Raw genomic sequence first — 72,089 nt, forward strand, 5'->3', positions numbered from 1 at the left:
GTGCTCACAACGCTTCTTTATAACTAATGTCCTCCAGACCCTTTATTAGCTTTGTTGCCCTTCTTTGTACTCACTCCATTTCTAGTACATCCTTCCTGAGGACTGGTACCTAGAACTGGACAGCATACTCTAGGTGCGGCCGGACCAGAGACTTGTAGAGTGGGAGAATTATTGCTTTATCTCTGGAGTTAATCCCTTTTTTAATGCATGCCAATATTCTGCTTCTTGCTGAGCCTATCATCTACTAGGGCCCCCAGGTCCTTTTCCATCCTAGATTCCCACAGAGGTTCTTCCCGTAGTGTATAGATTCATTCATTCATATTTTTGCCACCCAAATGCATTATTTTACATTTTTCTATATTAAACCTCATTTGCCATATAGTTGCCCACCCCATTCATTTGTTCAGATCTTCTTGCAAGGTTTCCACATCCTGCCGAGAAGTTATTGTCCTGCTTAGCTTAGTATCGTCCACAAATACAGAGATTGAGCTGTTTACCCCATACTCCCGGTCATTTATGAACAGATTAAATAGGATTGGTTCCAGCACAGAAGCCTGTGAGACCCCAATACCCACCCCCTGACCATTCCGAGTATTCTCAATTTATCACAACCCTCTGAACTCGCCCTTGTAGCCAGTTTTCAATCCATGTACTCACCCTATGGTCCATGCCAACGGACCTTATTTTGTACAGTAAATGTTTATGGGGAACTGTGTCAAATGCTTTTGCAAAATCCAGATACACCACGTATACGGGCCTTCCTTTATCTAGATGGCAACTCACCTCCTCATAGAAGGTTAATAGATTGGTTTGGCAAGAACGATTCTTCATGAATCCATGCTGATTACTGCTAATGATACCGTTTTCATTACTAAAATATTGTATATAGTCCCTTATCATCCCCTCCAAGAGCTTGGATACTATTGATGTTAGGCTATCTGGTCTGTAATTCCCAGGGATGTATTTTGGGCCCTTTTTAAATATTGGTGATACATTGGCTTTTCTCCAATCCGCTGGTACCATTCCAGTCAGTAGACTGTCAGTAAAAATTAGGAACAATGGTCTGGCAATTACTTGACTGAGTTCCCTAAGTACCCTCGGGTGCAAGCCATCCTGTCCCAGTGATTTATTAATGTTACGTTTCCCAAGTCTAATTCTAATTATGTCCTCTGTTAGCCATGAGGGTGCTTCCTGTGATGTGTCATGAGGATAAACACTGCATTTTTGGTTACTGAAGCCCCCCCCGATTCCATCGTGAAGACTGGGGAGAAGAATAAATTCAATACCTTCGCCATCTCCCCATCCTTTGTAACCAGATGTCCTTCCTCATTCTTTATGGGGCCAATATGGTGTGTCCTCCCTTTATTACTGTTTACATACTTAAAGAATTTCTTGGGATTTTTTTTTGCTCTCCTCCGCTATGTGTCTTTCGTGTTCTATGTTAACCGCCGTAATTGCACCCTTACATTTCTTGTTGCATTCTTTATAAAGTTTGAATGCTGATGATGATCCCTCAACCTTGTATTTTTTGAAGGCCTTCTCTTTTGCTTTTATATGCATTTTTATATTGGCGTTAACCCATCCAGGACTTTTGTTCGCTCTTTTAAATTTATTACCCAATGGGATGCACTGGCTAATGCCCTTATTTAATATGCTCTTAAAGTGAACACATCTCTCCTCTGTGCTCTTTGTTCCTAAGATTGTATCCCAATTTATATCTTCTAGCAAGGTTTGTAGTTTAGGGATGTTGGCTCTTTTGAAATTCAGTGTCTTTGTATTTCTGTTATGTTTCCTATTTGTATGATTTATACTGAAGCCAATTGACCTGTAATCGCAGTTTCCTAAATTGCCCCATATTTCCACATCCGTGATCAGGTCTGTATTGTTGGTAATCAGTAGATCTAGTAATGCTTTATTTCTAGTTGGTGCGTCTACCATCTGACCCATGAAATTGTCCTGCAAGATACTTAGGAACTGACGAGCCTTAGACGAATGTGTGGTTTCCTCCGCCCAGTCAATGTCTGGATAATTAAAATCCTCCATTAGGATAACACTTCCCATCCTTGCTGCTAATCCAAATTGTGATAGGAGGTCCACCTCCCCATCCTCCCTCAGGTTAGGGGGCCTATAGCATACTCTCACTATTATTTTCCCCTTAGCTTCATCCCTTTGGAGCTCTACCCATAGGGGATTCCACCTCCTCCCTAGCTCCCTTAGAGATATCATCTCTCACATTCACTTGTACATTATTCTTGCTATACAGGCATACTTCCCCATTTTTTACCCTCTCTATCCCTGCGATAAAGGGTATACCCTTGAATGGTTGCCAGCCAATCATGAGAGCTGTTGAACCAAGTCTCTGAAATTCCCACAAAATCCAAATCCTCCTCGTACAACAGTATCTCTAGTTCACCCATCTTGTCTGCTAGGCTCCTGGCATTGGTGAACATGCCACGTAGTTTAGACCGTTTGCATACTATCCTCTTACTGGGGGTTCCGAGATTACAACCAGGACTTGTTACTATACTTACCTTGGGTTTATGTGCTTTAGTCAACCTACCACTAATGCCCCCAATACTATCCTCTGGACTATGTTCCACGCTGACTATCTCTACCTCTGAACCCTCCCCCCATCGCCTGGTTTAAAAACCCCTCTAACTTTTTGGCCATCTTTACTCCCAGCACATCCGTACCCTCCTCATTTAGGTGCAGTCCGTCCCTTCTATAGTACTGGTGACCGACTGAGAAGTTGGCCCAGTCCTCCAGGAACCCAAACCCCTCCTTACTACACCAGCTCCTCGGCCACTTGTTTACTTCCCTAATCTCCCTCTGCCTTTCTGGTGTGGCTCAATGTATCGGTAGTATTCCTGAGAATACTACCTTGGAGGTCCTTTTCCTCAATTTAGCTCCCTAAAATTGTTCTTTAGGACACTCCATCTGCCTCTCACTTTGTCATTGGTGCCAACATGCACCATGACAGCTGGGTCTTCCTCAGCCCCTCCCAGTAATCTGTCCACCAGATCCGTGATGTGCCGAACCCGAGCGCCCAGTAGACAGCATACAGTTCGGCGCTTCAGGTCTTTGTCACAGATTGCCCTCTCTGTCCTTCTAAGTATTGAGTCCCCTACCACCAGAAACTGTCTATCCTTTCCCTTCGCTCCCCCCCCCCCCACTCTTACTGGAGGAGTTATTCCCCTGGCAGCTAGGAGAGTCCCTTAGCTCCAGCAGTGCTGGTCCCTGACTGGTTTCAACAATGTCACTCAATGGAGTGTACTTATTGGGATGCTCCAGCCCTGGATCGGCCTACCTGGCAACTCCCCCTCTATCCTTCCTGACTGTCACCCATCTACTCTTTTATGGTGCCTGCATCTCTTTGTCTCCACCCGCCTCTGTGCTGGCCCCTGCTGGCACCTGCTGGGTACATTCCCGCCACTCCTTTAGTATGGAGGGTCTTCTCAGTGCTGACAGTTGATAGACAGAAGAGGGGATAGCTTGCAGAGAGGTAGGCCAATGAGGAGGAAGGTACAATAGTCAAGGCGATCGATAACAAGGGAGTTAATAAGTTGTTTAGTGGTGTCAACGATTAGAAAGGGGCTTATTTTGGAGATGCTTTGGAGGTGAAGTTGGGACAATTTGGATAGTGATTGGATTTGGGGCTGAAAGGACAGTTCAGAGTCTAGGATTACACCTAGTACCTTGGCATGAGGGGAGGGACTGATGGTTGTATTATTGATTTTGATGGAGAAGTCGGGGGGAGATACGGGCTGGAGGAAAAATTATGAGCTTGGTTTTAGAAAGATTGAGTTTAAGGAAGTGGTGTGACTTCCATGTTGATATGTCAGTTAGTAAGTTAGTAATGCGAGAGGAGACTGAAGGAGTGAGGTGAGGAGTAGAGAGATAGATTTGTGTGTCGCCACTGCCAGCATAAAATGTGTTAGTAAAAGCCATGGGAGTTTATTAACAGACCAAGCGAGGAGGTGTAAATGGAGAAGAGAAGGGGTCCGAGGACAGAACCTTGAGGTACCCCTGCAGAAATAGGAAGTGGAGAGGTGGAAACAGAGTTATAGATCACACTGAAGGAGCGCTGTGATAGGTAGGAGGAGAGCCAGGAGAGAGCAGAGTCTTGGAGGCCAAGAGAATGGAGTTTTGAGGAGGAGGGGATGGTCAACAGTATTAAAAGGCTGCAGAGAGGTCGAGTAGTATGAGCATGGATTAGTGGCCATTGGCTGTTGTCAGTGAAGGGTCTATAATTTTATCATAGATGTATTTTAAAAGATAAAGACAGAATATCAACCACAAATCCAGAAAAAACACATGATACAAATGTTATAAATTGAGTTGCAGTTCAGTGAGTAAAATAAGTATTTGATCCCCAAGCAAAACAAGAGTTAGTACTTAGAGAAACCCTTTTTGGTAAGACGTTTCATGTAGTTGGTTATCAGGCCTGCACACATCTCAGGATTGATTTTGGTCCACTTTGATTTACAGATGTCATAGTCAGGGTTTTTCTTCCTCCAAACACGGTAAGTTGAGTTAATGTCAAAGAGCTCAATTTTGGTCTCATCTGACCACAGCACTTTCTCCCAATCCTTCTCTGAATCAAAATTGAGCTCTTTGGCATTAAATCGACTCGCCGTGTTTGGAGGAAGAAACATGCTGATTATGACCCTAAGAACACCATCCTCACAATCAAGCACGGAAGTGGAAACATTATGCTTTGGGGCTATTTCCTTGGTAAAGGTACAGGCCGACTTAGCCTCATTGAGGGGCCAATGGACGGGGCCATGTATTGTAAAATCTTGAATGAGAACCTTCTTCCCTCAGCCAGAACACTGAAGATGGGTTGTGGATGGGTCTTCCAGCATTATAGTGACCCAAAATATACCATCAAGGCAAAAAAGGAGTGGCTCAGGAAGAAGAACATTAAGGTCATAGAGTGGCCTAGCCAGTCTCCAGACCTTAATCCTATAGAAAATTTATGAAGGGAGCTAAAACTTTCAGTTGCCAAGCGCCAGCCAAGAAATCTTAAAGATTTAGAGAAGATCTGTAAAGAAGAGTGGACCAAATACCCTCCTGAGATGTGTGCAAACCTGGTAACCAAATATAAGAAATGTCTTACCTCTGTGCTTGCCTGTAAGGGTTTCTCCAAAAAGTACTAGGTCGTGTTTTGCTTGGGGATCAAATACTTATTTTACTCACTGAACTGCAACTCAATTTATAACATTTGTATCATGTTTTTTCTGGCTTTTTGGTTGATATTCTGTCGCTATCATTTAAACTACACCTATGATAAAAAATTATAGCCCCTTCAATTTTTTGTAAGTGGGCAAACTTACGAAATCTGCGGGGATCAAGTAATTATTTTCCCCATTGTATATACTTTTTATCTGTTTTTTGCTTAAGAAATATTGGATGGGGTGATCCACATTGCAAAAATAATACACTACACAGAATTTAATGATAGGTTAACCTTTGTTCTCCTTTTTTTCTAAATTCCAGCCCCCCTATGTACCAATATTGCATTCATGTACTTTTTTGCAAAAATATAAAATCTTTCCATTAAGTTTACAGACACTTACCTTACTGTCCTCATCCATGTTTCCAAACATATCTATTGCTTCTGCCTTACTTCCTGAACAGACTAGAGGTCATGACACAGGAAGGAGTTGACCAGCTGACCTCTATAGCACACACCCTGCATCATCCACCCACCCACTCCCAGTTGCATGTTTTTTAAATGAAATGCAATCAATCAATGATCACCTTTCTCACTAAATACAGAATATATAATCAGATTGCATAGTGTATGGCCATCTTTATACAAGTACATAGGAGGGAGTGGACAGAAACACTCAGCTGTCAAGCCCCGTTCACAACTCTGCATAGTGTGAACTTGCATTCCCACATGCGCTTTTTTTTTTAGTGAGGGGGAAGGCGTTTTGGAGCATTTTCACTCATCACACATAGTGCAGCCCATCCACCTGTATGGGCTGCCCTGCACACAGCAATCACACCAAAGAAGCTTCAGAACTCTTTTTTAGAGTGAAGCTTGGTGCGTTTCTTACTGCAATTTTTGGTGCAGCGCAGTTCTAAAATACAAGGAAACACACAGATGTGAATGGGGCCTCGTTGTTCTTGTGTTAATGCACCAATTTCACTTTCAGAACCCATTCTCACGTAGCATAGTGGGAGCGAATGTTTTGTGGCTCATTTTTCCTGTGACACGCATAGGGCAGCCTGTTGATTTCAAAGGGCTGCACTACATGTGACTTATGGGACATTTTGGCATTTTGTGGGTTGCATGTTTCCATTTGCCACTCATTTTTTCATATGGCAAAATGTGTGTTTGCTTTTGTGTTTGGTGTGCCGTTACCAATTAATGGCACTGAAAGCACAACTAGGTGTATAAAAACACTATACAATCTGATTGTACAATCTCCTTTAGATTTACCAAATTTATATAATAGGAGGAAACGCCTATTTAGCCAATCACTCTGTATCCAATCAGGCAGGCCCTTGCACTACATAATTGATGGCAGATCTAAAGGAGATTGTACAATCAGATTGTATAGTGTATGGCCATCTTTAAACACCTAAAATTACTAGTTGCGCTTTCAGTGCCATTAAAAAGACATGGTGTATTACACCCAAAAACGAAATGGCATAGCAGAGCACCCCTCGGATGAGGAGCTGGACGCTACCCCTGACATTTTTCATGGCCTGCAGGCAGGAGCGTCATCCACACAGGGCCCTCAGGATAGACCAGACCAGGATTCCCGAGATAACAGAGGAGTAGGACGAGGATAACACTGAACAGCCGACTCTGGCTGAAATATTAAAGCAGTACATAAGTGCACTGGATCTGTGCAGACACTACAGGAACACTTTGGAGGCCTAAAGGAGGAGGTGGGGCTGATTCACCATGACATACAAAAAATCAGGGAACGCACTACAGCAGTGGAGGGCCGTTTCAGTGAGGTGGAGGATAAAATTACTCCTCTTCTCAGAGAGGTACAGATCACAGCCAGGATTGCAACGGCCAATATTGAGGACATTTCGAGAACCGCCTCAGGCGGAATAATGTCCGCATTGTGGGGCTCCCGGAAAAGAGGGCAGAGACCCCACTGAGTTTGTGGAAAACTGGCTGGTTGAGGTATTTGGCAGGGAGGCCTTCGCCCCTTTTTTAGTCAGTGGAAAGAGCACACAGAGTCCTGCCCAGACCCTTTCTACCGGGTCATCCTCCCCGCACTCTCCTGGCCAAACTTCTTAACTTTAAAGATAAAGAGAGTATACTCCACCTAGTCAGAGAGCAGCGCAATATACAGTTCAATGGAGTGAGGGTGTCCTTCTACCCTGACTTCTCTGTGGAAGTACAATAGCGCAGAGCCAAATTTGGGGAGGTGAAGAGCAGGCTCCAGAGCCTCCAGGCCAACTATACAATGCTCTACCCAACCAGGCAGGTGATAGCTGGGGGTAGAGCCCAATTCTTTGAATCAGCAGCAGATGCCTCTGCATGCTTAGGCGCGAATGGCCACCTGCTTCGCCAAGCCAGAAGGCCCGAGGCTGAGGAGGACTGAACGTCAGATATGTGAACAGCTATCACCCCATTGATGTGAATCTATATGTCCCACTTTTAGTTGCAACATGGTTGTCTGTTAACGCGACCGGGAGACGCATACCCCTTCTTTTCTGGAAAAGAGAGCAAGTATTCCTGCGATCAAGGTTATCGTTGGATTACAATCTAAGTCTCAAGATGTTGGTCACTGCATACCTGTTGCAGCAGAAACCGGACTGGGTTACTGTTTACACCCACCAGTTATTACTTTCACTGTATTCTTTCTTCTTTTTTTTTACTGATGATCCTGAGCCCTTCTGGGGAAGGGAGGCTCCAACGCTGTCCAATAAATTCTTAGGGGTGGCACTGTCTGTCTGTCTCCCACTGTGCCCACGGAGTGAAACTCACAAGGGTTCCCCCTTTGCAATTTAACTTTTTTGTTCTGTTTCTGAATTTTTTTGTTTCCAGCATATTACTTGTCCTTACATGCCTTTATGGAAAAGATGTGAGACTGTCCACGGCATTCAAGACCATACTAAGTACTTTGGAACCTGCAGGACCCTTTGAACCTTCTAGTTGTGGCAGGCCGCTGCATTCCACAAAGACATGGAGGGTGGCCTGATATGAACACTTACAGTACAATTATTATAGTGTGACCTCATGATGACCCATACCTCTATTGTCTCGTGGAACATTAAAGGCATGAATGACCTTCTTAAGCATACCATGGTGTCCACCGCTCTCAGGAAACACCTCCCTGGGGTGTGTGTTTTGCAGGAAACTCATTTGACACCAGAAACCTTTTCATGGGTGGGATGGGGGTATCACTCCATCCATACCTCCTATTCTAGAGGGGTGAGTGTTCTGATACATCACTCCCTAGATTTTCGATTAATTGATTCAGTGATTGATCAAGAGGGAAGATATGTGTTTTTGATGTGCAGAATCTCTCAGTTGACGTTTATCCTAGCAGCTGTGTACATACCTCCTCTATTTAATCCTATTGTCTTACGTGCCCTTCTGTCGTACCAATTAGGTAATCCTGATATTCCCTTAATATTGGTGGGGGGACCTTAATGGGATCTTAGATCCAATGCTGGATAGACACCCCGCTCTTGCAGTGGGACTCCAGGGGGCAAGACCTGCCTTGGCGAGAGGCAATTCTCGTGCTTCTCCAAAACTCACTTATCTCAGTCCAGAATAGATATATGTCTATGCACGCCATCTACCTTCCAACATATTGAAGAAGTACAGTACTTAAATTGGTGTTCCGGCCGAATTGATACTTTTTAAATAAAAATACCGCTATAATAAACAAGCTTAATGTATTCTAGTAAAGTTAGTCTGTAAACTAAGGTCTGTTTTGTTAGTTTATAGCAGTGGTTTGTTATTTTATAAACTTACAGCAGGCCATGGCCATCTTAAGTGTGGGCATCTGAAGCCAGACTGTATTTCTTCCTGGATCTCATCCTTGCAGATCTCGCACATGCTCAGTGCAGCACAAGCAGTGTAATAGGTTTCAGGTCAGGCTTCCATAGCAACGGCAGTTTCAGAGGAAGTTGCCACCCCTTCCCAGAAGGCATTGCAAACAGGAAATGATGCAATGGGCCGCGGCCAGGGAGGAGGAAGTGAAAGATGAATACAGCAGATATACAGTAGGTGCTGAGAAAAAAAATAAAAAAATATCCAATTTGTTTACAGTGCACAGTTTAGTGAGGGATGCTGAAGAGTTGTAAAAGTGGGTGGAACTCCACTTTAACTAGAAGTATTTCAGACCATTCCCCTCTAACGGTTCGCTTAACTGTCAAACCGGCAACTAATCTCCCCAGAGCACCATGGAAACGTAATGCCTTTTGGCTGAATCTCTTTCCCTCCCACACCACAATCGCAAATTGAAATATCAGCCTACTGGCAGAGACATGCTGATTACTCTGATCTGAATGCCGCTTGGGATGCTTTTAAAGCGTTCCTGAGGGGACTATTTATATCAGAGTTTAACGCTATCAAAAGAAACACTTCTGCCCAAAGGGAGCAGGCCGCCCGGCTGGTGAGACGCTTGGAAGCGGAGTACATTGCCAATTCAGGAGAGGGTGCCCGGGAAGCATGGATAGCAGCCCAGAATGCAGTTAATCGGTTAGATGCTTCTTAAGCAGACAGGAAATGGTTCTTTAAAAAAATTTGCCTTTTATGAGAAGTGGGAACAGACGGGGAGGTTGCTAGCGAAAATAGTACACTCTCAACAGTTCTCCCCCTCTATCGGGGCCCTACACGACAGGGTAGGAAAGGTGGTAAATACACCCGGATTTGATTATGCATGAATTGGTGGACTTCTACTCTGATCTCTACCAATCCAAACAGACACATTCACCAGGGGAAGAGAGGGAATTCTTACATGGGATTGAACTGCCTTGCTTAACGGAGGCTCAGCAATGTTTGTTAGAGGCCCTCATTACCATAGAGGAGATGCAATTAGCAATCAACTTCTTTCCCAACTCTAAGGCACCTGGGGATGATGGTATACCGATTGAGGTGTACAAACAATATGGGAATATTGTAGTACCACAACTGCTAAAGACTCTCAACTCTGCTAGGGAATCCCTGCACCTCCCGAACTCCATGACACAAGCTAGTATAGTTCTATTGCTCAAACCAGGAAAGGACCCACTTGACCCGGGCTCATGCAGGCCAAACTTACTCCTGCAGACTGACATAAAAATGCTGGCGAAGGTAATGGCTCTAATGCCGCGTACACACGGTCGGACTTTTCATCTACAAAAGTCCAACGGACGCTGACGGACTAAAGCTGGCTGGTAATCCGATCGTGTGTGGGCTTCTCCGGACTTTCAGCAGACTTTTTCAGCCTCAAATCCGACGGACTTTAGATTTGAAACATGCTTCAAATCTTTACGTCGTAACTACGACGGACCCCGAAATCCGCTCGTCTGTGTGCTAGTCCGACGGACAAAAACCCATGCTAGGGCAGCTATTGGCTACTGGCTATGAACTTCCTTATTTTAGTCCGGTGTACGTCATCACGTACGAATCCGTCGGACTTTTGTGTGGTCGTGTGTAGGCAAGTCCGTTCGTTAGAAAGTCTGCTGCAAGTCCGCCGAAAGTCCGCCGGAAGTCCGCCGGAAGTCTGTCGGACAGGCTGTCGGACTTTTGTAGACGAAAAGTCCGACCGTGTGTACGCGGCATAAGACTTAATAAGGTAATCTCCTCCATTATACACTCGGACCAACCCCGCTTAATACAGGAAAGATCCACAGCCATTAATCTACGCTGATTGTTTCTTAATATACAGTCCCAGTGCAGATAAATCGGGTGATAGGGCGTTGCTGTCGTTAGATGCCCACAAGGCATTTGACAGCATCGAGTGGCAATTCCTCTGGGCTACTCTGACCAAGTTTGGGTTTGGACCTGTATTCCTTTCCTGGGTACAACTGCTCTATAGCGCTCCCTCAGTGGTAATCAGAGAAGTAGATAGTGTTTCTGCTCCTTTTTCACTACATAGAGGGACTCAACAGGGCTGCCCCTGTCCCCCTTACTCTTTGCCATTGCCATAGAGCCCATGGCTGCCCTGATTTGCTCCAACCCTTTAATAACTGGCTTTAAATATGGCCAGATACATGAAAAAACATATGCTCTACGCTGATGATGCTATGTTACTACTTGGAGACACGTCGGGGTTCCTAGGGGAGGCCATGTCGGTTATTAAGCTATTTGGATCATTCTCGGGACTAGTGATCAATTGGAGTAAATTCGCGATTATGATTTTAGACTCTGCTCCTACACAAGATCACACACTCCATGACATCCCGGTGTCACCCAAATTTAAATACTTGGGAGTTTTTGTGACCCCACAGCCATGCGATTACATATCCCTTAATGTATATGTCTGCAGTCTCTGACCATCTCCTGTAATATGTCAGCATTCTCTGACCATCTCCTGTACTATGTCTGCAGTCTCTGACCATCTCTTGTAACACGTCTGCAGTCTCTGACCATCTCTTGTATCATGTCTGCAGTCTCTGACCATCTCTTGTAACATGTCTGCAGTCTCTGACCATCTCTTGTATTATGTCTGCAGTCTCTGACCATCTCTTGTATTATGTCTGCAGTCTCTGACCATCTCCTGTACTATGTCTGCCGTCTCTGACCATCTCTTGTAACATGTCTGCAGACTCTGACTGTCTCCTGTAGTATGTCTGCAGTCTCTGACCATCTCTTGTAACATGTCTGCCGTCTCTGACCGTCTCCTGTAGTATGTCTGCAGTCTCTGACCATCTCCTGTAATATGTCCGTATTCTCTGACCACCTCCTGTACTATGTCTGCAGGCTCTGACCATCTCTTGTAACATGTCTGCAGTCTCTGACTATCGCTTGTAACATGTCTGCAGTCTCTGACCATCTCTTGTATTATAAGTAAATGAAATGAGAATAGAAACTACGCTGCCCTCTAATTTAATGAGTACTATATACCAGTGTGGTAAGTGAATCCTAATGATTAAAATGTATGAGAGCTCAGTTAATAGCTGTCAATGGTGCAGTCTAAACCAAATATTCAGAGGTAACCGAAAAAGGCAATAACACCAGTATTTTAGACACTTCTAAGTAAGTCATATCCCCCCAGTGGGGTAAATGTATCAGCCAAAGTAGGAAATAAAGTAAAGAGTGAAAAAATAATATAGTGAACTGTTGGGTTAAATAGGAAAAAAAAAAAAAAAAATGATAAATTTCCACAGAATTCAAAAGTTTTGGGACAAGATGGCGCCAGGGATAATGTTGATTGTGTAATAAAAAAATTATATGTGCATATATTGTTAGTGTAATGTCCGTGTTGCCCCTTCCATGTGTATGTACAAAATATTAATTTGGGTCGTGAGTTACCCCAATGTTCAAAAATATTGGGACAAAGTGGCGCTTGTGAAACGTGAAATATCTTTCTGTGACACACTACTATAAAACTCCCTATGTGTTAAATACAAGACTAAAAAATATATATATATAAAAACATACATCAACCATAAATTCCAAATTCTTCAGTGTGTAACAGACAATCGTTAACTTCTAAAAGGTTGGATAAATAGTCCATGCAAAGAGTTGTGTATTTATAACCAGGTGGAAAAACAAAGTTCAAGTATAAATGCTGTTTATTTCATCCTTGGGGACACACCACAGTGACTTCTGTGCGTTTCAATCAAGATGGTGACTTGAAGTGCTCACCCCCCAATGCTACCCCACTCACCAGAAATGATCACCCCTGCAGGGGTACCGAGCGACAGAGTGGGTGCCTCAGGGCAGATGATGTTCACTCCTGGTGTGCTTCCATTCCTCTGCTGTGTACGATCCTTACAGCTGTTCCAGGGAAAATATGTGCTCTAATGTGACCATGCTACTCCAACGGTATACCACCTTATTCTGTTAAACTCTCCAGTAGACCGGAGAAAAAAGAAACACAGGGGGCTTCCTTCGTGAAGTATGTTTGGTAAATTTATTGCACATAAGCCAAAAAAGAGTCCAAGTAAAAGAATGTCCACAATTACAAGCCAAAGCTAAAGTAAAGTTAAAACAGGCACCGCTGTGTGCAGGGATGGGACCAGCAGCGATCTGCGAGCGTGCGTCCCACCATGCGTTCCAGCCTGCACTTCCGGGTATGACGTGTGAGCGTGACTCCGCCTTACGTGTTTCGTCATAGGACGTTTTCATAGGACGTTTTCACCGTAGAGGAATGGAAGCACACCAGCACACCAGGAGTGAACATCATCTGCCCTGAGGCACCCACTCTGTCGCTCGGTACCCCTGCAGGGGTGATCATTTCTGGTGAGTGGGGTAGCATTGGGGGGTGAGCACTTCAAGTCACCATCTTGATTGAAACGCACAGAAGTCACTGTGGTGTGTCCCCAAGGATGAAATAAACAGCATTTATACTTGAACTTTGTTTTTCCACCTGGTTATAAATACACAACTCTTTGCATGGACTATTTATCCAACCTTTTAGAAGTTAACGATTGTCTGTTACACACTGAAGAATTTGGAATTTATGGTTGATGTATGTTTTTATATATATATTTTTTTAGTCTTGTATTTAACACATAGGGCGTTTTATAGTAGTGTGTCACAGAAAGATATTTCACGTTTCACAAGCGCCACTTTGTCCCAATATTTTTGAACATTGGGGTAACTCACGACCCAAATTAATATTTTGTACATACACATGGAAGGGGCAACACGGACATTACACTAACAATATATGCACATATAATTTTTTTATTACACAATCAACATTATCCCTGGCGCCATCTTGTCCCAAAACTTTTGAATTCTGTGGAAAGTTATCATTTTTTTTTTTTTTTTTTTTTTCTATTTAACCACACAGTTCACTATATTATTTTTTCACTCTTTACTTTATTTCCTACTTTGGCTGATACATTTACCCCACGGGGGGGATATGACTTACTTAGCAGTGTCTAAAATACTGGTGTTATTGCCTTTTTCGGTTACCTCTGAATATTTGGTTTAGACTGCACCATTGACAGCTATTAACTGAGCTCTCATACATTTTAATCATTAGGATTCACTTACCACACTGGTATATAGCACTCATTAAATTAGAGGGCAGCGCCGTTTCTATTCTCATTTCATTTACTTATTCAATAATTGGACCCCCTGGGGTACTAATTAGGGATAGGCAGCAGCTCTCACACTGTCCTAAGCGCGGACCTATCTACCTCTATCTCTTGTATTATGTCTGCAGTCTCTGACCATCTCTTGTATTATTTCTGCAGTCTCTGGGCAAATCTTGTATTATGTCTGCCGTCTCTGACCATCTCCTGTAGTATGTCTGCAGTCTCTGACCATCTCTTGTAACATGTCTGCAGTCTCTGACCATCTCTTGTAACATGTCTGCAGTCTCTGACCATCTCTTGTATTATGTCTGCAGTCTCTGGCCAAATCCTGTGTTATGTCTGCAGTCTCTGACCATCTCTTGCAACAGGTCTGAAGTCTCTGACCATCTCTTGTAACATGTCTGCATTCTCTGACCATCTCTTGTATTATGTCTGCAGTCTCTGACCATCTCTTGTGTCATTTCTGCAGTCTCTGACCATTTCCTGTAATATATCTCCAGTCTCTGACTGTCTCCTGTAGTATGTCTGCAGTCTCTGACCATCTCTTGTAACATGTCTGCAGTCTCTGACCATCTCTTGTATCATGTCTGCAGTCTCTAACCGTCTCCTGTACTATGTCTGCAGTCTCTAACCGTCTCCTGTACTATGTCTGCAGTCTCTGACCATCTCTTGTAACACGTCTGCAGTCTCTGACTGTCTCCTGTAGTATGTCTGCAGTCTCTGACCATCTCTTGTAACATGTCTGCAGTCTCTGACCATCTCCTGTAGTATGTCTGCAGTCTCTGACCATCTCCTGTAATATGTCCGTATTCTCTGACCAACTCCTGTACTATTTCTGCAGTCTCTGACCATCTCTTGTAACATGTCTGCAGTCTCTGACTATCTCTTGTAACATGTCTGCAGTCTTTGACCATCTCTTGTATTATGTCTGCAGTCTCTGGTCAAATCTTGTATTATGTCTGCCGTCTCTGACCATCTCCTGTAGTATGTCTGCAGTCTCTGACCATCTCTTGTAACATGTCTGCAGTCTCTGGCCAAATCCTGTGTTATGTCTGCAGTCTCTGACCATCTCTTGAATAATGTCTGCAGTCTATGACCACCTCTTGTATCATGTCTGCAGTGTCTGACAATTTCCTGTATTATATCTCCAGTCTCTGACCGTCTCCTGTACTATGTCTGCAGTCTCTGACCATCTCCCATTAGTATGTCTGCAGTCTCTGACCATCTCTTGTAACATGCATGCAGTCTCTGACCATCTCTTGTATCATGTCTGCAGTCTCTGACCATCTCTTGTATCAAGTTTGCAGTCTCTGACCATTTCCTGTATTATATCTCCAGTCTCTGACCGTCTCCTGTACTATGTCTGCAGTCTCTGACCATCTACTGTAATATGTCTGCAGTCTCAGACCATCTCTAGTATCATGTCTGCAGTCTCTGACCATCTCTTGTATCATGTCTGCAGTCTCTGACCATTTCCTGTATTATATCTCCAGTCTCTGACCGTCTCCTGTACTATGTCTGCAGTCTTTAACCATCTCCTGTACTATGTCTGCAGTCTCTGACCATCTCTTGTATCATGTCTGCAGTCTCTGACCATCTCTTGTATCATGTCTGCAGTCTCTGACCATCTCCTGTACTATGTCTGGGGGCTTTTTCTAACAGACTCTCTAACAGAAGCCCTCTCTGTGTGCATCAGAGAGACTCCCCTCCAGGTCTCATTAGTGTACGTTCTTCCTGTATTTGCTTTATTGTTAAGAGATCATGGGAGGATCCCAGGGTAACAAAGACTTCTTAGGGGAACATCTCTGTATTTGAGTCATTTCCATAGAAACATTTGTAAAGGGGAGGAGTTGGTAAGATGACTACGCCCACGTGGGGGCGCCAGAAATATTTCTGCACCCAGGCGTCTGTGACCCTAGGATCGGCCCTGGTGATCCCACTGGAGCTAGTTACATGCTCACTCTTCATTGACGTTTGTGAGTGCATCTTTTTACTGGATTACTATTTTATTATACACTAAATGTGCTACACTATTGGCAGCTTGGTGCTTCTCTTTTCCCCCTTCCCTCTCTCTCTAAGCAAAACCTCTGGACCCAAGCTCAACAGCTGCTTTTAATTATACACTGTTGCCGTATATTGTGACATGCCAGGAAGATATACTATAGACTTGTAACGTTACTGAAAGGTTCATTTTAATGTGTCCAAGATTTTACACCAACACACTGCAGTCAATGTACTAATTTGTAGTATTTTATTACAGGCAATGTTGTACTCACATGATGACGCAATGGCTGCAACACAAGCTGCAACACAAGAGTTGTTGCTCCATATACCATGAAAGTCAGACACACAGGTTTAAAATGAAAGTCTTGCAACATGTTTTTTACATTTTTACCGTAATGGTGACTGAAAATGCCTGCAAATAGTACTTGCAATGCTACAGCAATTAGTGTTATTATCAAGTGCTGCTGATGGACTCCCTGATGGTATTCCCACAGATCTGGAGATGTCAGCAACCGAACCTCTCCGCATCTTCTTCAACACTGCAGTGAATCATCCAGTAGGTAGCCCTCTCCAACACAGTGATCCACTTATCCCCTGTTCACAGCAGTGCGACTTGTCATGTGATTTGACAGGTCCAAATTGCACGACAAGTCGCACCCTATTGACAGCAATGGAACTGTTCAAATCGGTGTGACGACGACTTTGTGATGCCGCACAATTTTTTATTGCGATTTGCATAGACACCTGTGATTGAAGTTGCACAGATGTCGGCCAAGTGGCACCTGAAGTCGCACTGACCTTCAGTGTGAACGGGGGCTTAGAGATGTACAGTACTTTACACCATCCAGAAACTCTCTCCCTTTTCTACATCTGCAGATCACTGGTCTTGCTGGGATTTGTCATTTCATGCCAGCTCTGCAGCAGAAAGCTCAGTCTCTCTGAGGACTACATTCCCACAAGTCCATGCTCCTCCCAGCATGCTCTGTTCTCTCCCCGGGTGTACGGTAACCCGTTTTTCCATGGTGGTGGGCGGAGTTTCCCTCTGACTCTCAGTCTGTACCAAAGGCCTACACCAATCAGTGTTCTCATTCTCTCCCTGCTCCCCTCTCCAGCTCCTACAGTTCTCTGGTGGCCTGAGAGGAGGAGAGGAAATGCGGGGTGACAGTGGCAGTGACAGTGTATGATCCATACCTCCCAACTGTCCCTGATTTCGAGGGACTGTCCCTGATTTGGAGCAATGTCCCCTGTCCCTCATTCCTCCTCATTTGTCCCTCAGTTTGGTCTGATCTATATAGATGTATATAAAATGCACTTTTTATCTATCAAAAAATGTGTTTCCCAGAGCTAAACCTTTCATCTAATTTCTAAATTGCTGCATTTGTAAATTCCAAAAGCCAATATAAAGGAATAGTAGTGGTAACAAAAGCACTTGTGGGTCTAACCAATCTTGTTTTTTTTTTTACAATCCTCCTTTAAGGGGGCGTGTCAAGGGGTGTGTCCTATGCCTGCATACTTTTGCTGATAGGTGTCCCCCATTCGAATCTCAAAAAGTTGGGAGGTATGGTGTATCTCATGTTGTGCAAGCTTCTGGATCCTGTATAAACTTTCACTGTAGGGATGCCCTGTCCTCTTCTTGTCTCTGAACTTCCGACACACATGGATTTAACAACTTTAAGTCTACAGGCCGAATTCAATAGAAAAAGTTCACCACCCCCACCCCCTCCTTCCCGATTGAGCAATGTTGTCATTGTTTCCACTTCCTGTAACACAATCTGAAAATAGGGGAGATAATCATACGACTCGTCAGACTCTCCCCCATTCACAGAGCACTGTAAGTTCAGAGACAGGAAGAGGATGGGCATCCCCACAGCGAAGATTTATACAGGACTAAGCTGCCTGCACAACATGGGATACATTGAGGAAAGTTAAAGCGTTAGTTACCCCAACACTTCTTATTCCTAATATGTGCCGCTGTACCATGTACTTATATGAGAAAGTATCCTGTTCTCTTTGTATTTCTTCCTTTGTGTGAAATCCCTGGTGGTCCTGCCGGTCCCTGTGAGCTGGGAACTCAGCCTGCTCTCCTCCAATGATCAGACTTGTCCTGACACCCCCCCCCCACCTCGCACAGACTGTCACTGGGAAGCTCAGTGTGCTGCTGCTTCTCCTCCCCCCAGCTCTTATGCAGCTGTGAACAGAGGGAATGTGATCACTTATAAAAAAAAAATTAAAAAAAGGTAAAAAAAGATATTTGTAATGTTTTTTAATATCTATACAAAAATGTTTTGCCTTTCATTTCTATTTTAAACTAAATGGGTTGTTTCACACGGTGATCGTTTACAATCACTTAAAGTCATTAAAGCTGTAGGGATAAAAAATAATTTTTAGCTAAATGTCAGCTTTAGGGTTTCTCAAGAAAAGACTAGCTGCAGTGCCTCATTCAGATTGATACCTTAAAGCGGAGTTCCGCCGAAAAAAAAAAAGATTCAAAGTCAGCAGCTACGAATATTGTAGCTGCTGACTTTTAAAATAAGGACACTTACCTGTTAAGGGACGATTTTTCCTCTTAGGTGGGATTTTAAAGGGTGGAAGTCTCAAAAAAAGTATAACAAAAAATATAAAAAATTATCAGAATTTTATTGTATCAAAATTTAAAGGAAAAACATGTGCTAGAATAGAAACAATGGATAAAAGCAACAATGGATGCCAGAATTAACAAATGATGAAAAATACAACCAGGATATACATGACAGGTCAACAGAGCTACACAAAACCCCACAAAGGCTATATCAGCAAGGAGCCAATTGACAGTGCAGGCCCAACGCGTTTCGAGGCTTTATATAAGGATTACGACCTCTTCCATTGTTGCTTTTATCCATTGTTTCTATTCTAGCACATGTTTTTCCTTTAAATTTTGATACAATAAAATTCTGATAATTTTTTATATTTTTTGTTATACTTTTTTTGAGACTTCCACCCTTTAAAATCCCACCTAAGAGGAAAAATCGTCCATTGTATATGTATAAAGGGATGCGGGTTGGTTGTCTCATTCCATTAAGCTCTTGTCACCACCAGTTTCTTACCTGTTAAGGGAGCCCACAATGTCCTCATCCGAAGCCGACTTGTCCCTGGGGCCGGCATCTTCAGTAAGGGAATCAGGAAGTAGCCGTGTTCCCTACTGCGCATGCGCGAGTCGCGCTGCGCGTTCTGACTTGCCCCTGCTGTCCTCTGAGATCTGTGTGTCTCCCAGAAGACAGCGGGGGGGGGGGCGGAGGAGGAGCCAGACATGCGGCGATCTATCGCTGGAAGTGGGAGCAAATACCTGTATTAGACAGGTATCTGCTCCCCCCTGAAAGGTGTCAAATGTGACACTGGAGGGGGGGGGGGAACCGGATAAGCGGAAGTTCCATTTTTGGGTGGAACTCCGCTTTAAGATTTCATCTGCCTGTTGGTATCTACAAGCTTAAAGGATAAGTCCACCCTAACACTGAAATCTCAACATCTATAGACATCCACGATCTAACAATAACCCAGGGCCATCTTAACAGCATCATGGGCCCCTGGACAAAGTATTGCTCTGGGGCCCCTACAAGTCCCAATTTTCGCATCTCCTCTCAAGAATTAAAGTAGAAATAGTTGATAGAATATTTTGACTTGTTATCAGATTATTTGTTTATTAGAATTGATAGAGTCGTGCTGCAAATTCCATGCAACCGAGTGTAATTCACATGGTTGTGGTGGAGTGATGCAGCATTTTGGCAGTTAAAACTAGTGGTAAGGAGCTGATATTGCTTCCTCACTGCCTGACAAATGTCCCTAAAAAGAAATCAATGTGTGAATTGTTTTTCAGAGTAGTGGCAGCCTTTTTCAGGCTATATTGACACATAATGCAAAGCTGCCGGAATGATTCACTCCACCAGCAGCTCTGTGGGGGCAGTGTGGTGTGCAATTCAGCGCATTGCATGGCTCCCTTTTTTTGTATAAACTTTATTTGAAGTGTAAAAAACGTACACTTCATTCACGGTAATGTACAGCAGTGAGACATGCTGCATTGCCGTGCGTTTTGGCATGTGTGCTGCAATGAAATGCAGCATGTCTGTATTTTATTGCAGAATGCTGAGGAGCAGCCATATGCAGCATTTCAGTGTGCATGGGACACATAGGATACTGTTGTTTCCTGAGTGTTCCTGGTGTGACAGTCACGTTTTACAAGGCAGTAACATTTCTGTCACTGCACATGGTGTACATTAGGCTACGTTCACACTGGTGATTGGGGCAGGTGCAAATTGAAGCAGCAGTTCCTCCTGCAGCTCTCAGCAGGTAGGTGCAGCAGTGGCGGCTGGTGCTCCAAATTTTTTTGGGGGGGCAAACAAACTGAAAAATTCTGAAAAAAAAACATCAATAGCAGCCTCACTGTGCCCATCAATTGCAGCCAATTTTGAAAACAAAACAATATTTTTTTACTTTTTGCTATAATAAATATAAAAAAAAAAACATTTTAAAAAACAAATTTCTTCATCAGTTTAGGCCATTACCGTATGTATTCTTCTACATATTTTTGGTTAAAACAATCCCAATAAGCGTATATTGATTGCTTTGCACAAAAGATAAAGCGTCGACAAAATAGGGGATAGATTTATGGCATTTGTATTATTTTTTTTTACCAGTAATGGCGGTGATCTGCGATTTTTAGCGGGACTGCGGGACTGCGGCATTGCGGCGGATAGATTGGACACTTTTGACACCATTGACATTTATTCAGCGATCGGTGCTATAAAAATGCACTGATTACTGTGTAAATGTCACTGGCAGGGAAGGGGTTAACACTAGGGGGAGATCAAGGGTTTAAGTGTGTTCCCTGGTTAGTGTATCTAACTGTGGGGGGATGGGACTGACTGGGGGAGGAGACATATCGCTGTTCGCAATTACTGCAAACAGCAGATCTGTCTCTACTCCCCTGGCAGAACTCCCCGGCGTGCAGCCGGCGCACGGGCGCGCGCCTCCAGCGGCTCTTAAAGGAGCCGCCGTACATATACAGCGATTTGCGCAGGAGAGCCAACCTGCCGCCGTATATGTACAGGAGCTGGTTGGCAAGTGGTTAAACAAGCTACTAGGAGACTTCAGCATTTCCTGAGGCTGGGTTCACACTAGTCCGGCTCCGTTCTCTGTGTGAAAATAAAAATTATTCATTCAGCGTTTCCTCTCCTTTGTAGCTGCGGATCAGCTGACCTGGGAGAAGGAGGAGGTGTAGGAGGAGGGGGAGAGCATCTGTGAATAAGATGCATTCCCATTGAAGATTATGTGCCTGCAATTCGTACCGCACTGCCTAGAAAACGCACACATTTTGTGAACCAGACCCATTAAAAATAACATGATTTCAAATGTTCTGCAAATTGGGTGCATCCAATTAACAGTATTGTGAACCCAGCCTGAAGCTTGTTGAAAGCCTGCTGAAGCCTTCTAGCTGCTTGCTAACAGTGGTAACCAGCACTCCCATTAGGATCCATGTTCAACATTAAGAGCCCTTTCACACTGGGGCAGGGGGCGGCGTCGGTATGCGGCCGCTAGCGGGGCGGTTTTACCCCCCGCTAGCGGCCGAGAAAGGGTTAAATACCACCGCAAAGCGCCTCTGCAGAGGCGCTTTGCCGGCGGTATAGCCGCGCCGTCCCATTGATTTCAATGGGCAGGAGCGGTAAAGGAGAGGTATACACACTGCTCCTTCACCGCTCCGAAGATGCTGCTGACAGGACTTTTTTTATCGTCCTGCCAGCGCATCGCTCCAGTGTGAAAGCCCTCTGGGCTTTCACACAGGAATACATGCAGCGGCACTTTCGGGTCGGTTTACAGGCGCTATTATTAGCGCAATAGCGCCTGCAAACCGCCCCAGTGTGAAAGGGCTCTTACAGATTGGAGTTGAATGGTACTTTAAGGCTCGATTCACATCTATGCATGTTGCTTTTGAGCGTTTTTGGAGTTTTTCTGTGATGCTTGCCACGTTTTTGAGCAGCGTTTTTGCGGTGTTTTTGCGGCGTTTTGCGTTTTTTTTTGTTTTTTTTACAGTTTTTTTTAGACTGTATACAATCTAAAAAAAAAAGCCAAAAACACCAAAAACGCATCAAAAACGCTGTAAAAACGCTGCAAAATCGCTGCACTTGCGTTTTTGATGCTGGTCCATTGAATTCTATTACATGCAAAACGCTGCATTTTGCATGAAAAAAAGTCCCTGACCTTTTCCAAAAATGCAGAGGTACAAAAAGGCATTGATGTGAACATGTTCCATAGGAACCCATGTTAAAAATTTACCATGCATTTCTGCAAAATGCAAAATGCATCAAAAAACGCGCTAGTGTGAATGGAGCCTAAAAGCTTCAACAAAGCTTGCTGAAAACTCTGCAAATGCTTTGTCAAAGCTTGCTGTTCACACTGCTCTTATACAAGCTGCAGCCCGTGTAAAACAAGTCTTTACTGCAACAATATGAATGTGTTACCATGCCTTAAGTTACCATTAATTAAAGCAGCCTTTTAATTTTGAATAGGCTGCCAATGCACCAGAACACATGTATTCAAGCTTAATTCCGTGTGAAACAGGCCTAAGCAATTATTAGCTTCTAAAAATACATGTAGATTTATGAAATGTTCTGCATGGGCAAAGCAATAGGTTCTCCCTAATTAAGACCTTTGCACAGATGCATACAATTAACTTCTATTAGCTCATCCGCCGCTCTGTTCAGCTTCAACAGCGAGGCCTGGTTCACACCTATGCATTTTTTAGTGCATTTTCAGTTTTGCAGAAACACACTACAGTCCATTTAACATGGTTTCCTATGGATCACGTTCACATCTGTGCATTTTATGGAAAGGGCAAGGGACTTATTTTCTGTTTTTTGGTTCCGTAGACTTCAATGGAATCAAAATGTGTATTGAAAAAGGCAAAATGCACCTGGAATATGCAAACTGCAACCTGCATAGGTGGGAACCAGGCCTAAAAGCAAAGCCTCGTGTAAACCTTAAGCTCCTGTTCAGACCGGTGGAAATTGTCAAATCGCATGACAAGTCGCCCCCTATTGTCCGCAATGGAACTGTTCAAATCTGTGCGATGCCAACTTTGTGGTGCCGCACCGATTTGAAAAAAGTAGTTCCCGCACTACTTTTGGCGATTTCAGGTGCGACTTGCATAGACATCTGTGTATCAAGTTACACCGATGTCAGCTAAGTCGCACCTGAAGTCACACGGACAAGTGGCTTTGAAATCGTGTGATTTCAAGTGAAGTTGCACGATTCCAAAGCCACATTCATTGTGAGCCTAGACTCAGTCACAGGAGTCAAAGTTTACACAGAATTATGGACTCCTGTGTTCAAAAACATATTGGCTCAGTGTTGTCATGTAGAGTGAGCCGCATGCATAGCTCTCAACTGTCCCTGATTTCGAGGGACTGTCCCTGATTTGGAACAAAGTCCCTCTTTCCTCCTCATTTAGACTGATCTATATAATTGTATATAAACATTTCTAAATGTGTAAATTTCAAAAGCCAATATAAATAAATAGTAGTGGTTAAAAAAAAGCACTTGTAGGTTTAACTAATCTTTTTTTTTTAAATAATTCTCCTTTTAGGGGGGAGTGTCAGGGGGTGTGTCCTATATCTACATACTTTTGTTAATAGGTGTCCCTCGTTTCCATCTCAAAAAAGTTGGGAGGTATGGTCACATGCTCTGTTATGATTTGGGGGCCTACTCATGAGATGTTTGCCCTGGGCCTACATAGTGGGGGTGGTTCATTAAAGCATTTGCAACACTTTTCTGGCCATAAAACCTCTGGCTAATTCATGAAAGTCTGAAAGTGACAGTTTTATTAGGAGATCTGATAAGTACGACAGATTTAGGTAGGTCTTATTTGCGCCACTTTCACAATGGGTCGCTATTGTTGAAACAAATTCAATAAGAATTACCTCTAGTTCGTAAATAACACGGCATACAAAGAGAGACCAGAGTGCTTAGAGTGGGGCCAGGGTGTGTATACATAGTTGCGTGCGCCACTACTTACAAGCCCCTCCCCCATCCCCACCTGTTACTGGTTGGTAGGTTGTTGTCAGCTATACAGTGTCAATGGTTGCTAGGACACTGTTGACTACACAGCCGACAGCATCCTAGCAACTAATGACACTGTGTAGCCAACAGTGTCCTGGTCAGTGGCGGCTGGTGCTCAACATTTTTGGGGGGGCACAAACAAACTGAAAAATACTGAAAAACAATGCAGCCATTGTGCTCATCAAATGCAGCCACTGTGCCATCAATTGCAGCCGTTGTGCCCATCAAATGCATCCACTGTGCCCATCATATGCAGCTACTTGTGCCTATCAAATGCAGCCACTGGTGCCCATCAAATGCAGCCACTTGTGCCCATCAAATGAAGCCACTGTGCCTATCAAATGCAGCCACTTGTGCCCATCAAATGCAGCCACTTGTGCCCATCATATGCAGCCGCTTGTGCCCATAAAATGCAGCCACTGTGCCCATCAAATGCAGCCACTGTGCCATCAATTGCAGCCGTTGTGCCCATCAAATGCAGCCACTGTGCCATCAATTGCAGCCGTTGTGCCCATCAAATGCAGCCACTGTGCCCATCATATGCAGCTACTTGTGCCCATCATATGCAGCCACTTGTGCCTATCAAATGCAGCCACTTGTGCCCATCAAATGCAGCCACTGTGCCATCAATTGCAGCCGTTGTGCCCATCAAATGCAGCCACTGTGCCCATCATATGCAGCTACTTGTGCCCATCATATGCAGCCACTTGTGCCCATCAAATGCAGCCACTTGTGCCCATCATATGCAGCCGCTTGTGCCCATAAAATGCAGCCACTGTGCCCATAAAATGCAGCCACTGTGCCCATCAATTGCAGCCACTGTGCCCATCAATTGCAGCCACTGTGCCCATCAATTGCAGCCAATGTGCCCATCATATGCAGCCACTTGTGCCCATCAAATGCCGCCACTTGTGCCCATCAAATGCCGCCACTTGTGCCCATCAAATGCCACCACTGTGACCCCCGCCCTCTGTCTGCCTGGCACTTACCCCATCCTAGTGGCGGGTCAGGCAGTGGGGGACGGCTCCTGTGTGCTCCATACTTCCCCCTCCTCTCTTCTTTGGTCTGCTAGGCATCCAATCGGGACACCTGTGCCTTCAGCCAATCAGGTGATGGGTATTAGACCTGCGCTACCTGATTGGCGGAGAGGCGGTTCAGTGTTAGAAAAGCAAATATTAATTTGCTTTTCTAACACATCTGGGTGGACTACGAGCACAATGCTCTGCTATGCTCTCCAGGTCCACCTTTTTTGAAGCCTATTAGAGCCTATGGTTCTAATCAGGTGCTTAAAAAAACACCCCCGCCGCTGGAACTCAGGTGCCCGGCGTCCCAACAGGGGCCAGATGCCTGAATAGGGGGTGGCAGCAGCGGCCATGGATAGATTCATGCTATGCATGAATCTATGCATTAGTCATAGACTAGGTAGCTGGAGAGAGGGGACAGCATCCATGCGCCCTTAATGGACAGGCCACCCCTGGTCCTGGCAGTGCCCTGGGGTGCTGGACATGCACTGAGGACTGAGTGTACACAATATGGCCTCAGTGCCGCCCTCCACCATGCATCCATATGATTAATTCATGTACAATAATCTGTCACAGGCACCAGTATTTGTTGTGTGGAGGTAAAACACAACTCTAAAGATTGTCTGCAACACTCTTTATGACTTTCTAGGTGTCTTTAAATGGCTTTGGTGTGAGTGTGTGCGTGGGTGCGTGTGTAATACATACAGTATATATAAAAACATAATCCCAAATCCAAAGCTCTCGGGGCCTTTGTAATAAGTAGAGTGCATACTGAATGCAACTGTTACTATTCATCGCATTGACCATATATATTTGTGAAATGTTTGAAATCCTCTACTAGTGTTATCAAGCATTGCTACTACTCAGGAGTGGAACCTTTTAATTATATGATTATACTAGAAACATAAGTCTTGCTTGTGTATGGTCAACCTGAATGTGTGCAGCGCAGTGCAGGAGAGCCCTGGAACACTTGGCTAAACAATAAGCAAATCGACAGCTCCACCAAGTGATCAAACTAAGAAGTGCTCCATCATTTGAAATTGCATAATATAACAGTGTCATTCTGTTCTTATCTACCTGAAACCACAAATACATTTTAATTAGCCCATTAATTAAAATGAAATAGAATTTACTGAATGAGGCCAGTTATCAATGCAGATAAATAGTAATTTATGGTGAAATTTTCCTAACTGCAAATGAAAAAATTGTCTGGTGTTACCTACTGACAACACTAGAAGGTATTAAAATATACTGTATAATACAGTTGTGGGATTATTTTTGATTTAAAATCAACAAACATAACTATTTTACTAAATCTAATACTATTTCTTTTTTTTTTTTTGCTGTATGTCATTGTCATTTAGAGTTCTGCGCACACTGATGCACATTATAGTGCTGTATGACAAAATGCATTTCTAAACATGTATAACATGTATCTGCACATGTACAAAAGACCTGCATTGAGACCCAACCAGCTCACACATGTTTAAAGACTGGTCAATTTTAATCACCTTTAAAATGCAAAAATTACCAAAAGGATGAATGTTACCCATAAACAATTTCTATCAACACCCTGAAAGGGTTGCCTTGATTTGTTTGTTTGTAAGCTGGTTAAAGGTGGTGAAATTGCTTAAAAATTGCCAGCATAAAACCAGTGTCTTCGTTCACTTAAAAAAATTACAAAAGATTCAGTTTTTTCCTATATGGTACATAGTGCCACCACCCCGTGGCGGCCGCTGGAATATGACTGACCCCAAAGGTTGCTCTGACCTTGCATGCCTCCCGACACCTCTGACACTCCGGGTTTGGACATATTTCAAAGTGATAATGCAATTACACAGACACCAGACTGTAGCAAAGTAAACAAGTATTTTATTTAAAGTGGTTGGAAACTTAGTAGGTACCTGTACCTGTAACTTACCTGTAGGTACCATGAATATCTCCTAAACTTGCACAGTTTTAGAGATATTCAGTATATGTTCCCCACGTCATCAGTGCATGCGCACTGAAGAAACGGCACCGGCCGGTGCCGTTTTTTCAGGACTCGTGCTGTGACAGGCGGCTCCCGCGCACAAGCGCAGGAGTGACGTCATCACGGCTCCGCCCATTCACAGCGCCGGAGCCGCGAACCCGGAAGTAACTCCAGTGGAAGATGTTGGCCGTGTACTCGGAGTGCCAACACGGATTCAGGGCATCGATCTAAGGTATTTCATAATGAGCTAGCAGGCGATGCATACTAGCTCATTATGCCTTTGTCTTGCAGGGTTTGTTTTTGTTTTGTTTCTTTTCTGAGGTTTACAACCTCTTTAAGATTCTTGAAGCAGATAAGGCAAGAATAACTTAGGTAGAAATCTTTTAGTGTTAAACTCTTATGCCCTGTACACACGGTCGGATTTTTCGACTGAAAATGTGTGATAGGACCTTGTTGTCAGAAATTCCGACCGTGTGTGGGCTCCATCACACATTTTCCATCGGAATTTCCGACACACAAAGTTTGAGAGCTTGCTATAAAATTTTCCGACAACAAAATCCGTTATCGGAAATTCCGATCGTGTGTACACAAATCCGACGCATAAAGTGCCACGCATGCTCAGAATAAATTAAGAGACGAAAGCTATTGGCTACTGCCCCGTTTATAGTCCCGACGTACGTGTTTTACGTCACTGCGTTCAGAACGATCGGATTTTCCAACAACTTTGTGTGACCGTGTGTATGCAAGACAAGTTTGAGCCAACATCCGTCGGAAAAAATCCATGGATTTTGTTGTCGGAATGTCCTATCAATGTCCGACCGTGTGTACGGGGCATTAAATATATATTGGTAAATATGCAAAGGGTATGCAATGTAAAGAAAATCACAATAAGTCAAAAAGTAGTAATCAGTAAGTCCTGAAAGAACTTACAAGCACCAGGTATAAAAGGGAATATAATGACCCTTAATGTCAGACTGCTCCCTTCAAAATCTGATGCCACAGGCCCAACAAACTTTGTGGCACGATTATAAAACAAGTTACAAGACATGCAATACTTAATCTCTGAGTAGAATTCCCCTTAAAGTGTGCATATATTGTGCACAGAGTCCTTTAAGTGGGGGGGGAGAAGGGAAAGTGGAGGAGTCCTTGTGATGTAGATGTTCAGTGTCTTCAGCTAGCTCAACAAGGGCCCAGAAGGATTGCTATGCAATGGTGACCAGCAACAGAAAATAGCTTGTGCAAAGTGTTTCCTTTTTGAGACTTTAATGTAAAGAGATGGGGTAAAGGTGTCTGCGTGCAGTGTCTTTGTAGGGTGTACACAGGATGGGCTTTTGTAAGCTCACCAATCCTGATGATACCAAGGCTCAAGGGAATGGGATGTCCTGGAACAGGCTCTTGAAGAATCTGCAACCAGTGAAGGGTGACTGGCTGTGCACCTAGCTTTGCTGGGATTCAGCTGGGTCTGTACCGGTGACGATGAGAGTGACCCTGACAGTCAGGGAGCTGGCAATGGTGGATCTGATTGCTCACTCGCTGGAGACTCTCCACACTGTCTAGGCCACGCTGCCTGCTGGTATCCCCCAGAGTGGCCTTGTCCCTACTCTCGTTGTAGGCCGTGGTCCCAAGAGAGAGTCTCCTCCCCAGATCAGGCTATTTATGTCCTCACACAGCATTCTTCTCTCTCTCCCAGCTGGCTGGAACTTGTAGTCGCAGCAGTCTGGCTCCAATGCAAGTGCGGGCTCCTCGGACCACAAATACCCTATGATCCCTTGCTCTCAGCTGTGGTCTGTGCTTGGTCTGCGTTCAGGAGATGATGACACAGTGTCCAGGCTGAGCACTAGAGGGAAACAGGCTCACTACAGCTGGTGTTACAGAATGTCCCACGATGACACAGGCAAAGTTAGGCTACCTGGCTACAGGTGTAAAAAATCAGCAGAATCCCTTTGGCTTCTTTGTACACACAGCTACCTTATTGCCAGGGGCGTAACTAGAAATATCAGGGCCCCATAGCAAAATGTTGTATGGGGCCCCCCTGCAAACAGCCCCCCCCCCACAGCTGCCCTAGTGTCAATGCAGCGTCACCTGTGCCACATACAGCATGACCTGTGCCCAATACAGCGTGACCTGTGCCCAATACAGCGTGACCTGTGCCCAATACAGCGTGACCTGTGCCCCATACAGCGTGACCTGTGCCCAATACAGCGTGACCTGCGCCCCATACAGCGTGACCTGCGCCCAATACAGCGTGACCTGTGCCCAATACAGCGTGACCTGTGCCCAATACAGCGTCACCTGTGCCACATACAGCATGACCTGTGCCCAATACAGCGTGACCTGTGCCCAATACAGCGTGACCTGTGCCCAATACAGCGTGACCTGTGCCCCATACAGCGTGACCTGTGCCCAATACAGCCCCACCTATGCAGAGGAAGAGGCAAGCCACCCGGATCAGCAGAGAGCGGGATTGCCCGCTGTAATAGCTTTCATTTGAATTTCCTGTCTTCCCAGGGCTCATCGTCACATAGCCCCACCTCTTGGCCCGACGCCTTTGATGACGTCACATGTCCCACATTGGATCAGCATTCTGTTTATCAAAGGCACCGGGCCAAAAGGTGGAGCTATGTGATGTGAGCCCCGGGAACACTGGAAGTTCTAATGAAAGCTCTTACATCGGGCAATTCAGCTCTCTGCTGATACGGACAGCTCGCCTCTTCCTTTCCTCTCTCTTCCCCTGGCTGGGAGACTGCGCCGGCGGTGCTCTTATCCTCACTGGGCCCCACTCAGCTGCAGGCCCCATAGCGCCCGCATGGGTCGCTATGGTGGTAGTTACGCCCCTGCTTATTGCCCTAACGGAGTGGTGCAGACAGACATATCAGTTTTTTTAAAGGGGAAAACCTTAATCACAGTGTTTGTTTAAAGCAGAACTTAACTGTATCTGAGCACGACAAACTGAAAACTCTAATTAATTTTTAATATTCAAAGCAAACTCCCCCATCCATCTATGTCTTCATGCTTTATTTTTTTGAGAAATCACTTTGAAAAACACCCTCTTAGCATTTCTTTCTAAAACCTACAATCTATTGATCACTCCTCCTGAAAAACTAAAATTATAATTAAAATTATGACAAGGTGGTATCATACTCCCTCTTTAGTATATAAATATTTTCCTAACACCACCAACCGCTGTTGGAGATGCTAGGAGGGACGAGGAACGCTACTCCATATCTTTTGGTCCTGCCCCAAATTTCAATACTTCTGGAAAGAAGTGCGGAGAATTGTCCAAAAATTCACTGATTATGAGGTTCCTGATCATCCAGACTTTTTTTTACTACATTGTCTCGGTCATGCCAGCAAAAATTTATAAAAAATCAATTGTACATCACCTTTTGAATACCGCCAAGTCCTGCATTCCTCTCAATTGGAAAAGCTCACAGCCACAGTCTTTGGCTTCATAAAGTGGAGAAAATAAAAAAGATGGAGGACTTGATCCACAGTACAACACAAATGTGAAAAGTACTCTAAGACTGAATCCGGCGGACAATCCGACCGTGTGTGGGCTTCATCGGACTTCCGACTGACCTTTTCGGTTGAAAATCCGCCGGACTTTAGATTTGAAACATGCTTCAAATCTTTCCGCCGGAACTCCGCTGGACCCAGTTCCTATCGGGAAGCCCGTTCGTCTGTATGTTTGTCCGACGGTCCAAATACGACGCAAGGGCAGCTTCAGCACCTTTCCACGAGAATGTTTCTCGGCGACAGGGTATAATCTCGCGCTCGCTGCAATAGGAAAAACACATTTTCCTATTGCAGCAAGCGTGAGAAAGAGGCGACAATGTCGTCTGGTATGGATTTTGGGGGGACCCCCACACCGTTTTTTTCGGCGTAGGGGGTTCCCCTTAAAATCCACACCAGACCTAAGGGCCTGGTATGCTCCGCGACAGGGCTCGCAAGGTGTCGATCTCAAGGTCCCGTCGTACCTCATCACGTCCAAAATGAACGGACTTTAGTCCATGTGTGGGCAAGTCCGTTCATTCGGAAGTCCACCGTAACTCCGTTGAAAGTCAGTCGGGAAGACCGGCGGACCTAGTCTGCCGGAAAGCCCGGTCGTGTGTAGGCAAGTCCGTTCGTTCGGAAAGTCCATCGTAAGTCCAGTCATGTGTACGCGGCATAAAGCTATCAAAGTATAATTTTTAATATAGCAGTTAATTTTTTTAATGATACTACACTATGAAGCTGCCTTTTTTTTATAATATCTCTTGGAAGTACTTGAGGTAGCCAAAAAGGGGGAGTCTGGAGACTAAGAGGAATTGCCATGATATGTTATAGTATACTGTATATGACTATGTCATCTATAGGTTTCCCTATTTAGTGAGAGTCTATTGCATGTGGGTGTGATAAACCAGTGGTAGAAGTGTCAAGAAACTTAGGTGCACATACGGTTTATTTAAGGACATTTGGGTGTTGCCCTTTTGCATTTATGTAAGCACAATTTCACTCTTTTTGCTGGATTGTTTTGAAATACTACCCTGTGATTTTGTATTTATGAGAGAAAATAAGAAGTAAAAGAATGTTGGATGCATATATTGAGAAGAGGAGGAGGGACACCTGGTGGCCATTATTGTATTTAATTACATGCCTGATATGACCCATTTGCTTATGAGGATCTGATCATCCTGTGAGTGTCCAGTTTTCTGAATATTGCACAGAGGTCATATTGAGGATGTCACATAATTGATGATTTTTAACTGTATTTTTATGGACACTTAAAGTGTTACTAAACTCGCAATCAGTCTGTATATGCAGTAAAGTATGCTTGTTATATTTACTGTGGAACCTAAGGGGTTATTTCTCTGCATTGTGTAAAAGGTCTGTCTCCTCTGATCCTCCCCTTCTTCCACAGTCCCCAAACCATTTCCTGATAGAACAGAGCCTTGGGGGCAAGCTGCACATGCTCAGTTTGGTGTGTATTGCTAGACAGTTATTTTTTTCCTTCGGAGGGTGCATGTGATCAGCACAGGGCCAATCAGTACTGTCCAGACAGAAGGTCAGGGGTCATGCAGCCTCAAAGGACAATCAGGGGAGAATGAAAACTCCTCCTATAAGTTTTAAACAGACACTGATAGAAGTCACAAGACTGCTCTAGCTGCTGATAAAAAAAGTATTTAGCAGTTTATATTTACCAAAACTATTGCATTTCCATGTTCTGTGTACTGTGGGAGACCAGATATAGTGAATGCAGGGTCCTGGGTTTAATAACACTTTAATATAATTGAAGGACACTCTGGAGAGCCATGGGTTATACCTCCAAGAACTGGGAATAAATAATCTGTAATTGTGGAACCTGTCAGGGGAGATAGGATGATTTGCTGCTGGAGTGATTTTGTATGTTTTGATACCTGACAGATTGTTCTAAGGACTGGTTTTATATTTATAAAAAAAATAAAAATAAGGATTTGAAGGCAATCTTTTTTTTCTGTTTTTAAATTGCCTATAGACAAACACTGTTCTAAATTTTTAACATTAAAAAAAATGTCTGGCAGAGCTAGGTGCTGACTTGACACGTTTCCACCACTAAGAAATCACTTTTATCATCTCACAATTTCTGTTCTGATGCTTTCATACTAGGCACAGTGTATTCTCAAACATAATTGTATATTCATATTTTTCAACAGCAGATCGTTTAATTGCCGTAGATCCTCCATCATCATCAAGGCTGGATTTCCATTACTGGCAACTGTAAGCACATAGCTTTTGTCACCCAACACAACTACATGCAATGATATCCCCTTTGATACAAAACATTTTCTTACTTAACTAGTCCTAACCTTGTTTGCAATAACATGACAATATGTAAATATTCTTACAGCCACCTAGATGTTGTACCCCCCCGCCCCCGCGTGCAACATTTTAGCTTATTGCCCTAAGCAGTTAAGAGATTTCTCTCTCTCTGCTGGATCCAGGCTTATATTCTGAAGTGAGAATTATGGGCATCTAGATGATTGTTTATCTTGACAATCTGAACATGAAGGCAGCATCATTGGAGAACTGCAGACCAGTGTGAAGATCACCTTTCAATGAAGCATTTCAGTTAACGCATAAAAAGACTCACCATTTAGCCTACCTTGGCCTGATCCTGAATTCCAGTTCAGCAAGTATTTTCTTGCCTGTGGAAAAATAGAAGACTCTATGTTTCCCAAGTATGTATATTTTCATGCAGGGCAGGTCACCCCTACGCAGCTTATACATATTCCTTTGAAGGTGTTCCTCTTTGCTCAGTTCAGACCAGGACAAGGTCAGCTCTGTCTTATTGGCAGAAATAGTGTTTAAAGAGGTTAATTTATATTAATATGCCACTAGGATGTACATATATGTTGTACTAGATCTACATCATAAACAGCTACATAATCACAAAATCCATATCTGCCCCAGCATCACACATACTACAGTCAATTCTTTCCCTATCCAAAAGCCCAGAAGACAGGAGTGTGGGAAACCCCCAAAACACATTGGCTGTATTTTACTTGACTGCTAATAAAATATTAGATCCAAACCACAGTTATATGACAGTATCAGAGAGCCTCACACCCCACATACCAGTGTCACTTTGCTGAAGAAACAGAATGCAGATTGGACTAGGAATCAAGAAGTTGGGGTCCAGATCCTAGGCCCAATACGTCATGACCATCTAAACTTCTTGGCTCATAGGTTTGAACCACAGATAACAACCCAGACCACTGTCCAGTCCACATCCACTGAAGACAACAGTCTTTGTTGTACATCAGAAGGTATGCTTGAAAACTTTACTGTAACAAATTGATACATTTCACAACCTGCTTTGCAACAATCTGTCTCTGTCCCAGACAGGCACTGTTGCAATGTCCTAAAGAGCAATAACCATTGAGGAGAGGAAATATTCAGTAGTACTCTGGTACATTGTCCTGCAATATCCAACAAGTTTGTTGCTAGAAAGGCCGGAGAAAATGCTCACCTGTTTGAGCAGTATCACTCCATCACCGGCCAAACAAAGGAGGTATCACTCCTTTACTGATGGCAAATCCTGCATTGTCTCACTCAACCAGCCAGTACAAACTTGGTGAGTGCTGTACAAACAGGTGAGTATTTTTCTTTTCCCTACTGTGATTCTGTTGCTGGCAATTTTCGTCACCAGTAACAGGATCACAAGTGCGAAATGGCCTTTAGAGAGAGAAACTTGTTGGATATTGCAGGAAAATGTAAATGAGAATGAAGGTTGTTGGTGGGTTGTTGCATCTACAGGATTGCAAGTATGACATTGACCTTAGTCCAAGGCTTTGAGACTCTTCCTTCCTCTTGAGCTTCACATACTTCTCCTTTAGTTGCCTCCATAGCAAAAGGAGTTTAGGAGATGTGACTTTACTTTACCAATCTAATCTGTATGCTTGTTCACAGCCAGTATCTCAAAAAGCATTATAACCAGAGTCAGCCAGGCAACTGGAAATGAGATAAACACTGGCAGCTGTTTGTTCCTTTCAGTTCATTTTTACTTTAAGGAAATCATTTTTAAAGGATAACTCCACTTTTGTAAAAATTTTATCTAAAAATATGTAAGTGGTACACAAGCCTTCTTTTGTGATTTAATGTTATTCAAAACACTTTTTCTAGTTCAGTATGCAGACAGCTAGGGCTTTCTGAAACTGGCAAAGAAAGTAAAAAATTGCATCCTTGCCATACGAAACTTTACCAGAAATGTATTTTCCTGATCATATGATTGGCTCACTGGTGCCCCCAGTTTTCTCCGCTGGTAGCACAGTATAATCATGTGACTATGGAATGAAGAGCCAATCGCTGAGTAAAGAGGGAGGGAGTATAGGAAGTAGTAAGATAGTGGAAGCTCCAATATAAATGGCAGCAGGACTGGAGTGTGAAATGAAATCGTAAAAAAGTAAGTACCTGACTGGGGAAGAATTTCTCTCACGAAAACTGTTATATTTTAAAGGACAAAGAGACAAGAGTTGTCAAATCAAGTAGGTAAGAATGCAATGACATAGGTTCCATTGATTATTTTTAATTTATTTATTAGAATTCAAAAACAAGACATATTTACTGTGGACATACCCTTGAATATACACATTTCATATTGCCTCTACACAATAAATGTGGCAATTTTGATGGCACTGTATTGATGTCAAATGTTGGTTTGGTCCTCATTATTATTTTCTCTGCTGTGTGTGTTTTATTCATTTAATATTAAATATAACCTATGTTATACAGCCTCTTTTCAGTTGATTCTATCAGGGCATAGTAGTATATGGGCAGAGCCTTCTGCCAGTAATTGGGCTCATAATGCCAATTTGGCCAAAAATACATCCATATAACTACATTAGAGCTCTATGGACAAAGTTGTAGCAATGTGGAAAAGCAAAGGTTATTTCTTTGGATGGTTCTACCCTCATATACAGTATAACAACCGTAGGCTACTTAAATAAAAATAGATATGGCTTCTAAGAGAGGTGCTACTTAAATCTGTAAATACAACCCCTTATTTCACATCTATGACACCTGCACAGGTCAAGAGGCTGATTACCATCAAAACAGCAGTCTAAGGAGGCATTTCACAGGTATACTGGGTTTGCACAAAAGCATTTTCAGGTAGCCTTACCCCGGTTGCTTATAAACCAGCAGGTAGGCCATCTTGTCAGGCAGGAGAGACCTTGACAATTAGCCTAAGTTCAGGACCAGTTTTAATAAATAGGCAGAGCAGCTCCCCAAGGGCCATATAAGGGGATGCTATCATTTTTTTATAAGCTTCTTATACCACTACACTATAAATAATTATTTTAATATAAGTGGACAATCCCTTTAAATTAAGTAAATTACTTTAAAAAATTATCCTTAAAAATACAGCATGTAGTGTTAATAGTAGAGACAAGAAAAGCAATCAACACATATCCAGATCAGGATTTTCCTGATTTAACCACTAAATAAGGTCAGTTTTAATGACTTGTTTATCTCTTGTTAGAACCCTCCCTTATTAAGGCTTAGCACCCTACAGGACAAGCACCCTTATTGATATCACAAAGTACCTCAAATTGAAACAAGCATGGGAAAAAAAACTTTATTTCTTGAAATGTGGTACAATAAATATTTAAAAAAATATCCTATAAAGAAACAGTAGCACATTAACATAATCTGAAAATTCTTTCAGCAAATATATGCTGGGTTGGCCCTGCCCACAATCTGTGGAGTTTATTTCCCGCTCTGTATATTGCAGGTACTGGGAGTTTTAAAGTTTACCAATAATACAGAGAGATAGAGGCAATTTTGTGGTTGATACTAATATTCACAAAAGTTTTACCTGGCAACTAACTAAATATTTAGGCCTCGTGTTCAAAGCATGGGGCCTAAATAAATTGGCCAATAAAAGCTGCACCTTTTAAATGCACACATCTGATGCTGCCTGCGTTTCCAAATGTCACCCTTTTGAAGACAAAATACATAACTAACAGAAATCCCTTCTAAAACCGAACATCTCCTGTTCATCCCACGTCCCCACTGTGCTCATTGTTTCCACCCACCAGCCATGGCATCACTACTGTGTCCTGTAATGACATGGCTGGGGGGAGTAACTACAACACACTGAGGGGGACACAGGAGATTGACACTCCTGGAAGTTCTGATTTCCAAAGAGGTTTCAGTAGAGGTTTTCTTCTAAATTGAAAAGTGTTCCTTTGTGCGAAGGAGGTATTCACTATTTTTATTACAGATGCAAATTTATGTATATAAAGGGCAGCATTTCCACAACAGCTAATCAGGTTGTTAGCCTGCTTTTTTCTATCCTGCATTAAAGTTCACATGAAGCCAATTTTTTTTCCATTTTAGAGTGAGGAAGGACTAAAACCCTTATCAGGTTGTTTTTGCTGTTTCATTGGGGAGAATAAAATCACTTCCTGTCCTAAATATTCAACAGGCAATAATTGGAAATCTTCCTAAAGTGATAGGATTTTCCATCTAATACTGTTTCCATCACAACATTTGGGCCCATTGGATAATTTATCCTCTCCTCTTGTTGTAGTGCCAACTTTAACATTTGAAATGTCCCCTCGTTTTCTGTCTCAATGAAAATGGTGACCAGGACTAATAGAGAGGGTGGATCTACTTAGTGAAGACACAAACAGCAAACAGAGCGAAAAAGAGGGTTCAATACTTCCCCAAACTATCCAAAATTAAAACAAAAAACTTTGTCCTTACATACACATTAAACTAATGAAATCTGTAGTCTGATTGCTTGCTAATGACAACACCTTCACTGTGGAATGTATCAATGATGCCTCCAGTTCTCAGGGAATAGTTAGGCAGTAGTCATATAAATATTATGTTCATAGGATGGTTGTCACCACAATTAGTGGATAACACAAACATTTAAAAAAATGTAACATTAACCACCACGAGTGAATGTTATGTTGTATTTTGATTTACTCTTGCAAACCAAAACCGTGAAACTTGTACGAAATATCACTGTACTGTTCAGCTATCCAGCGCCATTTAATATACAGTGTAAGATACACTAAACATAGTCTTATAAAGGACCGCTCAGCAGCCTGCTTTAAGGGGTATAATACATTCATAGGACTAACACTGCAGGATAGCGTTGGTCTTCATTACACGAGTGATTTTTTTGCTCCATATGCTGTATTCATACTGAAGGGGTCCAGTGAAAAAATAAATGTAACCTAGAAAAGGAAATTTTAAAATTATTAGAAACCATTCCAACAGAGACCACTTCCAAATCTGCTTAAGTACCCATAGTCATAAAATGGTGTCTGGTTTTCGGGATACAATAAATAATCTATTTCCGTCCAAAATGGATTGACCAAAAATATCTTACCACATAGAAACAATTCACCCACCAAAATCACAGCCATCAGATACCTGAACATCACACCTATATAAGCTTATTCTGTTTCAAAACCATGGACTTTATTATGAATGCCCCTCCCTATGCTGTTTAAACAAACTCCACTCTTCTGGGAAGGCTTTCCACAGGATTATGGTGTGTGCCGTGGTAATTTGTGTAAATTCATTCAAGAGATCGGGTACTGATGTTGAACAAGTAGACCTGGCTCACAATCAGCCTTCGAATTCATCCCAAAGTAATCGGTTTGGTTAAAGTCAGGGCTCTGTACCAGTATACCACTTGAGTTTCTCCACACCATACTCATCAATCTATGTCTTTATGGAGCTGACTTTGTGCACAGTAAAGCTGGAACAGAAAAAGGGCCTTCCCCAAACTATTATCAGAAGGTTGGAATAGCAGAGTTTCCTAACAATAACAGTCCCCTTCACTAGAAACTAGGGTTGTCCCGATACCACTTTTTTAGGACCGAGTACAAGTACCGATACTTTTTTTCAAGTACTCGCCGATACCGATTACCAATACTTTTTTTTAATGTCATGTGACAGTTTTTTTTTTTTTTTTTAACAGTGCTTGCTTTTTTTTTTGGGGGGGGGGGGGGGAGGGGGTGAACGTTGTATGTGTGTGTTATTTTTTTTTTTTTTTTACAATTTTTATTTTTTACAATAATATTTTTTTATTCTTTATTGTTTTTTTTTTTTTTTTTTTTTTTTTTTTTTTAATCAGCCCTTTTGAGGGGCTTTGGTGAGATATCAGGGGTCTTAAGAGACCTCTGATATCTCCCCCTTGAGACAGAGAAAGAGACAGAGGATAGAGATTCCCCAGTCCCTTTCTCTGCAGCGTCAGCTGCACTGAGAATGAATGGAGAGAAGACAGCGGCTCCTCTCCATTCATAAACTGACACATAGTAATCACAGAAGATTACAATGTTTCAGTTATGTGAATGGACAGAGTCAGCTGACTCTGTCCATTCACAAAGGAAGGAGGAGGGGGACGGAGGAACGGAGGGGGAGAACGGAGGGGACATATAAGGAGAGAGGAACTGAGGGGACAGCTGAGAGGGACAGATAAGGAGAGAGGAACGGAGGGGACAGCGGAGAGACACAGATAAGGAGAGAGGAACGGAGGGGACAGCGGAGAGGCACAGATAAGGAGAGAGGAACGGAGGGGACAGCGGAGAGACACAGATAAGGAGAGAGGAACGGAGGGGGACAGCGGAGAGACACAGATAAGGAGAGAGGAACGGAGGGGGACAGCGGAGAGACACAGATAAGGAGAGAGGAACGGAGGGGGACAGCGGAGAGGCACAGAGGAACGGAGGGGGCATGGAGGAGCATGCAGTGACAGGCTGGGGTTTACTAGCAGATAGATCTCAAAGGGGAAGGACTGGGGATGCTTTCTGCAGTTCACTTTGACATTGTTCAAAAACCACCCAACAGGGGTATTTCAAGATAACTCAAAATGGCCATATTATGTTATAGGATAGCATTGTATTAGGAAACATAAGGAGAAATAATGGGTCCTCATAAAGCATATTACCCTCAAAGTTTTAAAGTGTTTGTAAAAGGTACATAAGGTACAAAGTAAAAATAAATGAATGGATATGAATGGATGAATTAATAAATAAAGAGAAGGATAGATAACACAGACAGGCAGTCCAATATTTACCATTTCTCGTATATGCTGCATCAACTTTCCCTCTAATTCCAATGAAGTCATCTTCAATGGGTCTAGGGTAGCCTTTATCCCAAGTCATACTTTCTTCATCATAACTAAATAGCAACACAAAATCATAGAACATAAATTATAATTTCCAAAAGACACCATTAGTTTACTACTAGAAGAAGGATGCTTACTAATGAAATCTGTATCTCTACTTAAAGAGATTTTTTTAGCTAAATAAACACTGGGTCTCTGGCTTAAACGACTCTATATAGTATCATGTAATTGTTCCTCTCCCACTAAATCAAAAGGCGCATGTATTTTACTTACCAGATCCTGAGCTCCCACAGGATCCTCTGCACTGTTAGACCTGGTCCCTGCAATTTCTTCTCCCCTGAACCCTGGTGATCTAAGGTCCTTTGACGTCATTAAGACTGATGCAGGAACCATAGCCCTGAACTGGATGAAAGCGCACCAAAGGACAGTCCACTGCCATGGCGTAAGGGAACAACATTTGCCAGGGGAGCAGAAGATCAGGTAAGCAAAAGGGCTCTTACTGTCCCCTAGACTAAACAAGCTGTTAACTCATGCAGTTCGGGGCAGCCCCACTGCAAGGCAGGACCTGTAGTTTTGCAGGAGCTGGGTTGGCCATAAATGGGTCAAATTATAATTTCTCAAACAACAAACTTAAAGCGGCGTTCCACCCAAAAATTGAACTTTTTTTTTTTTTTTTTTTATTTATTTTATTTTTTTGGGGCGGGTGAATGTTAGAAGCAAGATTATGTATCTGGAATAAAATGTATGGAGAAATGTATAACTTGTACTGCTATGAAAAGAATAAAAAAAGTACTGAATTAAAAAAAAAAAAATTATCCAATTAAAAGACAGTATTAAATAAAAAAAAAAAAAAAATTGAACTTCCGCTTTTCCAGGTCCCCCCCCCCCCCCCCCGGTGTCACATTTGGCACCTTTCAAGGGGGAGCAGATATCTGTCTAATACAGGTATTTTGCTCCCACTTCCAGGCATAGATACCCGAACCACCCGCAGGTATCTACGCCACTTCCGGCGCCTTCTCCATCCCCCCCACCCGCTGTCTTCTGGGAGACACACAGGTCCAAGAAGACAGCAAGGACCAGTGGGATAGCGCATGCGCAGTAGGGAACCAGGAAGTGAAGCCGCGAGGCTTAACTTCCTGATTTCCTTACCGAAGATGGAGGCAGCACCCGACAGCCGAGGGATAGATCAGCTTCGGGTGCCCACATAGCGGGCGCCCTGGACAGGTAAGTGTCCTTATTTTAAAAGTCAGCAGCTGCAGTATTTGTAGCTGCTGACTTTAAAAGAAAAAAAAAAACGGCGGACCTCCACTTTAATATCATATTATATCACTGCAAGGACTCTAAACAAATAATCACACCGCATGTTGTGATTGATTAATATGCTCAGTTTCAGGTGAAATTATTTATTGTCTAAGATCTATATTTTCTATCAGATTTTAAAAAGCCAACGGCAATCAATTTGCTACCGCTGGTAAACAATACATTGATTTGACAAAAGCTATTGAAAATCATAGCCAATGAAGAAACATTTACAGAATCACTAGAAAAAAAAGCCAGCCAATATTTCCTGTTTCAGTAGATCACTAATGGCTGTGTAGCTTTCCTAAATTAATATTCACTGAACTTCTCAAAGATTTCTCCTTTGTCTGGTAAATTAATATTCACTGAACTTCTCAAAGATTTCTCCTTTGTCTGGTCACCCTTAGTCCACACAGCAAATAGACACAGCAATGTAAAGGGTGAAAAAGAAAGAAAAAGTAAACAATGGCTTTCCTACCTCCAATATTTGTCCCCTGTAAAGAATAGAGTTTTCCCACTGGCATCATTATAAACAGCAGCGTCTATAGACTTCAAAGTCTTTGGCAGTCCAAGTTCATGCAGTTTTTTGGGATATCCATTTACTATATCATAACCGTTTAAAGCCCACACTTTTTTCCCTGGAAAATAAAATACAGAATATAGTATCTATGAAAACTTTGCTTTTTCAATTAACTCTTAACCTGTTTTCCTATGATGAACCATATAATGGGAAACAACAAGTCATAGTGCAAAATTAATTCAGAGTAACTATTCTTTTCATATTTATATCCTGGTTTAAGCAAGCTAATCACTTCTAGACCTATTATCATTTGCATGCCAGCCTGTCCAACTTGTCTTGGGCACTCATCCAATTAGGATTACTCTGCACACAGGTTCCTTTATCACCATTAGGCCTACAGGCAGAACTATGATTGGTGTTTTGAGTCTTTTGCTCTGTGTACATGACTACAGGAGATTTGTCACTGATCTTGCTTTTCCACAGGTGTATTGGCACTTATGCCCCGTACACACGGTCAGATTTTCCGACGGAAAATGTGTGATAGGACCTTGTTGTCGGAAATTCCGACCGTGTGTGGGCTCCATCACACATTTTCCATCGGATTTTCCGACACACAAAGTTTGAGAGCAGGATATAAAATTTTCCGACAACAAAATCCGTTGTCGGAAATTCCGATCGTGTGTACACAAATCCGACGGACAAAGTGCCACGCATGCTCAGAATAAATAAAGAGGTGAAAGCTATTGGCCACTGCCCCGTTTATAGTCCCGACGTACGTGTTTTACGTCACCGCGTTTAGAACAATCGGATTTTCCAACAACTTTGTCTGACCGTGTGTATGCAAGACAAGTTTGAGCCAACATCCGTCCCAAAAAATCCTAGGATTTTGTTGTCGGAATGTCCGAACAAAGTCCGACCGTGTGTACGGGGCATAAGAGTGTAGGAAATCCTCCTTCAATATTACATATACTTGTTCAGTAAAGTAGTATATACAGCAAACGTGTCTCCAGGGCTTTTTTTCTCAGAGAATAGGTGCAGGAACTCCCCCTTCTGAATCACCCTTCCTTTCTGCCCCCTCCCCACCCCTGAGCACTGTCTTTTGGCTCCATCCCCTACCCACCTCCCAGTATTGCCCATTTTAGAGAATACAGAACCAAGTATCATTTTGTGCTACTAAGTAATTTGTATGGAATTTGATAGATCCCATCTCTGCAACAATAGACTCCCCCCAGCAACAGCAGACCCCACCACAGTAACAATAGATCCCCCACACAACAACAGACCTTCCCAATGGACCTACAGCAACAAAATACCACCCCAGCAACAATAGACCCCCAGCAGCAACAACAGATCACCCATCAGCCAGCATTAATAGACCCTCCAGCAGCCAGCAACAATAGATGTCTCCCTCAACAGTAGATCCCTCCGAGCAACAATTGACCCCCCAGAAACATAAGACCACCAGCCAACAACAATAGACTTACCCAGCAACAATAGACCCCCACAAAAAAAAGATCCCCACCAGCGACAATAGATCCCCTAGCATCAATAGACCCTCCAGCACACCTTGCCATAAAATAAATTCAGTGTTGGAGGTGCCGGAACTGCGTTCCTTTGCGTTCCCTTTGACAAAAAGCCCTGTGTCTCATAAGCTGCCCTGGTTCAGAATTTAAACAGGAACCATCACCATATTTTATGTCTATCCCTTTAATGGTTAAACTACCCAAAAAAAGCACTTTAGTTTAGTTTGGTATTTTGAATCATATGTTAGCATTTTTTAAAGAGTCTGGTAGTAAGATATTCACACCGGAATGCCCAAATCTGCACAACTGCTTTAATAACTACTAGGTTTCACCAAGATGTCATGTTCCATTCATTAATTTTTCATAATGTATAGTAGATACTTAACCGGACAACACAGCTGCAATAGACGCTTTTGCCACTTTGTGGAAGTGGATGAAGCCAAAATCAATGCATGAAAATCTTACCACCAAGCAAAAATTCCGGATGGCTGCACACTCGACTAAAAGATCCAAAATTTAGCCTTTATTGATTGCCACATGTAAAAGCAATACAGATGTACAAGCAGGGGAGGGGTTTTGATGAAGCACTGCTACAGTGTGAAACGCGTTAACCTCTTCCCTCCCCTGCTTGTTCATCTGTATTGCTTTTACATGTGGTCATCAATAAACGCTACATTTTGGATCTTTCTGTCGAGTGTGCAGCCGGATTTTTTGCTTGCTGTTACTACAGTTACGACTGGGCTTGCACCTCGGACTTTACAGACCATACAGCCGAGTGCCGGCACACCTGGAGCAGCAGAAGCATGCATCATGAAAATGTCACCACCTGAGTCTCTGAATGAAATATGATTGGAGCTCACAGCAGGTACATAACAGGACATAGCAGTTGCGATTGGGCCCCATGAACTTTCTATGGTGACACTTTAATCTTTGACCCACGTTTGACTTCATTCTGCAGGTTTTAGTGCATATTTTAGGATATAAATTTAATAAAACTAGGGTAAGAGAAACCCACCTCTGAAAATATACACAAGATCATTCTGTCGGTTTTCGTATGCTGCATCAATTTTACTGGGAAGTTCAGGCCAGAAAGATTTAATCACGGTCAGGTCTGCATCTGTCATCTGTGGGTGAACCCTCCAAAAGAATCTGCATAGAAAAGATATACAATGGTCATTTCAAAAAATGTTATTCTGTATATTTACACAACATAAATGTAATGATTACAGGATATTTTTTCATGTGGCAATTAAAGTGAAGTTTTCCATTCTCCTAGCATAAACATATATAAACATGGTATACTCATAACCCCCTCCATCAGCTGCTTCTTATGCATTCCTCCTTTCTCCAAAATGTGCAACCCAAGGAGACTAAACAATGTTTTCTAAAATAGAGATTATAACTTTATTTTGTCAAAAGTCAACAGCTAAAACCCCATTTGCATCTCTTTCCACCCCGTTAATGACGTATTCAGAGAACAGTGACATGTAAAAGTCACAGGAAAGGGTCAGAGATGTCTTTGACATGTGGACTATGACTGACAGCCTGGCTTTTCCTTGTGTGAGAGGCAAGATGGCGGCACCCAATGGGGAAATACCTGGGTACCTAGGATCAGACTACAACACAACAGCAAAACAACAAACTAGAAGTCAATATTCAATAATACAGGCTTATTTACTAAAGGGTTTGAGAATGTCCACTCAACTTCTTCAGGAGCTCATGCACACTACAGCTCAAAAAAAAAAAAAAAATCTGCTTTTACATTTGAGATTTTATTTCAGCTTGAAGAAGCTTGTATTTTTTTGGGCTCTTTTGCACGTTTTTATTGAGCTTCTTTGAGCTCATTTGAGCTTCTTTGAGCTTTTTTGAGCATAAGCTTTTTTTTCACAAACCCTTCCCACCTTTCACTCTTTTTGGGCACTTAGGCATCTTTTGTGCTCGAAAGCGCCTCTCAAAAATGAGAGTTTGGTGGAGGGTTTTTCCTGCCTGTAAGAGAGCATATGCCTGTAAACTCCTGAAAAAGCCAAAGTGTGTATGGACACATTGGCTAACGTGGAGGGGAGTTTCCAGGCAGAAAAAATGAGAGCTCAAAAAAGCTCAAAAGCCTGTAGGAGTCACTTCTTTGAGCTTCTTTGAGCTGTGGTGTGCATGAGCCCTGGTAAATAAGACGTATTATGTACAGGTCAGTTGCTTATAAGCTGAGAAGTTTGTATTTGGCAGAGGTTTCTGTAAATATAAGAAATCCAAGAAAGTAACTCTCCTGGGCTCAGGTGTAAAGCTCAAGGGAAGGAAGTGTGTCTAATCCTTATTGTCAAAGCACAGTCTTGCTGCCCTCTCAGGACCATGGGTATCCAAATATACTGAAAAACAACGAAAACAAGAAAAGGGCGCACCAACCTAGTGCAATTACATTATAAACATTCATTAAAAGATAAAATAAGATGCACATAATACTCCGTAGCTCTGAGGAAGAGGGTTGTCCCTCAAAACGTGTAAGCCAAGCCATTACGGATACCACCTGGTCCCCTTGCACCATTGGAATATTCCAGCGGTCCTAGTGGTGACTTGTCTTCATTTTGCTTTGACATGTGTGTATACATCATATGTTTGTGAGTATTATTTGCATCTTTTTTTCTTTTAATACATTTTTTATAATGGAATTGCACTAGATCGGTGCGGGCTTCTCTTGTTTTCGTTGTTTTTCTGTAAATATAGGCCAGGCAAGGTTTTTTTTATTATTGTAATTATGTATTTGTACTTTCAAAAGGCTCTTTCTTTATTAACGGTCTCCACTTATATATCCTGGATAATGTGTATTTGTTTACCTATACATGCTGTATATTGGCTTGATTGCAGGTGCATTGTTTAGCCTGGTCAAGTGTTATGCCGCGTACACACGGTCGGATTTTCTGACAGGAAATGTTGGATGTGAGCTTGTTGTCGGAATGTCCGACCGTGTGTATGCTCCATCGAACATTTGCTGCGGACTTTCCGCCAACAAATGTTTGCTAGCAGGTTCTCAAATTCTCCGTCAACAAAACTTTGTTGTCGGAAAGTCCAATCGTGTGTACACAAGTCCGTCGCACAAAAGTTCACGCATGCTCGGAATCAAGCAGAAGGAGCCGCACTGGCTATTAAACTTCCTTTTTCTCGGCTCATCGTACGTCTTCTACGTCACCGCGTTCCCACATTCGTAATTGTTGGTCAACATTTGTGTGACCGTGTGTATGCAAGACAAGTTTGAGCCAACAACCTTCAAACAAAAATCCATGGTTTTGTTGGCGGAAAGTCCGATCGTGTGTACGGGGCATAAGACTTTTACATGTAAACTGACTTGTCCTACAAATTGCCTGAGGAATGACTCAAATAAATATCCTACCATCTTCTGCACCTGGATATCCAGCTTAATCCCTATGGCTGCCAGTATTCTCATCCTAAAAAAGACTTTTGCCTGTGTGGTTGCCTGTTTAAGCATCCCCTATTCTGACCCCATTGAAGTCTCACCCATACAGATTACAGCAGAAGATGAAAGAAGGTTGCACAAGACACCTTTTAGGCCATGAGGTTGCACCACGAAGCCTTGTGAATAGCATAGCTGTGGTCTATTTAATTACAAAATTCTCAGATTAGAGTTAAGTTGAATCGACTTTCTGATTTTAGAAGGGAAGTAAATATTTAAAGCTGAAACCAACCTGTCTTTAAAGATAAACTTTTCTCCTCTGAGTTCAGTCACAGCATCGATCTCCAGCTCAGGATCACACTTCTCAGGAGTTTTTGGATGTTTGTGGTTGGGGTCTTTGTTTCCAGGTCCTATAAAAAAATATCAGAACTCTTTTGATTTGTTTTAATAATAGTGAGTCATTGCAACTCATCAGAAATCCCCTTCCACTGGTATGACTAAAGCAGGCTTCTAAACAACAAAATCTTCAAGTTTTTTATGACTTGATATTAAACAAGCAGAGCCAACAAATCTATTCTTACTGCACTTTATAATAAAACAATGTACAATTTTAAGGCTCATTTAAAAAATCTTTAAATCCCAAAATGACCATTCAAATTATAACAACTGAACCTGAAAAAGTCCTTCAGACTTTGGGGTAAACAATGCCTCATACTTAGTGGTCAAATGGAGTAAAAAAGAATGACATAATGCTTGTGGTCAATGGAAGTTACACATTGTTGGAGTTAATGAAAGGAATAGTACCCCGTCGTTGGTATCAATGGGAGGAATAGTTCTCCATCAGCAGTATAAGTTATAAGAAATAGTACCCTATTATTGGTGTCAGTGGGAATATAATGCCACATTGCTGGTGTAAGTGAGGGGATTGTGTTGCATCATTGGTATCAGTGAGAGGAATAATGTCTCATTATTGGTGTCAGTGGGGGGGGGGTTAATGCTAGTTGTTGGTGTTAGTGAGGGGAATTGTGCCCTATCGTTGGTCTCAGTAGAAGGAACTGTGATCGGTGTCAGTGGGAGGGATAATTGCCCCATTGTTGGTGTTAGTGGGGAATATTGTGCCCAATCATTAGTATAAATGGGAGGAATAGTGCTCCATTATTGGTGCAATGGGAGGATTTCTGCCCCATGGTTGGTGTCAGTGGAAGGAATTACACCTCAATGTTGGTGTCAGTAGAAGGAATAATGCCTCATTGTGGGTGTCAGTGGGGAATATTGTGCCCAATCATTCGTATAAATGGGAGGAATAGTGCCCCATTATTGGTGCAATGGGAGGAATAGTGCTCCATTATTGGTGAATGAGAGGAATAGTGCTCCATTACTGGTGCAATGGGAGAAACAGTGCTCCACTATTGGTGCAATGGGAGGATTTCTGCCTTAATGTTGGTGTCAGTAGGAGGAATAATCCCTCATTGTGGGTGTCAGTCGGAGAAATATAGCCCCACTGTTGGTGTCAATGGGTGTAATTATCCCCCATCATTTGTGGAAGGATTAATGCTTTATTGTGTCAGTGGGGGAAATATTGCCCCAAGGGCCAGATAGAAGTAAACAAAAGTGTGCAGATTGGGGGCCACTAGTTTAGCCAATCAGGGCTCTAAAAATGCCACCTTACTCAGCAATATAAAGACATTTGAAAGGTGTGTTAATAAAAACTTTATCTGAACCTGCTATACAAAATGTATTGTCTGACTTTTACAGGCCTTAACTCATCTGAGCTATGACACAATCCCCACCCTACAATATTTCAATACAATGCAGGTTTAGGGAGCAAAAGAAAGGCACCCATAGGGCACAAAATTGGATTTACAGTCAAGTGCAGAGTTATAGTTCAAGTTTCCCAGGCTGCGACAAAGAGAGTAAGAATACATTTAAAGTGGAGCTCCACCCAAAAGGGGAAGCTCCACTTGTCTGGCCCCCCCCCCTTTGCTGCCACATTTTGCACCTTTTGGGGTGGGAGCGGTACCTGGTTTTGACAGGTACCCGCTCCCTCTTCGGTGAATTGAGCCAGAAGTGTGGCCCCCCTCCTTCCCCCACAGCCCGCACATACACATAGTGCAGCACACTTTGCGCATGCGTAGTAGGAAACTGGCTGGGATTGAAAAATAGGCTCGGGTGAGGACACCACTGGATTCCTGGACAGGTAAGTGCCCTAATATTAAAAGTCAGCAGCTACAGTATTTGTAGAGCTAAACTGGAATTCATAATATATTCTTATACTTTTTTGTGTCCCCCTCCTCCACTAAATCAGTATTAGCTGAACCTTATGAGGTGAGCTTTAGATGATAAGCTGTTGAGGAATGAGGAGAAGTGATCAAACAGGAAGTAAGTCAAATTTCTTCTAAAGGATCATGGCAAATAAAGTCATGGTACAGTTCCTTTACAGCAAGGACTGCAATTTCATGCCTATCGTGTGGTTATGTTGCCATTCATTTCAATACTATACAGTACAAGGCTCTACTCACCATACAGCTCCTGGATCCCTTGTACATCATCGTCAGGAAGGATGAAGCTACTACTCTCAGCATACGAATAAACTGGATACATAAGCGATCCTGGATCTCTGGAGTGGTCCAGACCGAGGGCATGGCCAAATTCGTGAGCTGCCACAATAAACAGATTGTATCCTGCAAGATAATAGAAAACATGTGTTTATTTTAATAAAGTAAGCAATTTAAGCAATTTTGTTCACTATATTTTGTATTTATATTTTATAGGTACATTTTGGTAATGCTCTAATTCAGATATTTTTTTAGGTACATTTTTTTAATTTACAGTGTCTAATTGCAACATCGGTTTTTGAAGGCCACATTTAATTTCTAGTTGTTTGGACTATAGACTAGCTCCATGCACATTTAAAATTGGTCTTTTTTTTTAAACTAAATGTCCTATACTTAGCAGTTTTTCCAAATGATTTTCAGGCTGGGTTCACAGCGGGTTTCCCTGCATCCAATTCGCATAGCAGGAGAATGTGACTGGCTCTCTATGGAGCCGGTTCACATATCTCCGGGACGGCTGCAGAGCGCACTGCACAGAAACGCTGTACATCTTTGGGGCTGAATTTCAGGGCCAAATTCAGGCAAAGATTCGGCCCTTATTTGTCCCTGAAACTGAGAACAGGGACGCACAGCGTTCCTGTGCGATCCGCGGCCGGTTTAGGTGTGAACCGAGCCTCAGAATCTTGTGTCATGTATCATTGAAAGCTGATTAACTTTGTAGCTAAATCTCATTTAAAACCCTGTATACTACTTTACACCCTTATGTGCTTCTGACTAGCTCGTGCTTAAAAACAGAGATTATTGGTTTCCATAGAGTATATTGCAAAGCGTTTTGGTTTTATAGCTCTCCTCCAGCTCTCCTCCAGTGTCAGTTTACCCTACATTAGCACTATATTTCCACTAAAGTATGCTATATGCCAATAAGTATTGGGAATTTTGCCAAATGTAGTAGGTATTGGCCAGAGAGGGATCATTTGGACACCGTTGGTCAGCTTGAACATTTTTTGCAATAGATGTCAACCAAGAATCCCTGTTTTTCTGTAAACGTTTGCTAGAAATATGTAAGGGTGTATAGCAATGTGCAGATTGTTAATCGTTTCATTTCTACTAATGAAAGAAACTTTGTAGACCAAGGCTCTTTTTTTGCACCAAGGAGAAGCAGATTGTATCCAGCTGCTGGGGAAATAATACTTTATTGTTTTTGGTTCTAGTGAGCTGATATCTTATTAATAATATTTTTTGAACCCCCTGAAGCCACCAAACAGACCGACTAATTGACACATGATGAGACTCATAATGGCTAATGCTAGGAGCCCTCCCACAATATTTACCTTTATAGTCATTGGTGAAATGTTCATCATCATCAAAATGGGTGTCTCCTCCAAGTTTTTCACCAGGGGGGAAAGCATGAGCCAACAAGCCATTGGGTCCATCAAAAGGATAGAAATCGCCATGTTCTAGAGAAAAGAAAGATAAAAGCAGGTAATTTCGGGCAATATATTTAAATTCTATACAATGCATCCAAAAAGAGTGTGTAGCTCAGATGATTTGGAACAGTGTCATGTATTAGTATACATGATTATTAGAGTTATACTCTATTAGAAGGTACAATGCCTTTATCCAAGACAAAAATGAGATACTGAGGTTTAAAAATGATTGAATGATAATGTTGACTCTATAACCATCCAATCAACTTCAACTTTCCCATGAACAATATATGGACCATGCCACCCAATTTCAGAAGATCTAAAGTAACATCTTTATAAAGCTGCAGTATAGCCTTACCATTGCCATACAGTTGTTCTAAAAAACAAAACTGCACATTTAAAAACACAGCAGTGTTTATACATTGAGAGACATCCACTGTCTGTTATAAACGGAGCCCTATGGCCGGGTTCACACTAGCTGTGGCTTGTGGGCAGGGGATCCAGTGCGTCCTTGTTCTCTGTTTCTGGTGCGAATCAGGTCCAAATTTTAGCCTGAATTCAGGCCTGAAAAGAAGCCAATGACGCACAGGACCCTTTTCCAGTGTGGACCTTGGCCGCCCTTGAGCTGTGTGAACCGGCTCCATTGAGAGCTGGTCACAGTCTCCTGTCATGCGAATTGGATGCAGAGAAACCCACATCCAATTCGCCTAACTGTAAACCCAGCCTAAGAGTCTTCTTTTCATTAGCTGGATGACTCTGTAAAAATAGGAGCCAAACCTCTGAGCTTCATGAACTTATTTTGTATATTTTTTCTTCAGTTATACATATTAAAAGTATATTATTATATTTTCCTTAGAATTGACCTACCTTTCCTTCCAAAAGATATCATGATATCGGCAGTGCCAGAGCGCAGTCTGGTGAAATTTAAAGGGGTGACATCACTCCATACTTTAAAAGCCTTTTTGATAGCTCTATCCACATCTGCATGGGGTAAATCGGGGGTGTAGTTGTTGATTCTGTCAAAACAAAGGAAAAGTAATTTAGGACTAGGCAATAATTATTAATATTCATTTTTGTTCCTCGAAAACGTTATTGTTACATGACATGACATCACAACATAAAGTCCATGCATGTCTATGTTTAGGCTCCTGTTGAGAAAGAGCAGGGACTGGTGAAGGGCAAAGTACTTAGACATAATTTAGTGAACCCCTCCATGCTACAATAAAGCTTTTTGAGAAAAAGAAAATAAAGACGTGGTGGATGTGTTCCTATGTCTATTTGCATTTAAAAGAGCACCTGTGTTGTCTACTTTTCTCTTAACTGTTGGGCTGTGTTATTTGCCCATGTTAATCACATGTAAAGTTGAACTTTAAGGGGTTGTCCATCTGCAAACTTGTGTACCATGTAATCTGCTATGGGAAATTATGCTCTAGCTATAAATACTAAAAATACCTGTATGTGATATTCAGTCTGGGCCATTTGAGCTTCCGTGGGAAGAAGTTGTATTCGCCAATATCAGGAACCCCGCATCTTGGCTGTTTCATGATGTCTAAGGTCTCCTCATCCAGTTTTCCTGTCACTTCCAGGCCGAAGAAAGACTGCATGTCTTTCAGCTGAGCTTGGACAGTTTTACCACCGCTACGCCTCAGAATTCCAGCTGGGTTAGCAGGAGAACTATACAAAGTGCTGAGATATTTCTATAGGAGATGGAAAATGGTTTGTAATTATTTGTAATGTACACAAATACATAACATTGGGCATTATATCTGCTGAAGATGTCACGTTTTGCCTATCAGGCAGGGTAACTATTTTTGAATGCTGTGCCTAAGTGAATATTACATTGTCATGTATAAGTAACCATAGTTGGCTTTGGACACCTCAACAACAACAATCAAATTCGACATTCCTCACTGAAAACTAAGAAAACTTCAAAATTCTTTAAAGAGAATACCAGGTTTCAGTGCACTTTAAATAGTTCAGTTGGGCCAAGCTGGCCAAAATACTATTTCCGTTACTAAACAATGCAATTATATACTGTAGTAGCATTAGCTAGTTGTGTTTCGGCAGCAGTATGAGCAACGTCCCATCTGCTGGTGGGACCAAAGAGAGTCATGCTGAGTGCTTCTCTGCCATTCAGGAGCATCCTTGTGTTTTTATCAATGAATTGGCCAAAGTGAAGAAACAGGGGATGACATCATGACTTCCACCATCTGATGCAACCACTATTCAGACAACAATCCCATCGACTCCTCCCACCTTCATGTTTTCAAATAGAGACTGTCAGGCAGGAGGGGGGCAACTGGGCCACTCACTGATAGAATTTTGTCTGGTTCTTCAGGATCCGGACAAAATTTGCTCAGTGCATGGCCAGCTTAGGTACTCATTTTAGTTATTGTAAGATTGTCTAAATGTGATTTTATATGCTCTATAATTGTATTTGTTGTTTTATAATATATAAAATTATGAAAATAATACCTTTATAGATTTTGAGATGGTCACTCTAGTACATGGGTCTCCAAACTTTCTAAAAAAAGGGCCAATTTACTGTCCTTCAGAATTTAGTGGAAGTAGAGAATGCCTCAGGTTTAGTGGTCAGTGGAAGTAGAAAATATTACATAGGTTGTGTGGTCACTAGGACAAAGAATAGTGCACCATCATTGGTATTAAAGTGAGGAATAGTGCCCTATCGTTGGTGTCAGTGGGAGGAATGGTGCCCAATTATTTATATCAGTGAGAGGAATTCTTCCCTTTCATTGGTGTCAGCGGAAGGAATCATGCCCTTTCGTTTTTGTCAGTATAAAGAATAGTGTCTAATAACTGGTGTCAGTGGGAGGAATTATGCCTCGTTATTGGTGTCAGTAGGAGGAATAGTGTTTCATGTCAATGGGAGGAACAGTGCCCCAAGGGAGGATAAAGGCAAGCCAATGGCCAAATCTGGTGCAGGGGCCGTTGTTTGGAGATGACTGGTCTAGTGGTTATCTGTATATTAGCATATTTATTACACTGATGATCTACTGAACTATAAAATAATTTATAGAATAAGGTCATCTACAACATTATTCTATAAACAGGTCTAAATCTTAGGTGCACTAAAGCTGGCCATACATGAATCAAAATTTGGAGCTGGGACCGGCCAAACTTTGATCCATGTATGGGCAGGTTGGTTGTACACAAGTCGATCAATTGATTGACTTGTGTACAACCAGCCTGTCAGGCCCGCTGGCTACAACTGGAAACACTGATCATTGTATTCTCAAAGCGGGGAAGGCTCCCTGCTGTCAGAATATCATACCACAGTGGGAAGGATTCCCCTATCCACATCAAATGTGTGGATGGGGCAATTGGATATTTTTTTTTTCATTCAAACTGCTGGTTTAATAAAAAAAAAAATGGCCAATGTATGGGCTGCCTAACTCATATCTAGCCAATTACAATCCACATTGTGCTTGGCTGACTTCAGTAGAGTGCATTCTGATTGGTTGTTATGGGTTGCTCTAACTAAGAAATAGAACTTTTAAACAGGAACTTTTTACTTAAAGGGGTTGTAAAGGCTCGTGTTTTTTCACCTTAATGCATCCTATGCATTAAGGTGAAAAAACACCTGGCAGTCCCCTAGCCCCCTGTTTTACTTACCTGAGCCCCTTCATCTTCTTCGGCGGGGACACGCCGTCCTTCTCTCCACGGTGTCCCGGCTTTGATTGGATAGACTGATAGTAGCACAGCCATTGGCTCCCGCTGCTGTCAATCAAATACAATGACACGAGCGCCGGGGGGGCGGACGCCAAATGAATTACTCGGGAGCGCGCCAGCAATGTAACCTCCTCGGGAGAGCACTTCCAGGGGGTTATCTAATGCGGGGAGGAGCCGCGAGAGCCGCCGGGGGAACCCCAGAAGAGGATGTTCGGGGCCACTCTGTGCAAAACGAGCTGCACAGTGGAGGTAAGTATGATATGTTTGTTATTTAAAAAAAAAAAAAAAAACTAAGCTTTAGTATCACTTTAATGTGGCAGTTACAGATTATAGCAATTTACAGTCTAAACTGGAATGATTTTGATCAGTGACAAATTAAAAGTCTGTTGAAAGAGTTTTTACCTATAGACCTAAGCTTGCCTTGGACAGCTATTTTTTTATTTATTTTTTGTTCAGCCAATGAATGGAGGAATCCTCCCTGCCAGGACATTGTATTCTGACATCTTCACCCGCTGCCAACAGAATTCACTGATCAGCAGCTTCAGCTGATTGGCTGCAGCCACTGATTGAGAAATGTTTTCCAACTTTCTCCTTTAACAGAAGTCGATCAAACGATCAACTTCTGTGGAGCAGGGATGGCCACACATTGCTCGAAATTTGGCTGGTCCCTGCTGTGCCGGCCCAATTTCTATCCATCTATGGCCAGCTTTACCCTAAGATTAATGAAACATAATAAAGGTGTCGCACTACTGAGTAAAGCATACACTTGTTTATTCCTGTATCCAATTTTAATTGAACACCAGTAGCATCGTTACATTTACGCCAGAGTTATCATTTCTACTGAGGTTCAAGAGGGAGTAAGATTAGGGTACAGGTTAAAGAATATGTCAACCCAATACTTTTTTTTCCTGATATGTGCCTGCTGTACCATGTACTTGTATGAGAAAGTATCCTGTTCTTTCTGTATTGTTTCTTTTGTGTGAAATCCCTGGTGCTCCTGCCAGTCCCTCTGCTTTCCTATTAATAACTGTCCACACTAGGCATGAGAGCACAGTGTGGTCTGTGTTGAGAACTGAACCTGCTCTCCTCCAATGATGAGACTTGTGCTGACATGCCCCCTCTGCGCAGCCATTCACTGGGAAGACCAGTGTACTACTGTTTCACCTCCCCCAGCTCTCTGAGGTCCTTATGCAACTGAGAACAGAGGGAATGTGATCACTTATAAAAAGAGGGGATAAAAGCAATTTATGATGTTTTTATATCTATGCACAAATGTTTTGCTTTTCCTTTCTATTTTAAACTGAATGAGTTGTCTTAAAAGGTGAGGGTTTACATACTGCATACTTTAAAGTTACACTAAACTGTTTTAAAAAAAAAAAGATATTCAAGTATTTATTATTATTATACAGGATTTATATAGTGTCAACAGTTTGCGCATCGCTTTACAAAGTGAGGGCAAACAGTACACTTAAAATACAATTCAATAGAGAAGGAATCAGAGAGCCATACTCGTTAGAGCTTACAATCTAAAAGGGGAGGGTCAAGTGATACAAAAGGTAATAACTGTGGGGTAGGAGCTGATGGAGAAAATAAAAGTAGAGTTAGGTGGAGACAGGATAGGCTTCTTTGAAGAAAAAAGTTTTCAGGGATCACCTAAAAGTGGACAGAGTAGGAGATAGTTGGACAGATTGGGGTAGGGAATTCCATAGGATGGGAGAGGCTCGGGAGAAGTCCTGAAGGCGTGCATGAGAGTAGGTGACAAGAGAGCAGGAAGTCTTGGGAGAAACAAAAAGAACAATTTGTATTTTTAACTAAAAAAAAGTCCCTTCTATTGCTCTCATCCTACTCAAAATCGACAAATTCCTTTTTTTTGCTGCCAATCTGACTTCCTGTCAGAGGGTGGCTATTTTCATTGTCCATGGTCCTGCTGTATGCAGGGTTGTAGCCACCCTTTCATGGTCGCTACTGAGATAGACTACGGGTTGTGTAATGTGCACAGAGCAGTGCATGTGACTGCAACTAATGGGTACTGCTCACTTCCAAACAAAGTGAAGGGGGAAAAGAGAAGTTTGGGAGCGCACGGAAGGAGGCAGAAAAACACAGTAAGGCCTCGTGTACACTGCTGAAACGTGAGTTTAGGAGTTTTTTTAGCGTTTTCTTGCCAAAGCCCCTGAACTCAACTCAATAATAGCCTATGTGTCTATGTTTTAGGAGCAGAAGAGTTTAGGGGCAGTTAAATGTCCCTCTCCTGAATGCAGAAGAATCACGTTCAAGAGAGGAACGTTGTGGCAAAGAACGCAAACGTGGCAAAATCGGTACTGTGTTTAGTGTTTTTCTGATGCCAGGAGAGTTATGTTTAGGGGTGGTCAGTGTACATGTACATACAGCCTAAGAAACAATGTCCCCCCCCCCCCCCCCAGTCCCCAGCCCCACTAGTACTTACCTTAGCCCCCTCTAGATCCAGCGATGTCCACAAGAGCCTTGCCTCTCCGGAGACTCGCACCTCTGATTGGCTTTTGGTAGCAGTGGGAGCCATTGGCTCTTGCTGCTGTCAATCGCAGCCAGTGAACCAATCAGGAAATGGAGGGGGCGGAGATGGACACACAGAGCCGTGGATCAGGAGCGCGCCTGCTTGGATGCCCCCTGAGCAAGCTGCTTTCTGTGGGGGCACCCGGCAGGATGGAGATGCCAGGAGCACCGATGTGGGACCTAAGAAGAGGAGGATCCAGGCTGCTCTGTGCAAAACCTCTACACAGAGCAGGTAAGTATAACATGTTTGTTAATTAAAAAAAAAAAATGCTCTGCTCGCTAGAGACTAAAAATAGGGTTACCCAAGCTATGATGCATAGTAAGATTGAAGCGACCATCCTAGATAAGATCCCAAGACACCTGAAAATATGACAACCGTGGGTGGATCATTTCCTCCCTCCACAATTCGACCCCAAGCTCCTGGAACCCTAAGATGACGAGCCTAAGCTCTCACTTTAGTTAGTCCCTTCCCTTGTCCCGTAGCAGAACAGACGCCTCTCTCCACCTCCCCCTTTGCTATTTCCCTTACACTTTTCTTTCCCTCTTTCTATTTCCTCTTTTTTTTTTTTTTTTTATCTTTTCCTCCTAGATGTCTCTCATCTCTTTCCTTTGATGTTATCTAAGGATATGTGGTCGAGGCCTCCTAGGGTACTCCTCTGAGGCTTCTTCCACAATCATTACTCTTCATTGTAAATACTTGTACCATAACTGCCCGTGCCATGCGCGTCAGATGGGAGTTTATTCTCCCCTACGTTTCCTTTATCAATGTTGTAACGTTATCATCTGGTTAACATGTACGAAGACACCGGCTCATTGTTCTACATTGTCATTGTCTCTCATGCCATGTTTGTTATTACCTATCTACCTAAAATAAATAAAATATTGAACAAAAAAAAAAAAAAAACAAGTCTTTAATATCGCTTTAAGTAATGAATGTGTATTGATTGTTTTTTTAATAATAAAATTATTGTATAGTGTCACTTTAAGTAAAAAAGGTTTTCAAAAGATTCATTGACATCTAAGTTCTAAGTAGGAAGCCATGACATACCTGTGCCAAGCGAAGGTCATTGTCGGTGAACTCCGCACTGTCTTCCTGAGGAATAGGGACTGAGAGACAACAGCCCAATCCGGCCAGCAGAACCACGACTCTGAGCATTGCTTTGGTCATGTTTGGTTTCTTCATCTGAGAGTCTTCTGTGGCTGTTCTGCTACAAACAAGGCTCCTTAAATAGTATGAGGGCCATGAGTCACTCCACTCACACATGCAGCAGCCCCTGACCAGAACGTGAAAATATGATTACTCCTGAATCCTCCCAACAGTCGTTCTGGTTTGTGGTGTGAGACAGAAAAACCTATACATCCGTCCCTTTTTTTTTTTTTTTTTTGAAAGGATATCTTCAAGTAAATATGCCCTCAGCAGATTCATGTGTGGGAAGTACGGAGTTGCATAAAGTACCACGCAGGGCTTGGTCTTTATTCATTAGTGTGCATAAAAATAAACTTCCTACTCAAAGGCTGAAAGGGGAGAAAGAAAGTGCTGAGAATGAGTGTGACAGGCAGAATGCAGCCTACACAGTGTAGACATGGAGATCCACCTAGAGATATAGGGAGATAGACAAACATGTCTCACACCTGGCCAATTCAAACCAAGCATGTGATGAGAACATACAAAAGGTGAGCTCATGTTCAATGAAATCTGAAGGTCACAAAGATCAAATGATCTAGAGCAGTGGTCATCAACCCTGTCCTCAGGGCCCACTAACAGGCCAGGTTTTATGTATTACCTTGGGGAGATGCAGACTAGAATACTGCAATCACTGAGCAGCAAATGATATCACCTGTGATCTATTTCAGTTATCTTGCAAACCTGGCCTGTTAGTGGGCCCTGAGGACAGGTTTGATGACCACTGATCTAGAGCCCCGTAAGCTGTTGTCACCCCTCTGCAAAAGTGCGGTGGATTCCTTTTCGGAGAGCAGTTGGTAGGCGGCACTGTGGCAGGGAGGCAGAATGTCACCTTCTCAGTGCTTGTTTTAACCATGAAAAGGCCAAACCACTGCGTCACAACAGGGCAACAAGCTGTGGAGCGGCCCCATTTACTTGAATGGGTTGCGTTCAGCAGTGGTACTGCCCACCCCATCAAGGGGTTTAAAGTGATACTAAAGTCTCGTTTTTTCTTTGTTAAAAATAACAAACGTGTTATACTCAGTGGCGGCTGGTGCTCAAAATTTTTTGGGGGGCGCAAACAAACTGAATAAATTCTGAAAAAAACCCCATCAATTGCCGCCACTGTGCCCATCAATTGCCGCCACTGTGACCATCTATTGCTCCCACTGTGCTCCATCAAACGCAGCCACTGTGCCATATCAAATGCTGCCAGTGTGCCCCCCGATGGCCCGCCGTCTGCACTGAACTGTCTTACCTGTGGGACAGCTCCTCGATGTCTTCTCCCGTTCTCTCTTCCCATCCTCTGCTATGATTGGATGCCTGGTGTCCAATCACAGCACCTGTCGTTTCAGCCAGGTGACAGGTAACAGATCCGAGCACCTGATTAGCGGAGAGACAGTTTAGTGTTGGGAAAGCCAATATTCATTCTCTTTTCTAACACAGCTCAGTGACCTGCGAGTGTCCAGCATGGCACTCACAGGTCACCTTTTTTGATGCCTATTAGAACCTATGGTTCTAATCGGGTGCTTCAAAACCACCCCCCGCCGCTGTAATTCCTGCGCCCGAAAAGGGGCTGGGTGCCTGAATAGGGGGTGGCAGCGGTGGCCATACATAGATTCATGCAATGCATGAATCTATCTATTGGTGCTAGAGGGGGTGGCTGGAGAGAGGGGGCGGCACCCGTGCGCCCTTAATAAACGGGCCGCCACTGGTTATACTTACCTGCTCTGTGCAATTATTTTGCACAGAGCAGCCCGGATCCTCCTCTTCTCGGGTCCTTCTTTGGTGCTTCTGGCCCCTCCCTCCTGTTGAGTGCCCCCCCACAGCAATCAGCTTGCCGTGGGGGCACCCAAGCCAAGCTACAGCTCCCTGTGTCCATTCAGACACGGAGCCAAAGCCTGTCCCCACCCCCTCTCTCTCCTCATTGGCTCACTGAATTTGATTGACAGCGGTTGGAGCCAATGGCGCCATGCTCCCGTCTTAGCCAATGAGGATCCTGCAACATCGCTGGATCGAGATTGGGCTCAGGTAAGTATTAGACCCCTTTCACACTGAGGCAGTTTTTAGGCATTTTAGCGTTAGAAATAGCGCCTGTAAAGCACCTGAAAAATGCCCCCCATTCATTACAATGGGCGCTTTCACACTGGGTGCGGTTGTGGGATGTTCGGAAAGGTCCTGCAAGCAGCATCTTTGGGGCAGTTTGGGAGCGCTGTATACAGCGCTCCCAAACCGCCTCTACCCATTGTAGAATGTGCCTGAAAAGCGCCTGAAAAGCGATTTGGAAGCACCGCAACATGGGAGTTTTTAATCTCTTTTTTTGGGGTTAAAAGTGCCCCGGTAGCAGCCGAAAAGCAGTGTTAAAATGGCGCTTAAACAGCAGTAAAGCACCACTAAAACGAGTGGCGCTTTACTGATAACAGCCGGCGCTTTCAGTGTGAAAGCAGCCTTAGGAGGGCTGAGGGGGGAGCTGCACACAGAAGGCTTTTTACAACCACTTTAAGTTTTGTGGGACAGGCTGGAGTAGCGACTTGTCCACCAGGGATTATTCAGAGCTGAAAAATTTGTTCGTTTTCGTTTTCATGCCATTCGTTTTTCGTTTTTTTTTTGTTTTTCAGGTCATTCGTTATGATCGAAATTCGTAAATTCGAAAATCCGAAATCCGTAAATTCGTAAATAAGACATTTGTTATTTCGGAAAATTTGTAACTTCGAATAAATTCGTATTCGTTACATTCACTAACAGCCAAATTTGAAAGGAAATTTCAATACCTATAATTTAATAGTTAAATTATTATTAGTTAGTTATTATTTCAGGTTATCAAATTTTCTGATGTTCGTATTTCCGAATGTTCAAATTTCCAGATTTTCTCATTTTCAGATTTTCGAACTTCCGTATTTTCGAATTTAGAATTGCAAATTTTCGAATTTCCGAATTTTTGGATTTTCAAATTTTCGGATTTTGCATTTCCAAATTCTCGAATTTCCAGATTTTCAAATTTACGAATTTATGGATTTTCACATTTTCGGATTCGTAAAATTACGAATTCACAGATTTTAGCATTTTAGAGTCTAGAATTTACAACTTTTTGAATTTCCAAATGTTTGGATTTTAGAATTTTGCATTTACGAATATACAGATTTTTGAATTTTCGGATTTTCAAATTTCTGAATTTCCGTACATTTGAATTTTCGAATTTAGAATTTCTGAATTTTTGAATTTCGGATTTTGGATTTCCGAATTTTTGAATTTCCAGATTTTCGAATTTTCAAATTTTGTAAATTTATAACTTTGTAAATTTGGGATTTTCGAATATACGACTATTCTGAAAAATTTGTTAAACGGGTTTTCGTTCATTCGGATATTTTCGAATTTACGAATTTGTCGAAATTCAGACATTTCTAACTCAGAGTGCATAAGTAATCTCCCAAAATAATGAATTAATCTCCCAAAATAACGAATTAATCTCCCAAAATAACGAATTCACATTCAAATGAATGTAGCCAATCTTCTGAAATACCTTCTGAAAATACGAATGGATTCAGAACAACAAATATACGAAACAAATCCAAATATATGAAAGGTATTCCGAAAACGAATCATTCCAACATAACGAATATGACGAACCAAACTTATTTACTTAACCGCTATATACTGTGGCAGGGCGGCCCTCCTGCGTGAAATCACGTACCTGTACATGATTTCGTTCACGGGGTCTGGGGCGCGTGCGCGCGCAGCCGGCTACCCGCTTCCGCTGAGATTGGACACAGCAGGTGCCAATCAGCGGGTCCAGTGGACGACATGTCGCCGGGACCCGCCAATCGTTCTGAGGAGAGGCAGAAAGGCGGGCTGCCTATGTAAACAAGGCAGAACGCCGTTCTGCCAGAGGGCAAGATGGAGATCTTGTGTTTCTGCTAAGCAGAAACACGGATCTCTGTCTTCCCCCAGTCAAAGCACATCCCCCACACAGTTAGAAAGCACCCCCTAGGGACACACTTAACCCTTTGATTGCCCCTGATGTTAACCCCTTCCCTGCCAGTGTCATTAGTACAGTTACAGTGCATTTTTTTATCACTGATCACTCTATTAGTGTCACTGGTCCCCAAAAAGTGTCTAAAGTGTCAGTTAGGTGTCCGATTTCTCCCCTCGCAATGTCGCAGTCCCGCTAAAAATCACTGATGGCTGCCATTAACTAGTAAAAAAAAAAAAAATTCCATAAAAATATGCCATAGTTTGTAGATGCTATAACTTTTGTGCAAATTAAGCTTATATTTGTTACCAAGAAAAAATGTAGCAGAATCAATATTGGCCTAAATTGATAAATGATTTTTTACATTTTTTTAATTGGGTTTGTTTTATAGCAGAAAGTAAAAAATATTTTTTGTTTTTTTTTTTCAAAATTGTCGCTCTTTTTCTGTTTATAGTGCGAAAAAATAAAAACACAGAGGTGATCGAATACCACCAAAAGTATGGAAGTATGGAAGAGCCCTGGGGCCATCATAAAAAAAAAAAATACAGAATTATGAGTTTAAAAAAAAAAAAAATTTTTTTTTTTTTTTTTAAGTATTCTGAGTTTGAAATCTCAGAATTCTGACTTTCAAACTCAAAATTCTGTAAAAAAAAAAAAAAAAAAAAAAAAAAGATTTTTTTTTTTCAAACTCATAATTCTGTATTTTTTTTATGATGGCCCCAGGGCTCTTCCATGCAAAAGAAAGCTCTATTCGTGGGGAAAAAAAGGATGTCAATTTTATTTGTGTACAGTGTCGCACAACCGCGCAATTGTGGCAGTGGCGTATAGCAAAAAATGGCCTGGTCATGAAGGGGTGTAAATCTTCCAGAGCTGAAGTGGTTAACCAATAAATCAGAAACAAAATAAATGTTTCCATCGTGCACATCTCTAGTGAACAAGCCCATAAGCTGACCATAAACCTTGCTACTGCACTTAGTATGCAAAAATACACCGAAACAAGAGCATTTGTATTACTGTATATGCAGCCTGTCCGCATTACCGTATTAAACAGGGAGGCTTCAACTGGACTTGAACACCGCAAATTTTGTTTTACTAAATCCCCCCCAGAACATTGTATTATTACCCATTGACCCTGCCAGGAGATCAGTTGATTTTCCACTTCCGATAACAGAGAGACAAGGCTGTTTGTTCTGCATGTGGAATTTCTCCTTTGTTAGGACCAGAATCCCCAAATGATGGCGGAGCGGTGCGGCTCTCGTTCTGGATGGACGTCATATGACGGCGCCCTGAACAGCCGCTCTCGCGTGCCCCAGGGGGCATGCAGCGCGGCGACTGCTGCCATGCCGTGTTGCTAGGACACAGTGCAACCCCCGATCTCTATAAAGAGCCACGGCCACAGCTCTTTACCATGTGATCGGCTGTGTCCAAGCCGATCACATGTAAACATGGAGATGCCGGTAATTGACTCTCCTCGCCTCACACTGACAGAATGTGAGGAGAGAAGAGCCGATCAGCGACATCTTCTCACAGAGCACATCTAGGCATGTGATCAGTGCCCTGATTACAATAAAACACCCACAGTGCCAGCAGTGTGCCCACCGGTGCCAGCAGTAAGTACCCACCAGTGCCAGCAAACAGTGTCCACAAGTGTAAGCAATAAGTACCCATTAGTGATGCCAGTCAGTGCTGGCTATCACTGCTGCCCATCAATACCAATCACTGCTACCCATCAATGCCCATCAGTGCCGCCCATCAGTGCCACCTATCCGTGTCGCCTATCTGTGCCCACCAGTGCTGCCTATCTGTGCCCATCAGTGCCACCCACCAGTGCCACCCATCAGTGCCTACCAGTGCTGCCTATCAGTGCTCATCAGTGCCAAATATCAGTGCTACCTATCAGTACCCATAAGTGCAGCCTATCCGTGCCCATTAGTGAAGGAGAAAAATTACTTATTTACAAAATTTACTGACAGAAACTAAGAAAAACTTTTATTTTTTTCAGTCTTTTTTTTTTTTAGGAAAAAATAAAAAACCCAGAAGTGATTAAATACCACCAAAAGAAAGCTCTATTTGTGCGAAGAAAATGATAAAAATGTCACATGGTTACAGTGTAGCATGACCGCGCAATTGTCATTCAAAGTGTTACAGCGCTGAAAGCTGAACAATGGCCTGGACAAGAAGGAGGAGTAAGTGCCCTGTATTGAAGTAGTTAAACATATTCATTTTCGATGAACTGTATTATACATTTTGGTTGGGGTCACTAACGGTTCTTTTATATAAACTCAACTACAAAGTCTTTAATTATGAAGTTGCTCCAGCAGCTGCCTATAACAAAATGATTCACATGTGAATCATGAAGGACCATATTACCTCCGGGGGATAATGTGTTATTTGTGACAAGCGTGTGTGACCTCTGTAAAGCCAAGGAAATGTGTGCAGAATATTTAGTATCGGATGTAGCCTGATCGTCTATGAACATCAATGTTTGTTTTGCAGCAATGAATGCATACTATAGTGTTGGGTCATTTCTCAGGTTAGCATACCAGCAATAAAAAAAACAACAGCAGCTCTCAGTCTGGTCTTCCTACGTCTGTACCATTGAATATTGATGGTAGAGGGAGGAAAACATTTCATTTTCCCAAATAAATAAGCAGTGGGTGATCACTGTATGTGTGCCCTTGCAGAAAGCTGTTTACACATGAGATTAATGATATTTTTATATTCTCGCTTACGTGACTTTTTTTTTTTTTCTGAAAAATCACATTCTCTGTACATACAGTATCTCACAAAAGTGAGTACACCCCTCACATTTTTGTAAATATTTTAATATATCTTTTCATGTGGCAACACTGAAGAAATGACACTTTGCTACAATGTAAAGTAGTGAGTGTACAGCTTGTATAACAGTGTAAATTTGTTGTCCCCTCAAAATAACTCAACACTCAGCCATTAATGTCTAAACCGCTAGCAACAAAAGTGAGTACACCTCTAAGTGAAAATGTCCAAATTGGGCCCAAAGTGTCAATATTTTATGTGACCACCATTATTTTCCAGCACTGCCTTAACCCTCTTGGGCATGGAGTTCACCAGAGCTTCACAGGTTACCACTGGAGTCCTCTTCCACTCCTCCATGATGACATCACGGAGCTGGTGGATGTTAGAGACCTTGCGCTCCTCCACCTTGCATTTGAGGATGCCCCATAGATGCTCAATAGGGTTTAGGTTGGGAGACATACTTGGCAATTCCATCACCTTTACCCTCAGCTTCTTTAGCAAGGCAGTGGTCTTCTTGGAGGTGTGTTTGTGGTCGTTATCATGTTAGAATACTGCCCTGCGGCCCAGTCCCAGAAGGGAGGGGATCATGTTCTGCTTCAGTATGTCACAGTACATGTTGGCATTCATGGTTCCCTCAATGAACTGTAGCTCCCCAGTGCCGGTAGCACTCATGCAGCCCCAGACCATGACACTCCCACCACCATGCTTCACTGTAGGCAAGACACACTTGTCTTTGTACTCCTCACCACACACACTTGACATCATCTGAACCAAATAGATTTATCTTGGTCTCATCAGACCACAGGACATGGTTCCAGTAATCCATGTCCTTAGTCTGCTTGTCTTCAGCAAACTGTTTGCGGGCTTTCTTGTGCATCATCTTTAGAAGAGGCTTCCTTCTGGATGACAGCCATGCAGACCAGTTTGATGCAGTGTGTGGCGTATGGTCTGAGCACTGACAGGATGACCCCCCACCCACCCCTTCAACCTCTGCAGCAATGCTGGCAGCACTCATAAGTCTATTTCCCAAAGACAATCTCTGGATATTATGCTTAGCACGTGCACTCAACTTCTTTGGTCAACCATGGCGAGGCCTGTTCTGAGTGGAACCTGTCCTGTTAAACCGCTGTATGGTCTTGGCCACCGTGCTGCAGCTCAGTTTCAGGGTCTTGGCAATCTTCTTATAGCCTAGGCCATCTTTATGTAGAGCAACAATTCTTTTTTTCAGATCCTCAGAGAATTCTTTGCCATGAGGTGCCCTGCTGAACTTCTAGTGACCAGTATGAGAGAGTGAGAGTGATAACACCAAAATTAACACACCTGTTACCCAATCACACCTGAGACCTTATAACACTAATGAGTCACATGAGATCAGGGAGGGAAAATGGCTCATTGGGCCCAATTCGGACATTTTCACTTAGGGGTGTACTCACTTTTATTGTCAGCGGTTTAGACATCAATGGCTGCGTGTTCAGTTATATTTGACAGCAAATTTACACTGTTATACAAGCTGAACACTTACTACTTTACATTGTAGCAAAGTGTCATTTCTTCAGTGTTGTCACATGAAAAGATATAATAAAATATTTACAAAAATGTAAGGGGTGTACTCACTTTTGTGAGATACTGTATTGCCTTACAATACACTCATAATACAATACGTTTACTAATAGAATATTATACCACATTCATTATATTATACCACTTTTCAGTACATTATACTATACTTCATTATATTGAACTCCTTTTTAATATATTGTAACCTCCCTTAGTATAGCCTGTTGGGCCATTGCTTGTTTTTAATATCATTTACAATGCAGCTGGATAGGTGGGGACTCTGCCAACGTTGATGGGGACAAGGGTCTCTTACCAGCAGCCCTGGGCTGTGGTTGTCGGGGGCCGCGGGCGGGGGCTTATCGGAATCTGGACAAGGGGCCCCCAGGCTTATTGGAATCTGAACAAGGGGGCCCCCAGATCCCGCCCCCCCATGTGAATGAGTATTGGGTACATAGTACCCCTACCCATACACCAAAAAAGTGTCAAAAAGTAATAAACACAAGAGACAAGTTTTTGACAATTTCTTTAGTAAAAAAAAAAAAAAATAGGATCCCTTGATGTAAATCCATCGTCAATCACACCGTCTGCCGACCCGAAAAATATACAAAATCAAAAACGGTCCCGCCTCCTGGGAGGCCTCTCCCGCTGAATGCCTCCTCTGCGTTTTGACAGCCATTCAGAAACGAACTGAAAAGCGCGAAATGAAAAGTGCGAAATAAAAAGCGTGAATCAACACTCACCAAACTTCTACTAACACGAAATTAGCAGAAGGAGCCCAAAGGGTGGTGCTAAAGAGCTAAAAAACAACGTAGTACGTCACTACATTCGGAATTGCTGGCCAACAATTGTGTGGCCGTGTGTATGCAAGACAAGTTTGGGCCAACGCCCTTCGGACAAAATTCCACGCTTTTGTTGGCGAACAATTCGATCGTATGTATGAGGCTTAACAGATTTCTTTCATTCAGCCTGTAAGCTGAATGAAAGAAATCTAACAGATTTTCTTCCAGCCACATAATAGAATGAATCCCCCTTGCTGGGCTATTGTACTCTTATAGCTGCAAGCGCCAGCTGCCAGAATACCCAATCAGTGCCTGCAGCTGACTGGCTGTAGGAGCTGTTCGCATGACAATTTTTGCCTTAAACCCTTCGACCAAAGTCAATCGAGTAATCAACTTTTGTCAAGCCTGTAGAGCAACCCACTGCTAAAATGTCGCCTGATTCTTCTGAATGGCCAGATTTAGTCTTAGAAAACATTTAAGAACCTAGCCATTTTTTTAACTTTTGGATAGTGAGGACAATTGTTAGAACCTTTGTCAGATTTTACTGCTGTCCCAGGCCAAACATTCATTAATGGTGACTCCTTCACTATAGAGGGAGGATAGGGGAGGAAAGGAAAGAAAAGGAGTGGGATGGAAGGGAAGGAAAAGGGAAGGGGAGGAACGGAGGGAAGGGGGAAAAAAGGAGGGGGAGGGAAGGGAAAAGAGAGGGGGGGGGGAAGTGTGAAAAAGGGGGAAGAGAGAGGGGGAGGGGGGAAGAGAAATGGGGGGGTTATATCAAAACTCCAGGGGACATGAAGGAACCATTCAGGTGTTGGCAAAAATAATTAAGTAGGCATGGACAGTAAGCAGTCTAACTCAAAGCCAAGCAGGCTCAAAAAGTGCTAAAAGCTTATAGATAGAAAGTTGATGTTCTTATTCAATGAAGTCCTGATGTCTATGCCCCTGAATATTTTTCCTTATTTTCTTTGCCCCTCTTGTGGTTTTCTTTCTCCCCCCCCCCTCTTTTCTCCCCTTCCCCTTCTCTAACCCTATTCACCCCCTCCCTCCTATTTTTCCTTCCATTCCAACCCTTCTTTCCCATCCCCCCATTTTTCCCTATTTTTCATTTTTCTTTGCAATGAGTGGATTGTGACTCTTTTTATCATTCTGGTGTATGATCTTTATTTATCATCTTTCTATTCAGACTCATACCCGCATTCATCCCCCTTGTCCGCAGTGGGGGGAGCCTCTAGTGCAGGCTAATGGTTTCACATATAGGCCATTCCTGCAGCCTGCTGAGCAATTTGATGATTATCATCCAATTATCTTGTATAACTTGTTGAACCCTACTATTTGCAATTTTGAATATGTTGTATTCGAACTGTGCCTTATTTCATTATCTATTTTATAGATTAGTTCTCCTGAAGAAGCGGTCACCCGCGAAACTAGTAGAGAACCAAATCAATTTCGAGAATCGCTTTAACAGCAGATACTTTTTCGGAAGTACCCTGAGTATTTGCTCTTTGAAATACAATTTTTTCCTAATTGTTATTTTAATGTACCCTGTATGTCATTTTTTTGTAATAAATTGTTTTTTTTATATTATTCATCTTGTTCGTTATTAGTACCGAGACAGTCCATCACATTTTTTGAGTCTGGGTTTAGATTTATGGCCAGCTTCAGCAACTGCTCTATCTTCCCACCCTCATCCCCCGTTTTTTATATATCAACCTGGACGATGGTACTTTGTTAATTTTTGAACAAAAAATTCTATAGGAGGCTATACTCTAAATTCAATATCCATTATAGTAATAACATTATACTACACAGTACTCCACATGTCCAACTAACCCATTTTATGAAAAATGATTATACAGTTCCACAAACTCTTTTTTTTTTTTTTTGTATAATCAATACAGGCATTACATAACAGGTATGCACAAGACTTAACAGTGGTTTTAATACAGTTTATGAAAATCCTATAGAATTTTATTACAAAGACGTATGTGTAAATATATAGATATAAACACTGTATATTTATATGTAAAAAATAAAAGTGACGTTAACATGGGTATTTTTCTGAGATATTTGTGACAACATTTCTTCTAGAGTCATATTCAATCTGTGTTGTTTGATGGTAAAAATAGATGAACCCTGTATGGGAGAAGAATAGGAGAGTATAGGTTGTAATTCTGAGGATAAAGTCAGTAATGTATGTTTGTGTGAGATAATGTGAATGCACTAAAGTCGCGGTGGCAGCCTGTCCATTAGGGCGCATGGGCGCTGCCTCCCTATCCCCTGTTTTTTTTTTTTTAGCACATGATTAGAGCCAGAGGCTGTAATAGGCTTCAAAAAAGGGTGGGCTTGGGGCTCTCCGAGGCTGTTCCCGGTATTCCCTGCAGCCATGTCCGTCCCCGGGGGGGGGGGGCCATTCTCGTCTCCTGCCGATGGGGGGGTGGCATTGGTTTGCTGCCCCCCCGAATTATTGAGCACCAGCGGGCCACTGGTTTCAGGTCCGATCTCGGTCCAAATTTTTGGCTGAATTCAGACCTGAAATGGACCAGAAGACGCACAGGACTCCTGTGCAATTCACCTCAAAGCCACTCCAAAGATGTATGAACCGGCTCCTTTGAGAGCCGGTCACAATCTCCTGACATGCAAATTGGATGTGAGGAAACCGCATCCAATTCGCAATAGTGTAAACCCAGCCTTTGTTTTCAATTCCAATAAAGAAATAAAGCTTAAAGAGGCCTCTCTCCCATTTTTGTTAATGTGTTCTGTTCCCTGGTGGATAAAGTACATGTACAGTACCTCTTCATAGATACTGTGTAAGGTTAGCAGTGAGGTCAGACAGAGCACTCCTCTTCCCTACTTTTCTCCACCTCCAAGCACTTGCCCGGAACATTGTAGTTAACAAGCCCTCTCCTTGCTAGCTGTGTTGTCAGACAGTCATATAGGGAGGAAGAATGCCCTTCCCTGTCCAACCTCAAAGCTAATCTTATTGAAGTACATAGGAAAATACTACATGTACTTTGTCCCGTGAGGAACAGAACAAGCTAATAAAAAATTGAAGTGAGACAACTGCAGACACAAAAACCTTGCCATGGTTAACATACAGTGCCTTGAAAAAGTATTCATGCCCCTTGACATTTTCCACATTTTGTCATTTTACAACCAAAAAAGTAAATGTTTTTTATTGGGATTTTATGTGATAGAGCAACACAAAGTGGCACATAATTGTGAAGTGGAAGTAAAATGATAAATGGTTTTCAACATTTTTTTACATATAAATCTGTGAAAAGTGTGGGGTGCATTTGTATTCAGCCCCCCTGATTCAATGCTTTGTAGAATCACCTTTCTCTGCAATTACAGCTGTAATCCTTTTTGGGGATGTCTCTACCCACTTTGCACATCTAGAGAGTGACATTTTTGCCCATTCTTCTTTGCAAAATAGCTCAAGCTCTGTCAGATTGGATGGAGAGCATCTGTAACCAATTTTCAAGTCTTGCCACAGATTCCCAATTGGATTTCGGTCTGGACTTTGACTGGGCCATTCTAACACATGACTATGCTTTGGTCGAAATTATTCCATTGTAGCTCTGGCTGTATGTTTAGGGTCGTTGTCCTGCTGGAAGGTGAACCTCCGCCCCAGTCTCAAGTCTTTTGCAGACTCTTATGGGGCGTACACACGGTCGGACTTTTCAGCTACAAAAGTCCGACAGCCTGTCCGACAGACTTTCGACGGACTTTCGACGGACTTGCGGCGGACTTTCTAACGAACAGACTTGCCTACACACGATCACACAAAAGTCCGTCGAATTCTTACGTGATGACGTACACCGGACTAAAATAAGGAAGTTGATAGCCAGTAACCAATAGCTGCCCTAGTGTGGGTTTTTGTCCGTCAGACTAGCATACAGACGAGCGGATTTTTCGACCGGACTCGAGTCCGTCGGAAAGATTTGAAGCATGTTTCAAATCTAAAGTCCGTCGGATTTGAGGCTGAAAAAGTCCGTTGAAAGTCCGGAGAAGCCCACACACGATCGGATTACCAGCCAGCTTTAGTCCGTCAGCGTCCGTTGGACTTTTGTAGACGAAAAGTCCGACCGTGTGTACGCGGCATAACAGGTTTTCTTCTGAGATTGCCCTGCACTTGGCTCCATCCATCTTCCCATCAACTCTGACCAGCTTCTCTGTCCCTGCTGAAGAAAAGCATCCCCACAACATGATGCAGCCACCACCATGTTTCACGGTGGGGATGGTGTGTTCAGCGTGATGTGCAGTGTTAGTTTTCCCCCACACATAGTGTTTTGCTTTTAGGCCAAAAAGTTCAATTTTGGTCTCATCTGACCAGAGCACCTTCTTCCACATGTTTGCTGTGTCCCCCACATGGCTTCTCGCAACGCAAACTTCAAACAGGACTTCTTATGGCTTTCTTTCAACAATGGCTTTCTTCTTGCCACTCTTCTATAAAGGCCAGATTTGTGGAGTGCACAACTAATAGTTGTCCTGTGGATAGATTCTCCCACCTGAGCTGTGGATCTCTGTAGCTCCTCCAGAGTTACCATGGACCTCTTGGCTGCTTCTCAGATTAATGTTCTCCTTGTCTGGCCTGTTTAGTTTAGGTGGACGGCCATGTCTTGGTAGGTTTGCAGTTGTGCCATACTCTTTCCATTTTCGATGATGAATTTAACAGTGCTCTGTGAGATGTTCAAAGCTTGGGATATTTTTTAATAACCTAACCCTGCTTTAAACTTCTTCACAACTTTATCCCTGACCTGTCTTTTGTGTTCCTTGGCCTTCATGATGTGGTTTGTTCACTAAAGTTCTCTAACAAACCTCTGAGGGCTTCACAGAACAGCTATATTTATACTGAGATTAAATTACATACAGGTGGACTCTATTTACTAACTAGGTGACTTCTGAAGGCAATTGGTTCCACTAGATTTTAGTTAGGGGTATCAGAGTAAAGGGGGCTGAATACAAATGCACGCCACACTTTTCACATATATTTATTTGTAAAAAAAAATTGAAAACCATTTATCACTTT

The 72,089-nt window shown here is 42.7% G+C and overlaps 2 protein-coding genes across 2 annotated transcripts in view; both read right to left on the minus strand.

Annotated features, from left to right (window-relative positions):
- Positions 1–36,347: 36,347 nt before the first annotated feature.
- On the minus strand, positions 36,348–58,425 carry LOC141126991 (collagenase 3-like). Its single transcript, XM_073613104.1, has 10 exons — positions 57,866–58,425; positions 52,051–52,295; positions 51,466–51,614; positions 50,503–50,628; positions 49,139–49,300; positions 46,912–47,029; positions 44,235–44,368; positions 41,655–41,814; positions 39,827–39,930; positions 36,348–37,976 (listed from the first exon to the last, which is right to left on the minus strand). Exons 1-10 carry the CDS (start codon positions 58,079–58,081, stop codon positions 37,876–37,878), a joined length of 1,515 nt encoding a protein of 504 aa, XP_073469205.1. The 5' UTR covers positions 58,082–58,425; the 3' UTR covers positions 36,348–37,875.
- A 10,676-nt stretch (positions 58,426–69,101) lies between these two features.
- The window catches only part of LOC141126540 (collagenase 3-like), a 19,866-nt gene continuing 16,878 nt past the window's right edge, over positions 69,102–72,089 (minus strand). The window contains exon 10 of the mRNA XM_073612472.1: positions 69,102–69,193. Coding sequence (XP_073468573.1) covers positions 69,102–69,193 — 92 coding nt within the window. The remainder of the gene's footprint in view (positions 69,194–72,089) is intronic.

Source organism: Aquarana catesbeiana, linkage group LG02 (assembly GCF_042186555.1).
Source record: "Aquarana catesbeiana isolate 2022-GZ linkage group LG02, ASM4218655v1, whole genome shotgun sequence".
Lineage (NCBI taxonomy): Eukaryota > Metazoa > Chordata > Amphibia > Anura > Ranidae > Aquarana > Aquarana catesbeiana.

What these genes read in the sequence shown, in the direction of transcription:
- LOC141126991 (XM_073613104.1), bottom strand. Translation starts at nt 58,081, where the DNA reads ATGTGTGAGTGGAGTGACTCATGGCCCTCATACTATTTAAGGAGCCTT. An exon ending in TTTCACCAATGACTATAAAG is followed by an intron (nt 49,301 to 50,502) that starts GTAAATATTGTG and finishes ATTATCTTGCAG; the next exon opens with GATACAATCTGTTTATTGTG. An exon ending in ACAGGGGACAAATATTGGAG is followed by an intron (nt 39,931 to 41,654) that starts GTAGGAAAGCCA and finishes GTTGCTATTTAG; the next exon opens with TTATGATGAAGAAAGTATGA.